Below are 72089 nucleotides of genomic sequence, written 5' to 3' on the forward strand. Positions count from 1 at the left end.
CATTTCACTCAGTCACTGCATCACATTTCACTCAGTCACTGCATCACATTTCCCTCAGTCACAGCATCACATTTCCTCAATCACTGCATCCCATTTCCCTCAGTCATTGCATCCAATTTCCCTCAGTCACAGCAGCGCCTTTCACTCAGTCACTGAATCCCATTTCACTCAGTCACTGCATCCCATTTCCCTCAGTCACTGCATCCCATTTAACTGAGACAGTGAATCTCATTGAACTCAGACAGTGCATCCCATTTCCCTCAGTCACAGCATCTCCTTTAACTCAGTCACTGCATCCCATTTGCACTCAGTGACTGTATCCCATTTCACAGAGTCACGGCACCCCATTTCACAGAGTCACGGCACCCCATTTCACTCAGTCACTGCCTCCCTTTTCCCACAGTCACTGCAAACTTTTCCCACAGTCACTGCAACCCATTTCCCTCAGTCACTGCATCCCATTTCCCTCAGTCACTGCATCCCATTTCCTTCAGTGACTGCATCCCATTTCCCTCAGTCACTGCATCTCATTTCTCTCAGCCAGTGCATCCCATTTCACTCAGTGACTGCATCACATTTCACTCAGCCAGTGCATCCCATTTCCCTACATCAGTGCATCTCATTTCCCTCAGTCACTGCATCTCATTTCATTCAGTCACTGCATCCCATTTCCATCAGTCACTGCATCCCATTTCCATCAGTCACTGCATCCCGTTGCCACAGTCACTGCATCTCTTTTCCCTCAGTCACTGCATCCCATTTCATAGAGTCACTGCACCCCATTTCACTCAGTCACTACATCCCATTTCCCACAGTCAGTGCATCCAATTTCACTCTCTCACTGCATTCAATTTCCATCTGTCACTGCATCCCATTTCACTCAGTCTCTGCAGCCCATTTCACTCATTCACAGCTTCACATTTCACTCATTCACAGCTTCACATTTCACTCATTCACAGCTTCCCATTTCACTCAGTCACTGCATGCCATTTCCCACAGTGACGGCATCTCCTTTCCATCAGTCAACGCATCACATTTCACTCAGTCACTGCATCCCATTTCATTCAGTCACTGCATCCATTTCCCCACAGTCTCCGCATCACATTTCACAGAGACACGGCGTCCCATTTCACTTCGCCACTGCAACCCGTTACCCTCAGTCACAGCATCCCGTTTCCACAGTCACTGCATCTCCTATCCCCAAGTCACTGCATCCCATCTCCACGGTCACTTGCACCCATTTCATTCAATCACTGCCTCCCATTTCCATCACTCACTGCATCCCATTTCCAAAAGTCACTGCATCCTATTTCCCTCAGTAACTGCATCCCATTTCCCTCAGTCACTGCATCCCATTTCCCTCAGTAACTGCATCCCATTTCCCTCAGTCAGTGCATCCCATTTCACTCAGTCACTGCATCCCATTTGCATCGGACACTGCAATCAATCTCCATCAGTCACTGCATCTCACTTCACTCATTCACTGCATCCCATTTCCCACAGTCACTGCATCCCATTTCACTCAGTCACTGCATCCCATTTCCCACAGTCACTGCATCCCATTTCCCACAGTCACTGCATCCCATTTCACTCAGTCACTGCATCCCATTTCATTCAGTCACTGCATCCCATTTCCCTCAGTCACTGCATCCCATTTCCCTCAGTCAGGGCATCCCATTTCCCTCAGTCAGGGCATCCCATTTCACTCAGTCACTGCATCCCATTTCAGTCAGTCACTGCATCCCATTTCACTCTCTCACTGCATTCAATTTCCATCCGTCAGTGCATTCAATTTCCGTCAGTCACTGCATCGCATTTCACTCAGTCAGGGCATCCTATTTCACTCAGTCAGGGCATCCTATTTCACTCAGTCAGGGCAACCTATTTCACTCAGTCAGGGCAACCTCTTTCACTCAGTCAGGGCAACCTCTTTCACTCAGTCAGGGCAACCTCTTTCACTCAGTCACTGCATCCCATTTCCCTCAGTCACTGTATCCCATTTCATGCAGTCACTGCATCCCATTTCACGCAGACACTGCATCACATTTCACGCAGTCACTGCATCACATTTCAGACAGTCACTGCATCACATTTCATGCAGTCACTGCATCACATTTCACGCAGTCACGGCATCCCATTTCACACAGTCACAGCATCCCATTTCTCTCAGTCACTACTTCCCATTTCCCACAGTCATTGCATCCAATTTCACTCTCTCACTGCATTCAATTTCCATCTGTCACTGCCTCCCATTTCACTCAGTCACTGCATCCCATTTCCATCAGTCACGGCATCCCATTTCCATCAGTCATGGCAAACCATTTCCATCAGTCACTGCATCCCATTTCCATCAGTCACTGCATCTCCTTTCCCTCATTCACAGCTTCCCATTTCACTCAGGCACTGCATGCCATTTCCCACAGTGACGGCATCTCCTTTCCATCAGTCAAAGCATCACATTTCACTCAGTGACTGCCTCCCATTTCCATCACTCACTGCATCCCATTTCCAAAAGTCACTGCATCCTATTTCCCTCAGTAACTGCATCCCATTTCCATCAGTCACTGCATCCCATTTCCCTCAGTCACTGCATCCCATTTCCCTCAGTCAGTGCATCCCATTTCACTCAGGCACTGCATCCCATTTCACTCAGGCACTGCATCCCATTTCACTCAGGCACTGCATCCCATTTCACTCAGGCACTGCATCCCATTATCAGTCAGTCACTGCATCCCATTTCAGTCAGTCACTGCATCCCATTTCCCTCAGTCACTGCATCACATTCCCCTCAGTCACTGCATCCCATTTCCCACAGTGACTGCATCCCATTTCATTTAGTCACTGCATCCCAGTTCAATCAGTGACTGCATTCCAGTTCACTCAGTCACTGCATCCCATTACCCTCAGTCACTGCCTCCCACTTCACTCAGTCACTGCCTCCCATTTCAGTCAGTCACTGCATCTCCTTTCCCTCAGTCACTGCATCACATTTCACTCAGTCTGAGCCCCCCCGTCTCACTCAGTCAGTGCATCCCATTTCCCCTAGTCACTGCCTCCAATTTCCATCAGTCACTGCCTCCCATTTCCCTCAGTCACTGCATCCCATTTCCCTCAGTCACAGCATCCCATTTCACTCAGTCACAGCATCCCATTTCCCTCAGTCACTGCATCCCATTTCACTCAGTCACTGCATCCCTTTTCATTCAGTCACTGCATCCCATTGAACTGAGACAGTGAATCTCATTGAACTGAGGCAGTGCATCCCATTTCCCTCAGTCACTGCATCCCATTTCACTCAGACACTGCATCCCATTTCACTCAGTCACTGCATCCCTTTTCACTCAGTTACTGCATCCCTTTTCAATCAGTGATTACAACCCATTTCACTCAGTGACTGCATCCCATTACACTCAGTCACTGTGTCCCATTTCCCGCAGTCTCTGCTTCCCTTTTCCCACAGTCACTGCAAACCTTTCTCACAGTCACTGCAACCCATTTCCAACAGTCACTGCATCTCCTTTCCCTCAGTCACTGCATCTCCTTTCCCTCAGTCATGGCACATCCTGTCCCTCAGTCACTGCAACTCATTTCGTTCAGTCACTGCATCTCATTTCGTTCAGTCACTGCATCCCATTTCCATCAGTCACTGCTTCCCATTATCAGTCAGTCACTGCATCCCATTTCACTCAGTCACTGCATCCCATTTAACGGAGACAGTGAATCCTGTTCAACTGAGACAGTGAAACAATTTCCATCAGTCATCCCACCATACTCCCCACAGTCACTGCATCCCATTTCACTCAGTCACTGCATCCCATTTCACTGAGTCACTTCATCCCATTTCACTCAGTCACTACATCCCATTACCCTCAGGCACTGCATCCCATTTCACTCAGGCACTGCAGCCCATTTCACTCAGGCACTGCAGCCCATTTCACTCAGGCACTGCATCCCATTTCAGTCAGTCACTACCTCCCATTTCAGTCAGTCACTACCTCCCATTTCAGTCAGTCACTACCTCCCATTTCCAGAAGTCACTGCATCCGATTTCCCTCAGTCACTGCATCCCACTTCACTCAGTCACTGACTCCCATTTCCCTCAGTCACTGACTCCCATTTCCCTCAGTCACTGCATCCCATTTCACTCAGTCACTGCATCCCTTTTCATTCAGTCACTGCATCCCATTTAACTGAGACAGTGCATCCCATTACCCTCAGTCACAGCATTCCATTTCCCACAGTCACTGCATCTCATTTCCCACAGTCACTGCATCTCCTTTCCCTCAGTCACTGCATCTCATTTCCCTCAGTCACTGCATCTCATTTCCCTCAGTCACTGCATCTCATTACCCTCAGTCACTGCATCTCATTACCCTCAGTCACTGCGTCCCATTACCCTCACACACTTCATCCCATTTCACTCAGTCACCGCATCCCATTTCACTCAGTCACTGCATCCCATTTCACTCAGTCACTGCCTCCATTTTCCCACAGTCAGTGCAAACTTTCCTCACAGTCACTGCAACCCATTTCCCACAGTCACTGCATCTCCTTTCCCACAGCACTGCATCTCATTTCCCACAGTCACAGCATCTCCTGTCCCTCAGTCACGGCACCTCCTGTCCCTCAGTCACGGCACCTCTTGTCCCTCAGTCACGGCACCTCTTGTCCCTCAGTCACGGCACCACCTGTCCCTCAGACACTGCAACTCATTTCCCTCTGTCACTGCAACTCATTTCCCTCTGTCACTGCATCGCATTTCACTCAGTCACTGCATCGCATTTCATTCAGTCACTGCGTCTCATTACCCTCAGTCTCTGAATTTCATTTCCCTCAGTCACTGAATCCCATTTCCCACAGTCACTGCATCCCATTTCACTCTGTCACTGCATCCCATTTCACTCAGGCACTGCAGCCCATTTCACTCAGGCACTGCAGCCCATTTCACTCAGGCACTGCGGCCCATTTCACTCAGGCACTGCGGCCCATTTCACTCAGGCACTGCATCCCATTTCACTCAGGCACTGCGGCCCATTTGACTCAGGCACTGCAGCCCATTTCACTCGGGCACTTCAGCCCATTTCACTCAGTCACTGCATCCCATTTCCCTCAGTCACTGTATCCCATTTAATGGAGAGAGTGAATCCTCTTCAACTGAGACAGCAAATCCATTTCCATCAGTCACCGCGCAATATTCCCCACAGTCACGGCATCACATTATCCTCAGTCACTGCGTCGCATTGCACTCAGTCACTGCGTCCCATTTCCCTCGGTCACTGCATCCCATTTCCCTCAGTCACTGCATCCCATTTCATCCAGTCACTGCATCCCATTTCACTCAGTCACTGCATCGCATTTCCCTCAGTCACTGCATCGCACTTCCCATAGTCACTGACTCCCATTTCCCTCAGTCACAGCATCCCATTTCACTCAGTCACAGCATCCCATTTCACTCAGTCACTGCATCCCTTTTCATTCAGTCACTGCATCCCATTTAACTGAGACAGTGAATCTCATTGAACTGAGGCAGTGCATCCCATTTCCCTCAGTCACTGCAACCCATTTCACTCAGACACTGCATCCCATTTCACTCAGTCACTGCACCACATTACCCTCAGTCACTGCATCCCTTTTCACTCAGTCACTGCATCCCATTTCACTCAGTGACTGAATCAAATTTCACTCAGTCACTGCATCCCATTTCACGCTGTCACTGCATCCCATTTCACACAGTCACTGCATCCCATTTCACTCAGTCACTGCATTTCCTTTCCCCGAGACACTGCATTTCCTTTCGCCGAGACACTGCATCCCATTTCCATTAGACACTGCATCCCATTTCCATCAGACAATGCATCCCATTTCACTCAGTCACTACATTCAATTTCCTACAGTCACTGCATCCCATTTCCATCAGTCAATGCATCACATTTCTGTCAATCACTGGATCCCATTTCACTCAGTGATGCGTCCCATTTCACTCAGTGACTGCAACACATTTCACTCAGAGACTGCATCCCATTTCACTCAGTCACTGCATCCCATTTCACTCAGTCACTGCATCACATTTCTCTCAGTCACTGCATCATATTTCTCTCAGTCACTGCATCACATTTCACTCAGTCACTGCATCACATTTCACTCAGTCACTGCGTCTCCTTCACCATAGTCACTGCATTCCATTTCCATCAGTCACTGTTTCCCGTATCTCACAGGCGCTGCATTCAATTTCCCACACTCACTGCATCCCATTTCCCACAGTCACAGCATCTCCTTTCCCTCAGTCTCTGCATCGCATTTCGCTCTGTCAATGCTTCCCATGTCCCTCAGTCACTGCTTCCCATTTCCCTCAGTCACTGCATCCCATTTCCCTCAGTCACCGCATCTCATTTCACTCAGTCACTGCATCCCATTTCACTCAGGCACTGCATCCCATTTCACTCAGTCACTGCATTCCATTTCCCATAGTCACTGCATCTCCTTTCCTCAGTCACAGTATCCCATTTCACTCAGTCACTGCATCCCATTCCCCTCAGTCACTGCATCCCATTACCCTGAGTCACAGTATGCCATTTCCCACAGTCACTGCATCTCCTTTCCCTCAGTCAGTGCATCCCTTTGCCAACAGTCACTGCATCCCGTTTCCAAGAGTCAGTGCATCCCATTTCACTCAGCCACTGCATCCCATTTCCCTCAGTCACTGCATCCCACATCACTCAATCACTGCAGGCCACTTCACTCATTGACTGCATCCCATTTCCCTCAGTCACTGCATCCCATTTCCTCAGTCACTGCATCTCCTTTCCACAGTCACGGCAATCCCATTTCACTCAGTCACTGCATCCCATTTCCCTCAATCAATTCATCCCATTTCCTCAGTCACTGCATCTCCTTTCCACAGTCACGGCAATCCCATTTCACTCAATCACTGCATCCCGTTTCACTCAGTCGCTGCATCCCATTTCACAGAGTCACTGCAGCTCCTTTCCATCAGTCACTGCGTCCCATTTCATTCAGTCACTGCGTCCCATTTCCATCAGTCACTGCATCCCATTTCCCACTGTCACTGCATCCCATTTCCCACTGTCACTGCATCCCATTTCCCTCAGTCACTGCATCCCATTGCCCTCAGTCACTGCATCCCATTTCACTCAGTCACTGCATCCCATTTCACTCAGTCACTGCATCCCATTACCCTCAGTCACTGCATCCCATTAACTTCATTCGCAGGATCCAATTTCAAACAGACACTGCATCACATTTCCGTCAGTGACTGCATCCCATTTCCCTCAGTCACTGCATACCATTTCCATCAGTCACTGCATCTCATTTCACTCAGTCACTGCATCCCATTTCCCTCAGTCACTGCATCCCACTTCCGTCAGTCACTCCATCCCATTTCACTCAGTCACTGCATCCCTTTTCCCTCAGTCGCAGCATCCCATTTCCCACAGACACTGCTTTTCCTTTCCTAAAGTCACTGCATCCCATTTCACTCAGTCTCTGCACCCCAAGCCCGCTCGGGCACTGCATCCCTATTAACTCAGTCACTCCTTCCCACTACCTCAGTCACTGCATCGCATTTCACTCAGTCACTGCATCCATTTCTATCAGTCACTGCATCCCATTACCCTCAGTCGCAGCATCCCATTTCCCACAGACACTGCATTTCCTTTCCCTAAGTCACTGCATCTCATTTCCACCAGTCACTGCATCCCATTTCACTCCCCACTGCATCTCATTTCACTTATTCACTGCATCCCATTTCACGCAGTCACTGCATCCCATTTCACGCAGTCACTGCATCCCATTTCACTCAGTCACTGCATCCCATTCCACTCAGTCACCGCATCTCATTTCACTCAGTCACTGCATCCCATTTCACTCAGGCACTGCATCCCATTTCACTCAGTCACTGCATTCCATTTCCCATAGTCACTGCATCTCCTTTCCTCAGTCACAGTATCCCATTTCACTCAGTCACTGCATCCCATTCCCCTCAGTCACTGCATCCCATTACCCTGAGTCACAGTATGCCATTTCCCACAGTCACTGCATCTCCTTTCCCTCAGTCAGTGCATCCCTTTGCCAACAGTCACTGCATCCCGTTTCCAAGAGTCAGTGCATCCCATTTCACTCAGCCACTGCATCCCATTTCCCTCAGTCACTGCATCCCACATCACTCAATCACTGCAGGCCACTTCACTCATTGACTGCATCCCATTTCCCTCAGTCACTGCATCCCATTTCCTCAGTCACTGCATCTCCTTTCCACAGTCACGGCAATCCCATTTCACTCAGTCACTGCATCCCATTTCCCTCAATCAATTCATCCCATTTCCTCAGTCACTGCATCTCCTTTCCACAGTCACGGCAATCCCATTTCACTCAATCACTGCATCCCGTTTCACTCAGTCGCTGCATCCCATTTCACAGAGTCACTGCAGCTCCTTTCCATCAGTCACTGCGTCCCATTTCATTCAGTCACTGCGTCCCATTTCCATCAGTCACTGCATCCCATTTCCCACTGTCACTGCATCCCATTTCCCACTGTCACTGCATCCCATTTCCCTCAGTCACTGCATCCCATTGCCCTCAGTCACTGCATCCCATTTCACTCAGTCACTGCATCCCATTTCACTCAGTCACTGCATCCCATTACCCTCAGTCACTGCATCCCATTAACTTCATTCGCAGGATCCAATTTCAAACAGACACTGCATCACATTTCCGTCAGTGACTGCATCCCATTTCCCTCAGTCACTGCATACCATTTCCATCAGTCACTGCATCTCATTTCACTCAGTCACTGCATCCCATTTCCCTCAGTCACTGCATCCCACTTCCGTCAGTCACTCCATCCCATTTCACTCAGTCACTGCATCCCTTTTCCCTCAGTCGCAGCATCCCATTTCCCACAGACACTGCTTTTCCTTTCCTAAAGTCACTGCATCCCATTTCACTCAGTCTCTGCACCCCAAGCCCGCTCGGGCACTGCATCCCTATTAACTCAGTCACTCCTTCCCACTACCTCAGTCACTGCATCGCATTTCACTCAGTCACTGCATCCATTTCTATCAGTCACTGCATCCCATTACCCTCAGTCGCAGCATCCCATTTCCCACAGACACTGCATTTCCTTTCCCTAAGTCACTGCATCTCATTTCCACCAGTCACTGCATCCCATTTCACTCCCCACTGCATCTCATTTCACTTATTCACTGCATCCCATTTCACGCAGTCACTGCATCCCATTTCACGCAGTCACTGCATCCCATTTCACTCAGTCACTGCATCCCATTCCACTCAGTCACTGCATCCCATTTCAATCAGCCAGTGCATCACATTTCACTCAGGCACTGTATCCCATTTCCCTAAGTCACTGCACCCCAAGCCCGCTCGGGCACTGCATCCCTATTAATTCAGTCACTCCTTCCCAGTACCTCAGTCACTGCATCGCATTTCACTCAGCCACTGCATCCCAGTTCACACAGTCACCGCATCCCAGTTCACACAGTCACCGCATCCCAGTTCACACAGCCACTGCATCCCATTTCAAACAGTCACTGCATCTCATTTCACTCATTCAATGCTTCACATTCCACTCAGTCACCGCTTCCCATTTCCCACAGTCACTGCATCTCCTTTCCTCAGTCACTGCATGCCATTTCACTCAGTAACTGCAGGCCATTTCCCTCAGTCACTGCATCCCATTACCATCAGTCACTACATCCCATTACCCTCAGTCACTACATCACAGTACGCTCAGTCACTGCATCACAGTACGCTCAGTCACTGCATCACAGTACGCTCAGTCACAGCATCCCATTTCCCTCAGACACTGCATCCCATTTCCATCAGTCACTGCATCCCATTTCCATCAGTCACTGCATCCCATTACCCTCAGTCACTGCATCCCATTTCACTCAGTCACTGCATCCCATTTCCCATAGTCACTGCATCTCCTTTCCTCAGTCACAGTATCCCATTTCACTCAGTCACTGCATCCCATTCCCCTCAGTCACTGCATCCCATTACCCTGAGTCACAGTATGCCATTTTCCACAGTCACTGCATCTCCTTTCCCTCAGTCACTGCATCCGTTTGCCAACAGTCAATGCAATCCATTTCCAACAGTCACTGCATCCCGTTTCCAAGAGTCAGTGCATCCCATTTCACTCAGCCACTGCATCCCATTTCCCTCAGTCACTGCATCCCACATCACTCAATCACTGCAGGCCATTTCACTCATTGACTGCATCCCATTTCACTCTGACACTGCGTCCCATTTCCCTCAGTCACTGCATCTCATTTCACTCAGGCACTGTATCCCATTTGAACTCACTCACTGCACCCCAAGTCCGCTCGGGCACTGCATCCCCATGAACTCAGTCACTCCTTCCCAGTACCACAGTCACTGCATCCCATTTCCATCAGGTACTGCATGACATTTCCATCAGACACTGCAGCTCACGTCACTCTGTCACTGCAGCCCATTTCCCTCAGTCACTGTATCCCATTTCACTCAGTCACTGCATCCCATTTCCCTCAGTCACTGCATCTCCTTCACCACAGTCAGTGCATCCCATTTCACGCAGTCACTGCATCGTATTTTACTCAGTCACTGCATCCCATTTCACTCAATCACTGCATCTCCTTCAACACAGACAGTGCATCCCATTTCCATCAGTCACTGTTTCCCTTATCTCACAGATGCTGCATTCAATTTCCCACACTCACTGCATCCCATTTCCCATCGTCACAGCATCTCCTTTCCCTCAGTCTCTGCAACGCAATTCACTCAGTGATTGCATCCCATTTCCCTCAGTCACTGCATCTCATTTCACTCAGTCACTGCATCACATTTCACTCAGTCACTGCATCACATTTCACTCAGTCACTGCATCCCATTTCACTCAGTCACTGCATCCCATTTACTCAATCACTGCATCTCCTTCACCGCAGTCACTGCATCACATTTCCATCAGTCACTGTTTTCCGTATCTCACAGACGATGAATTCAATTTCCCACACTCACTGCATCCCATTTCCCTCAGTCACTGCATCCCATGTCCGTGTGTCACTGCATCCCATGTCCGTGTGTCACTGCATACCATGTCCCTCAGTCAGTGCATCCCATGTCCGTGTGTCACTGCATCCCATGTCCCTCAGTCACTGCATCCCATTTCACTCAGTCAGTGCGTCCCTTTTCGGTCAGGCACTGTATCCCATTTCCCTCAGTCACTGCAACCCATGCCCGCTCGGGCACTGATTCCCTATTAACTCTGAAACTCCTTCCCAGTACATCTGTCACTGCAGCTCATTTCACTCTGTCACTGCATCCCATGTCCCTCAGTCACTGCATCCCATGTCCCTCAGTCACTGCATCCCATGTCCCTCAGTCACTGCGTCCCATTTCACCCAGTCACTGCATCTCATTTCACTCAGTCACTGCATCCCATTTCACTGAGTCGCTGCATCCCATTTCCATCAGTCACTGTTTCCCGTATCTCTCAGACAGTGCATTCAATGCTTCTCATTTCACTCAGTCACTGCAGCTCATGTCGCTCTGTCACTGCATCCAATTTCCATCAGTCAGTGCATCTCATTTCACTCAGCCACTGCATCGCATTTCAGTCAGTCACTCCTTCCCAGTACCTCAGTCACTGCATCCCATTTCACTCAGTCACTGCATCCCATTTCACTCAGTCACTGCATCTCCTTCAACACAGTTACTGCATCTCCTTCAACACAGTTACTGCATCTCCTTCAACACAGTTACTGCACCCCATTTCCCTCAGTCACTGCATCCCATTTCGGTCAGTCACTGCATCTCATTTCGCTCGGTCAGAGTATCCCATTTCCCTCAGTCACTACATCCGATTTCAGTCAGTCACTGCATCCCATTTCCCTCAGTCACTGCATCCCATTTCAAGCAGTCACTGCATCACATTTCACTCAGTCACTGCATCCCATTTCACTCAATCACTGTATCACATTTCCATCAGTCACTGTTTCCCGTATCTCACAGATGGTGCATTCAATTTCCTACACTCACTGCATCCCATTTCCCACAGTCACAGCATCTCCTTTCCCTCAGTCTCTGCATCGCATTTCACTCAGTGATTGCATCCTCCTTCCTACAAATACTGCATCCCATTTCCCTAAGTCACTGCATCCCATATCCCTCAGTCACTGCATCGCATTTCACTCAATCACTGCATCCCATTTCCCTGAGTCACTGCATTCCATTTCCCTCAGTCACTGCATCCCATTTCCGTCAGTCAAGGCATCCCATTTCCGTCAGTCAAGGCATCCAAATTCACTCAATCACTGCATCCCATTTCCCACAGTCACTGCATCCCATTTCCATCAGTCACTATATCCCATTTCCATCAGTCATTGCAACCCATTTTCCCGCAGTCTCTGCATCCCATTTCACACAATCAGTGCATCCCATTTCATTCAGAGACTGCATCACATTTCACTCAGTCACTGCATCCCATTTCACTCAGTCACTGCATCCCATTTCCCTCAGTCACTGCATCTCATTTCCCTCAGTCACTGCATCCCATTTCCGTCAGTCACTGCATCCCATTTCACTCAGTCACTGCATCCCATTTGCATCCGTCACTGCATCCCATTTCACTCTGTCACTGCATCCCATTTCACTCTGTCACTGCATCAGAGTTCACTCTGTCACTGCATCACATTTCACGCAGTCACTGCATCCCATTTCACTCAGTCACTGCATCCCATTTGCATCCGTCACTGCATCCCATTTCACTCTGTCACTGCATCCCATTTCACTCTGTCACTGCATCCCATTTCTCTCTGTCACTGCATCAGAGTTCACTCTGTCACTGCATCACATTTCACGCAGTCACTGCATCCCATTTCCCTCAGTCACTGCATCTCCTTCACCACAGTCACTGCATCCCATTTCACGCAGTCACTACATCACATTTCACTCAGTCACTGCATCGTATTTTACTCAGTCACTGCATCCAATTTCACTCAATCACTGCATCTCCTTCAACACAGTCAGTGCATCCCATTTCCATCAGTCACTGTTTCCCTTATCTCATAGACGCTGCATTCAATTTCCCACACTCACTGCATCCCATTTCCCATCGTCACAGCATCTCTTTTCCCTCAGTCTCTGCATCGCAATTCACTCAGTGATTGCATCCCATTTCCCTCAGTCACTGCATCTCATTTCACTCGGTCAGTGCATCCCATTTCACTCAGTCAGTGCATCACATTTCACTCAGTCACTGCATCACATTTCACTCAGTCACTGCATCACATTTCACTCAGTCACCGAATCCCATTTACTCAATCACTGTATGTCTTTCACCACAGTCACTGCATCACATTTCCATCAGTCACTGATTCCCGTATCTCACAGGCGATGAATTCAATTTCCCACACTCACTGCATCCCATTTCCCTCAGTCACTGCATCACATTTCCATCAGACACTGCAGCTCATGTCACTCTGTCACTGCATCCAATTTCCATCAGTCACTGCATCCCATTGCACTCAGTGATGCATCCCATTTCAAGCAGTCACTGCATCACATTTCACTCAGTCCCTGCATCACATTGCACTCAGTCACTGCATCCCATGTCCCTCAGTCACTGCATCCCATTTCACTCAGTCACTGCATCTCATTTCACTCAGTCACGGCATCTCATTTCACTCAGTCACTGCTTCCCATTTCACTCAGTCACTGCATACCATTTCACTCAGTCACTGCATCTCATTTCACTCAGCCACTGCATCCTCTTTCACTCAGTGACTGCATCACAGTTCACTCAGTGACTGCATCACAGTTGACTCAGTGACTGAATCACAGTACACTCAGTGAGTGCATCATATTTCACTCAGTGACGGAATCACATTTCACTCAGTGACTGAATCACATTTCACTGAGTCACCGCGTCCCATTTCACACAGTCACTGCATCACATTTCACACAATCAGTGCATCCCATTTCACACAATCAGTGCATCTCATTTCCCTCAGTCACTGCATCCAATTTCCCTCAGTCACTGCAACCCTTTTCCCTCAGTCAATGTATCCCATTTGCATCAGTCACTGCATCCCATTTCACTCAATCACTGCATCCCATTTCCCTGAGTCACTGCATCCCATTTCCCTGAGTCACTGCATCCCGTTTCCCTCAGTCACTGCATCTCATTTCACTCAGTCACTGCATCCCATTTCCCTCAGTCACTGCATCCCATTTCCCTCAGTCACTGCATCCCATTTCCCTGAGTCACTGTATCCCATTTCCCTGAGTCACTGCATCCCATTTCCCTCAGTCACTGCATCCCATTTCCCTCAGTCACTGCATCTCATTTCACACAATCACTGCATCCCATTTCACTCAGACACTGCATCTCATTTCCCTCAGTCACTGCATCGCATTTCCGTCAATCACTGCATCCCATTTCCTTCAGTCAAGGCATCCCATTTCCGTGTGTCACTGCATCGCATTTCCCAAAGTCACTGCATCCCATTTTCATCAGTCATTGCAACCCATTTTCCCTCAGTCACTGCATCCATTTTCCCACAGTCACTGCATCCCATTTCCATCAGTCACTATATCCCATTTTCATCAGTCATTGCAACCCATTTTTCCTCAGTCACTGCATCCCATTTCACTCAGTCACTGCATCCCATTTCAAACAATCAGTGTATCCCATTTCATTCAGTGACTGCATCACATTTCCATCAGTCACTATATCCCTTTTCCCTCAGTCACTGCATCCCATTTCACACAATCAGTGCATCCCATTTCACACAATCAGTGCATCCCATTTCATTCTGTGAGTGCATCCCATTTCCCTCAGTCACTGCATCCCATTTCCCTCAGTCACTGCAACCCATTTCCCTCAGTCACAGCATCCCATGTCCCTCAGTCACTGCATCACATTTCACTCAGTCACTGCATCCCATTTCACTCAGTCACTGCATCCCATTTCCCTCAGTCACAGCATCTCGTTTCACTCAGTCACTGCATCTCGTTTCACTCAGTCACTGCATCTCATTTCACTCATTCACTGCATTCCTTTTCCCTCAGTCACTGCATCCCATTTCCCTCAGTCACTGAATCCCATTTCCCTGAGTCACTGTATCCCATTTCCCTGAGTCACTGCATCCCATTTCCCTCAGTCACTGCATCCCATTTCCCTCAGTCACTGCATCTCATTTCACACAATCACTGCATCCCATTTCACTCAGACACTGCATCTCATTTCCCTCAGTCACTGCATCGCATTTCCCTCAGTCACTGCTTCCCATTTCACTCAGTCACTGCATCCCATTTCACTCAGTCACTGCATCCCATTTCAAACAATCAGTGCATCCCATTTCATTCAGTGACTGCATCACATTTCACTCAGTCACTGCATCCCATTTCCCTCAGTCACTGCATCTCGTTTCACTCAGTCACTGCATCCCATTTCACACAGTCACTGCATCCCATTTCACACAATCATTGCATCCCATTTCACACAATCAGTGCATTCCATTTCATTCAGTGAGTGCATCCCATTTCCCTCAGTCACTGCATCCCATTTCCCTCAGTCACTGCAACCCATTTCCCTCAGTCAATGTATCCCATGTCCCTCAGTCACAGCATCCCATGTCCCTCAGTCACTGCATCCCATTTCACTCAGTCACTGCATCCCATTTCCCTCAGTCACTGCATCTCGTTTCACTCAGTCACTGCATCCCATTTCACTCATTCACTGCATCCCTTTTCCCTCAGTCACTGCATCCCATTTCACACAGTCACTGCATCCCATTTCACACAGTCACTGCATCCCATTTCACACAATCAGTGCATTCCATTTCACTCAGTGAGTGCATCCCATTTCCCTCAGTCACTGCATCCCAATTCCCTCAGTCACTGCAACCCATTTCCCTCAGTCACTGCAACCCATTTCCATCAGTCAATGTATCCCATGTCCCTCAGTCACAGCATCCCATGTCCCTCAGTCACAGCATCCCATTTCACTCAGTCACTGCACCTCATTTCACTCAGTCACTGCATCTCATTTCACTCAGTCTCTGCATCCCATTTCACTCAGCCACTGCATCCTCTTTCACTCAGTGACTGCATCACAGTTCACTCAGTGGCTGCATCACAGTTGACTCAGTGACTGAATCACAGTACACTCAGTGAGTGCATCATATTTCACTCAGTGAAGGAATCACATTTCACTCAGTGACTGAATCACATTTCACTGAGTCACTGCGTCCCATTTCACACAGTCACTGCATCACATTTCACACAATCAGTGCATCCCATTTCACACAATCAGTGCATCTCATTTCCCTCAGTCACTGCATCCCATTTCCCTCAGTCACTGAAACCCATTTCCCTCAGTCAATGTATCCCATTTGCATCAGTCACTGCATCCCATTTCACTCATTCACTGCATCCCTTTTCCCTCAGTCACTGCATCCCATGTCCCTCAGTCACAGCATCCCATTTCCCTCTGTCACTGCAACCCATTTCCCTCAGTCAATGTATCCCATGTCCCTCAGTCACAGCATCCCATGTCCCTCAGTCACTGCATCCCATTTCACTCATTCACTGCATCCCTTTTCCCTCAGTCACTGCATCCCATGTCCCTCAGTCATAGCATCCCATTTCCCTCAGTCACTGCAACCCATTTCCCTCAGTCAATGTATCCCATGTCCCTCAGTCACAGCATCCCATGTCCCTCAGTCACTGCATCCCATGTCCCTCAGTCACTGCATCCCATTTCACTCAGTCACTGCATCCCATTTCCCTCAGTCACTGCATCTCGTTTCACTCAGTCACTGCATCCCATTTCACTCATTCACTGCATCCCTTTTCCTTCAGTCACTGCATCCCATTTCCCTCAGTCACTGCATCCCATTTCCCTGAGTCACTGTATCCCATTTCCCTGAGTCACTGCATCCCATTTCCCTCAGTCACTGCATCCCATTTCCCTCAGTCACTGCATCTCATTTCACACAATCACTGCATCCCATTTCACTCAGACACTGCATCTCATTTCCCTCAGTCACTGCATCGCATTTCCCTCAGTTACTGCATCACATTTCCATCAGTCACTGCATCACATTTCCGTCAATCACTGCATCCCATTTCCTTTAGTCAAGGCATCCCATTTCCGTGTGTCACTGCATCGCATTTCCCACAGTCACTGCATCCCATTTTCATCAGTCACTATATCCCATTTCCATCAGTCATTGCAACCCATTTTCCCTCAGTCACTGCATCCCATTTCCCACAGTCACTGCATCCCATTTCCATCAGTCACTGCATCCCATTTCCATCAGTCACTGCATCCCATTTCCATCAGTCACTATATCCCATTTCCATCAGTCATTGCAACCCATTTTCCCTCAGTCACTGCATCCCATTTCCCACAGTCACTGCATCCCATTTCCATCAGTCACTGCATCCCATTTCCATCAGTCACTGCATCCCATTTCCATCAGTCACTATATCCCATTTCCATCAGTCATTGCAACCCATTTTCCCTCAGTCACTGCAACCCATTTCCCTCAGTCACTGCATCCCATTTCCCTCAGTCACTGCATCTCATTTCACACAATCACTGCATCCCATTTCACTCAGACACTGCATCTCATTTCCCTCAGTCACTGCATCGCATTTCCCTCAGTCACTGCATCCCATTTCCCTCAGTCACTGCATCCCATTTCTATCAGTCACTATATCCCATTTCCATCAGTCATTGCAACCCATTTCCCTCAGTCACTGCATCCCATTTCCATCAGTCACTATATCCCATTTCCATCAGTCATTGCAACCCATTTTCCGTCAGTCACTGCATCCCATTTCACTCAGTCACTGCATCCCATTTCAAACAATCAGTGCATCCCATTTCATTCAGTGACTGCATCACATTTCACTCAGTCACTGCATCCCATTTCCCTCAGTCACTGCATCTCGTTTCACTCAGTCACTGCATCCCATTTCACTCATTCACTGCATCCCTTTTCCCTCAGTCACTGCATCCCATTTCACACAGTCACTGCATCCCATTTCACACAATCAGTGCATCCCATTTCACACAATCAGTGCATTCCATTTCATTCAGTGAGTGCATCCCATTTCCCTCAGTCACCGCATCCCAATTCCCTCAGTCACTGCAACCCATTTCCCTCAGTCACTGCAACCCATTTCCCTCAGTCAATGTATCCCATGTCCCTCAGTCACAGCATCCCATGTCCCTCAGTCACAGCATCCCATTTCACTCAGTCACTGCATCTCATTTCACTCAGTCTCTGCATCCCATTTAACTCAGCCACTGCATCCTCTTTCACTCAGTGACTGCATCACAGTTCACTCAGTGGCTGCATCACAGTTGACTCAGTGACTGAATCACAGTACACTCAGTGAGTGCATCATATTTCACTCAGTGACGGAATCACATTTCACTCAGTGACTGAATCACATTTCACTGAGTCACTGCGTCCCATTTCACACAGTCACTGCATCACATTTCACACAATCAGTGCATCCCATTTCACACAATCAGTGCATCTCATTTCCCTCAGTCACTGCATCCCATTTCCCTCAGTCACTGCATCCCATTTCCCTCAGTCAATGTATCCCATTTGCATCAGTCACTGCATCCCATTTCACTCAGTCACTGCATCCCTTTTCCCTCAGTCACTGCATCTCGTTTCACTCAGTCACTGCATCCCATTTCACTCATTCACTGCATCCCTTTTCCCTCAGTCACTGCATCCCATGTCCCTCAGTCACAGCATCCCATTTCCCTCAGTCACTGCAACCCTTTTCCCTCAGTCAATGGATCCCATGTCCCTCAGTCACAGCATCCCATGTCCCTCAGTCACTGCATCCCATTTCACTCAGTCACTGCATCCCATTTCACTCATTCACTGCATCCCTTTTCCTTCAGTCACTGCATCCCATTTCCCTCAGTCACTGCATCCCATTTCCCTGAGTCACTGTATCCCATTTCCCTGAGTCACTGCATCCCATTTCCCTCAGTCACTGCATCCCATTTCCCTCAGTCACTGCATCTCATTTCACACAATCACTGCATCCCATTTCACTCAGACACTGCATCTCATTTCCCTCAGTCACTGCATCGCAATTCCCTCAGTTACTGCATCACCTTTCCATCAGTCACTGCATCACATTTCCGTCAATCACTGCATCCCATTTCCTTCAGTCAAGGCATCCCATTTCCGTGTTTCACTGCATCGCATTTCCAACAGACACTGCATCCCATTTTCATCAGTCACTATATCCCATTTCCATCAGTCATTGCAACCCATTTTCCCTCAGTCACTGCATCCCATTTCCCTCAGTCACTGCATCCCATTTCCCTCAGTCACTGCATCTCATTTCACACAATCACTGCATCCCATTTCACTCAGACACTGCATCTCATTTCCCTCAGTCACTGCATCGCATTTCCCACAGTTACTGCATCACATTTCCATCAGTCACTGCATCACATTTCCGTCAATCACTGCATCCCATTTCCTTCAGTCAAGGCATCCCATTTCCGTGTGTCACTGCATCGCATTTCCCACAGTCACTGCATCCCATTTTCATCAGTCACTATATCCCATTTCCATCAGTCATTGCAACCCATTTTCCCTCAGTCACTGCATCCCATTTCCCACAGTCACTGCATCCCATTTCCATCAGTCACTATATCCCATTTCCATCAGTCATTGCAACCCATTTTCCCTCAGTCACTGCAACCAATTTCCCTCAGTCACTGCATCCCATTTCCCTCAGTCACTGCATCTCATTTCACACAATCACTGCATCCCATTTCACTCAGACTCTGCATCTCATTTCCCTCAGTCACTGCATCGCATTTCCCTCAGTCACTGCATCCCATTTCCCTCAGTCACTGCATCCCATTTCCATCAGTCACTATATCCCATTTCCATCAGTCATTGCAACCCATTTTCCCTCAGTCACTGCAACCCATTTCACTCAGTCACTGCATCCCATTTCAAACAATCAGTGCATCCCATTTCATTCAGTGACTGCATCACATTTCACTCAGTCACTGCATCCCATTTCCCTCAGTCACTGCATCTCGTTTCATTCAGTCACTGCATCCCATTTCACTCATTCACTGCATCCCTTTTCCCTCAGTCACTGCATCCCATTTCACACAATCAGTGCATTCCATTTCATTCAGTGAGTGCATCCCATTTCCCTCAGTCACTGCATCCCATTTCCCTCAGTCACTGCAACCCATTTCCCTCAGTCAATGTATCCCATGTCCCTCAGTCACAGCATCCCATGTCCCTCCGTCACTGTATCCCATTTCACTCAGTCACAGCATCCCATTTCCCTCAGTCACTGCATCTCGTTTCACTCAGTCACTGCATCCCATTTCACTCATTCACTGCATCCCTTTTCCCTCAGTCACTGCATCATATTTCACACAGTCACTGCATCCCATTTCACACAATCAGTGCATCCCATTTCACACAATCAGTGCATTCCATTTCATTCAGTGAGTGCATCCCATTTCCCTCAGTCACTGCATCCCAATTCCCTCAGTCACTGCAAACCATTTCCCTCAGTCACTGCAACCCATTTCCCTCAGTCAATGTATCCCATGTCCCTCAGTCACAGCATCCCATGTCCCTCAGTCACAGCATCCCATTTCACTCAGTCACTGCATCTCATTTCACTCAGTCACTGCATCTCATTTCACTCAGTCTCTGCATCCCATTTCACTCAGACACTGCATCCTCTTTCACTCAGTGACTGCATCACAGTTCACTCAGTGGCTGCATCACAGTTGACTCAGTGACTGAATCACAGTACACTCAGTGAGTGCATCATATTTCACTCAGTGACGGAATCACATTTCACTCAGTGACTGAATCACATTTCACTGAGTCACTGCGTCCCATTTCACACAGTCACTGCATCACATTTCACACAATCAGTGCATCCCATTTCACACAATCAGTGCATCTCATTTCCCTCAGTCACTGCATCCCATTTCCCTCAGTCACTGCAACCCATTTCCCTCAGTCAATGTATCCCATTTGCATCAGTCACTGCATCCCATTTCACTCAGTCACTGCATCCCATTTCCCTCAGTCACTGCATCTCGTTTCACTCAGTCACTGCATCCCATTTCACTCATTCACTGCATCCCTTTTCCCTCAGTCACTGCATCCCATGTCCCTCAGTCACAGCATCCCATTTCCCTCAGTCACTGCAACCCTTTTCCCTCAGTCAATGTATCCCATGTCCCTCAGTCACAGCATCCCATGTCCCTCAGTCACTGCATCACATTTCACTCCGTCACTGCATCCCATTTCACTCAGTCACTGCATCCCATTTCCCTCAGTCACTGCATCTCGTTTCACTCAGTCACTGCATCCCATTTCACTCATTCACTGCATCCCTTTTCCTTCAGTCACTGCATCCCATTTCCCTCAGTCACTGCATCCCATTTCCCTGAGTCACTGTATCCCATTTCCCTGAGTCACTGCATCCCATTTCCCTCAGTCACTGCATCCCATTTCCCTCAGTCACTGCATCTCATTTCACACAATCACTGCATCCCATTTCACTCAGACACTGCATCTCATTTCACTCAGTCACTGCATCGCATTTCCCTCAGTTACTGCATCACCTTTCCGTCAGTCACTGCATCACATTTCCGTCAATCACTGCATCCCATTTCCTTCAGTCAAGGCATCCCATTTCCGTGTTTCACTGCATCGCATTTCTAACAGTCACCGCATCCCATTTTCATCAGTCACTATATCCCATTTCCATCAGTCATTGCAACCCATTTTCCCTCAGTCACTGCATCACATTTCCATCAGTCACTGCATCACATTTCCGTCAATCACTGCATCCCATTTCCTTCAGTCAAGGCATCCCATTTCCGTGTGTCACTGCATCGCATTTCCCACAGTCACTGCATCCCATTTTCATCAGTCACTATATCCCATTTCCATCAGTCATTGCAACCCATTTTCCCTCAGTCACTGCATCCCATTTCCCACAGTCACTGCATCCCATTTCCATCAGTCACTGCATCCCATTTCCATCAGTCACTATATCCCATTTCCATCAGTCATTGCAACCCATTTTCCCTCAGTCACTGCAACCCATTTCCCTCAGTCACTGCATCCCATTTCCCTCAGTCACTGCATCTCATTTCACACAATCACTGCATCCCATTTCACTCAGACACTGCATCTCATTTCCCTCAGTCACTGCATCGCATTTCCCTCAGTTACTGCATCACATTTCCATCAGTCACTGCATCACATTTCCGTCAATCACTGCATCCCATTTCCTTCAGTCAAGGCATCCCATTTCCGTGTGTCACTGCATCGCATTTCCCACAGTCACTGCATCCCATTTTCATCAGTCACTATATCCCATTTCCATCAGTCATTGCAACCCATTTTCCCTCAGTCACTGCATCCCATTTCCCACAGTCACTGCATCCCATTTCCATCAGTCACTATATCCCATTTCCATCAGTCATTGCAACCCATTTTCCCTCAGTCACTGCATCCCATTTCACTCAGTCACTGCATCCCATTTCACACAATCAGTGCATTCCATTTCATTCAGTGAGTGCATCCCATTTCCCTCAGTCACTGCATCCCATTTCCCTCAGTCACTGCAACCCATTTCCCTCAGTCATTGTATCCCATGTCCCTCAGTCACAGCATCCCATGTCCCTCAGTCACTGCATCCCATTTCACTCAGTCACAGCATCCCATTTCCCTCAGTCACTGCATCTCGTTTCACTCAGTCACTGCATCGCATTGCACGCAGTCACTGCATCGCATTTCACGCAGTCACTGCATCGCATTTCACGCAGTCACTGCATCCCATTTCACTCAGTCACTGCATCCCAGTTCACTCAGTCACTGCATCTCCTTCACCACAGTCACAGCATCCCATTTCCATCAGTCCCCGTATCTCACAGACGCTGCATTCAATTTCCGACACTCAATGTATCCCATTTCCCATAGACACAGCATCTCCTTTCCCACAGTCTCTGCATCTCATTTCAATCAGTGATTGCATCCTACTTCCCAAAAATAGTGCATCACATTTCGCTCAGTCACTGCATCTCATTTCACTCGGTCACTGCATTCCATTTCCATCAGTCACTGTTTCCCGTATCTCACAGGCGCTGCATTCAATTTCCCACACTCACTGCATTCCATTTCCCAGAATCACAGCGTCTCCTTTCCCTCAGTCACTGCATCGCATTTCACTCAGTCAATGCATCCCATGTCACTCAGTCACTGCATCCCATGTCCCTCAGTCACTGCATCCCATTTCCTTCAGTCACTGTATCCCATTTCCCTCACTCACTGCACCCCAGGTCCGCTCGGGCATTGCACCCCCATGAACTCAGTCACTCCTTCCCATTCCCTCCGTCACTGAATCCCATTTCCCTCAGGTACTGCATCACATTTCCATCAGATACTGCAGCTCATGTCACTCTGTCACTGCATCCCAATTCACTCAGTCACTGCATCACATTTCACTCAGTCACTGCATTGTATTTTACTCAGTCACTGCATCCCATTTCACTCAATGACTGCATCTCCTTCCCCACAGTCACTGCGTCCAATTTCCATCAGTCACTGTTTCCCGTATCTCACAGACGCTGCATTCAATTTCCCACACTCACTGCATCCACATTTCCCATCGTCACAGCATATCCTTTCCCTCAGTCACTGCATCCCACGTCCCACGGTAACTGCATCACATTTCCATCAGTCACTACATCTCATTTCACTAATTCACTGCATCCCAATTCACGCAGTCACTGCATCCCATTTTCCTCAGTCACTGCATCTCATTTCACTCGGTCACTGCATCCCATTTCTCTCAGTCACTGCATCCCAATTCCCTCAGTCACTGCATCCCATGTCCGTGTGTCACTGCATCCCATGTCCCTCAGTCACTGCCTCCCATGTCCCTCAGTCACTGCATACCATTTCACTCAGTGATGCGTCCCATTTCACTCAGTGATGCGTCCCATTTCACTCAGTGACTGCAACACATTTCACTCAGTCACTGCATCACATTTCACTCAGTCACTGCATCCCATTACCCTCAGTCACTGCACCTCCTTCACCAAAGTCACTGCATTCCATTTCCATCAGTCACTGTTTCTCGTATCTCACAGGCGCTGCATTCAATTTCCCACACTCACTGCATCCCATTTCCCATAGTCACAGCATCTCCTTTCCCTCAGTCTCTGCATCGCATTTCACTCAGTCACTGCATCTCATTTCACTCAGTCACTGCATCCCATTTCCCTCAGTCACTGCATCCCTTTTCACTCAGGCACTGCAACCCATTTCCCTCACTCACTGCAACCCAAGTCCGCTCGGGCACTGCATCCCCATGAACTCAGTCACTCCTTCCCAGTACCTCAGTCACTGCATCGCATTTCACTCGGTCACTGCATCCCATTTCCCTCAGTCACTGCATCCCATTTCCCTCAGTCACTGCATCTCATTTCCGACAGTTCCTGCATCATATTTCCATCAAACAATGCATCTCATTTCACTCAGTCACTGCAGCTCATGTCACTCTGTCACTGCATCCAATTTGCATCAGTCAGTGCATCTCATTTCACTCATTCACTGCATCGCATTTCACTCAGTCACTGCATCCAATTTCACTCAGTGACTAAATCACATTTCACTCAGTCACTGCATCCGATTTCACTCAGTCACTGCATCCCATTTCCCTCAGTCACTGCATCCCATTTCAAGCAGTCACTGCATCCCATTTCACTCAGTCACTGCATCCCATTTCACTCAATCACTGCATCTCCTTCACCACAGTCACTGCATCACATTCCCATCAGTCACTGTTTCCCGTATCTCACAGACGATGCATTCAATTTCCCACACTCACTGCATCCCATTTTCCATAGTCACTGCATCTCATTTCACTCAGTCACTGCATCCCATTTCCCTCAGTCACTGCATCCCTTTTCCCTCAGTCACTGCGTCCCATTTCCATCAGTCACTGCATCACATTTCCGTCAATCACTGCATCCCATTTCCGTCAGTCACTGCATCTCATTTCACTCGGTCAGTGCATCCCATTTCCCTCAGTCACTGCATCCGATTTCACTCAGTCACTGCATCCCATTTCACCCAGTCGCTGCATCCCATTGCACTCAGTGATGCATCCCATTTCACTCAGCGACTGCATCCAATTTCACTCAGTGACTAAATCACATTTCACTCAGTCACTGCATCCCATTTCCCTCAGTCACTGCATCCCATTTCCCTCAGTCACTGCATCCCATTTCCCTCAGTCACTGCATCCCATTTCAAGCAGTCACTGCATCCCATTTCACTCAGTCACTGCATCCCATTTCACTCAATCACTGCATCTCCTTCACCACAGTCACTGCATCACATTCCCATCAGTCACTGTTTCCCGTATCTCACAGACGATGCATTCAATTTCCCACACTCACTGCATCCCATTTTCCATAGTCACAGCATCTCCTTTCCCTCAGTCTCTGCATCGCATTTCACTCAGTGATTGCATCCTCCTTCCTACAAATACTGCATCCCATTTCCCTCAGTCACTGCATCCCATTTCCCTCAGTCACTGCATCGCATTTCACTCGGTCACTGCATCCCATTTCACTCGGTCACTGCATCCCATTTCACTCAGTGACTGAATCACATTCCACTCAGTCAGTGTATCCCATTTCCCTCAGTCACTGCATCCCAATTCCCTCAGTCACTGCATCCCAATTCTCTCAGTCACTGCATCCCACGTCCGTGTGTCACTGCATCCCATGTCTCTCAGTCACTGCATCTCATGTCCCTCAGTCACTGCATCTCATGTCCCTCAGTCACTGCATCCCATGTCCCTTAGTCACTGCATCCAATTTTACTCAGTCAGTGCGACCTTTTTCGGTCAGGCACTGTATCCAATTTCCCTCAGTCACTGTGCCCCAAGCCCGCTCGGGCACTGATTCCCTGTTAACTCAGTACCTCCTTCCCAGTAGCTCTGTCACTGCAGCTCATGTCACTCTGTCACTGCATCACATTTCCATCAGACAGTGCATCTCATTTCACTCAGTCACTGCATCCCATTTCCCTCAGTCACTGCATCCCATGTCCCTCAGTCACTGCATCCCATTTCACTCAGTCACTGCATCACCTTTCACTCAGTCACTGCATCGTATTTTACGCAGTCACTGCATCCCATTTCACTCAATCACTGCATCCCATTTCCCTCAGTCACTGTTTCCCTTATCTCACAGACGCTGCATTCAATTTCCCAAACTCACTGCATCCCATTTCCGATCATCACAGCATCTCCTTTCCCTCAGTCTCTGCGTCGCAATTCACTCAGTGATTGCATCCCATTTCCCTCAGTCACTGCATCTCATTTCACTCGGTCAGTGCATCCCATTTCACTCAGTCACTGCATCACATTTCACTCAGTCACTGCATCCCATTTACTCAATCACTGCATCTCCTTCACCACAGTCACTGCATCACATTTCCATCAGTAACTGTTTCCCGTATCTCACAGACGATGAATTCAATTTCCCACACTCACTGTGTCCCATTTCCCTCAGTCACTGCATCCCATTTCCCTCAGTCACTGCAGCACATTTCCATCAGACACTGCAGCTCATGTCACTCTGTCACTGCATCCAATTTTCATCAGTCACTGCATCCCATTTCACCCAGTCACTGCATCGCATTGCACTCAGTGATGCATCCCATTTCAAGCAGTCACTGCATATCATTTCACGCAGTCACTGCATCCCAATTCCATCAGTCACTGCATCCTATGTCCGTGTGTCACTGCATCCCATGTCCCAGAGTCACTGCATCCCATGTCCCTCAGTCACTGCGTCCCATTTCACTCAGTCAGTGCGTCCCTTTTCGGTCAGACACTGCGTCCCATGTCCCTCAGTCACTGCATCCCATTTCATTCAGTCACTGCATCACATTTCACTCAGTCACTGCATTGTATTTTACTCAGTCACTGCATCCCATTTCACTCAATGACTGCATCTCCTTCCCCACAGTCACTGCGTCCAATTTCCATCAGTCACTGTTTCCCGTATCTCACAGACGCTGCATTCAATTTCCCACACTCACTGCATCCACATTTCCCATCGTCACAGCATATCCTTTCCCTCAGTCACTGCATCCCACGTCCCACGGTAACTGCATCACATTTCCATCAGTCACTACATCTCATTTCACTAATTCACTGCATCCCAATTCACGCAGTCACTGCATCCCATTTTCCTCAGTCACTGCATCTCATTTCACTCGGTCACTGCATCCCATTTCTCTCAGTCACTGCATCCCAATTCCCTCAGTCACTGCATCCCATGTCCGTGTGTCACTGCATCCCATGTCCCTCAGTCACTGCCTCCCATCCCTCAGTCACTGCATACCATTTCACTCAGTGATGCGTCCCATTTCACTCAGTGACTGCAACACATTTCACTCAGTCACTGCATCACATTTCACTCAGTCACTGCATCCCATTTCCCTCAGTCACTGCACCTCCTTCACCATAGTCACTGCATTCCATTTCCATCAGTCACTGTTTCTCGTATCTCACAGGCGCTGCATTCAATTTCCCACACTCACTGCATCCCATTTCCCATAGTCACAGCATCTCCTTTCCCTCAGTCTCTGCATCGCATTTCACTCAGTCACTGCATCTCATTTCACTCAGTCACTGCATCCCATTTCCCTCAGTCACTGCATCCCATTTCACTCAGGCACTGTATCCCATTTCCCTCACTCACTGCACCCCAAGTCCGCTCGGGCACTGCATCCCCATGAACTCAGTCACTCCTTCCCAGTACCTCAGTCACTGCATCGCATTTCACTCGGTCACTGCATCCGATTTCCCTCAGTCACCGCATCCCATTTCCCTCAGTCACTGCATCCCATTTCCGACAGTTCCTGCATCATATTTCCATCAAACAATGCATCTCATTTCACTCAGTCACTGCAGCTCATGTCACTCTGTCACTGCATCCAATGTGCATCAGTCAGTGCATCTCATTTCACTCAGTCACTGCATCACATTTCACTCAGTCACAGCATCACATTTCACTCAGTCCCAGCAGCACATTTCACTCAGTCACTTCATCCCATTTCACTCAGTCACTGCATCTCATTTTCGTCAGTCACTGCATCCCATTTCACTCAATCACTGCATCTCCTTCACCACAGTCACTGCGTCCCATTTTCATCACTCACTGTTTCCCCTATCTCACAGACGCTGCATTCAATTTCCCACACTCACTGCATCCCATTTCCCATAGTCACAGCATCTCCTTTCCCTCAGTCTCTGCATCGCATTTCACTCAGTGATTGCATCCTACTTCCTACAAATACTGCATCTCATTTCACTCATTCACTGCATTCCATTTCACGCAGTCACTGAATCACATTTCCATCAGACACTGCATCTAATTTCTGCATCGCATTTCACTCAGTGATTGCATCCCATTTCGCTCAGCCACTGCATCTCATTTCACTCAGTCACTGCATCCCATTTCCCACAGGCACTGCATCTCCTTTCACCGAGTCACTGCATCCCATTTCACTCAGTCACTGCATCCCATTTCACTCCGTCACTGCATCCCATTTCCCTCAGTTACTGCATTCCATTTCACTCAGTCAATGTATCTCATTTCACTCAGTCACTGCATCCCATTTCCATCACTCACTGCATCCCATTTCACTCAGTCACTGCACCTCAAGCCCGCTCGGGCACTGCATCCCTGTTAACTCTGTCACTCCTTCCCAGTACCTCAGTCACTGCATCCCATGTCCCACAGGAACTGCATCACATTTCCATCAGGCACTGCAGCGCATGTCACTCTGTCACTGCATCCAATTTCCATCAGTCACTGCATCTCAGTTCACTAATTCACTGCATCCCATTTCCCTCAGTCACTGCATCCCATGTCCGTGTGTCACAGGATCCGATGTCCCTCAGTCAGTGCATCACATTTCATTCAGTCAGTGCATCCCTTTTCGGTCAGGCACTGTATCCCATTTCCCTCAGTCACTGCAGCCTAAGCCCGCTCGGGCACTGATTCCCTATTAACAGCCACTCCTTCCCAGCACCTCTGTCACTGCATCCCATGTCCGTGTGTCACTGCATCCCATGTCCGTGTGTCACTGCATCCCATGTCCCTCAGTCACTGCATCCCATGTCCGTGTGTCACTGCATCCCAGGTCCGTGTGTCACTGCATCCCATGTCCCTCAGTCACTGCATCCCATGTCCCTCAGTCACTGCATCCCATTTCACTCTGACAGTGCGTCCTTTTTCGGTCAGGCACTGTATCCCATTTCTATCAGTCACTGCACCCCAAGCCCGCTCGGGCACTGATTCCCTATTAACTCAGCCACTCCTTCCCAGTACCTCTGTCACTGCATCCCATGTCCCTCAGTCACTGCATCCCATGTCCCTCAGTCACTGCATCCCATGTCCCTCAGTCACTGCATCCCATGTCCCTCAGTCACTGCATCCCATGTCCCTCAGTGACTGCATCTCACTTCACTCAGTCACTGCATCACATTTCCCACAGTCACTGCATCTCCGTTCCTCAATCACTGCATGCCATTTCACTCAGTCTCTGCATCCCATTTCACCTCAGTCACTGCATCCCATTACCATCAGTGACTACATCCGATTACCCTCAGTCACTGCATCCCAGTACGCTCAGTCACAGCATCCCATTTCCCTCAGACAGTGCACCTGATTTCCATCAGTCACTGCATCCCATTTCCCTCAGTCATTGCATCTCATTTCACTCAGTCACTGCATCCCATTTCCCACAGGCACTGCATCACATTTCAATCAGTCACTGCATCACATTTCACTCAGTCACTGCATCCCATTTCACTCAGTCACTGCATCCCATTTCCATCAGTCACTGCATCCCATTTCACTCAGTCACTGCACCCCAAGCCCGCTCGGGCACTGCATCCCTATTAACTCAGTCACTCCTTCCCAGTACCTCAGTCACTGCATCCCATGTCCCACAGTAACTGCATCACATTTCCATCAGGCACTGCAGCGCATGTCACTCTGTCACTGCATCCAATTTCCATCAGTCACTGCATCTCATTTCACTAATTCACTGCATCCCATTTCCCTCAGTCACTGCATCCCATGTCCATGTCTCACAGGATCCGATGTCCCTCAGTCACTGCATCCCATTTCACTCAGTCAGTGCGTCCTTTTTCGGTCAGTCACTGCATCCCATTTCACTCAGTCACTGCACCCCAAGCCCGCTCGGGCACTTATTCCCTATTAACTCAGTCACTCCTTCCCAGTACCCCAGTCACTGCATCCCATGTCCCTCAGTCACTGCATCTCATTTCACTCAGTCACTGCATCCCATTTCACACAGTCAGTGCGTCCCTTTTCGATCAGGCACTGTATCCCATTTCCCTCAGTCACTGCACCCCAAGCCCGCTCGGGCACTGATTCACTATTAACTCAGTCACTCCTTCCCAGTACCTCTGTCACTGCATCCCATGTCCCTCAGTCAGTGCACCCCATGTCCCTCAGTCACTGCATCCCATGTCCCTCAGTCACTGCATCCCATGTCTCTCAGTCACTGCATCCCATGTCCCTCAGTCACTGCATCCCATTCCACTCACCCACTGCATCACAGTTCACTCAGTGACTGAATCACAGTTCACTCAGTCACTGCATCCCATTGTCCTCAGTCACTGCAGCACATTTCCATCAGTCACTGCATCCCATTTCCCACAGTCACTGCATCTCCGTTCCTCAATCACTGCATGCCATTTCACTCAGTCTCTGCAGCCCATTTCACCTCAGTCACTGCATCCCATTACCATCAGTCACTACATCCCGTTACCCTCAGTTACTGCAACCCAGTACGCTCAGTCACAGCATCCCATTTCCCTCAGACACTGCATCTGATTTCCATCAGTCACTGCATCCCATTTCCCTCAGTCATTGCATCCTATTTCCCACATTCACTGCATCTCCTATCCCTCATTCACTGCATCCCATTAACCACAGTCACTGCATCGCGTTACCCTCAGTCACTGCATCAAATTACCCTCAGTCAGAGCATCCCATTTCCCACATTCACTGCATCTCCTTTCCCTCAGTCAATGCGTCACATTCCACTGAGTCACTGCATCCCATTCCACAGTGTCACAGCATCCCATTTCACTCAGTGACTGCAACCCATTACCCTCAGTCACTGCATCCCATTTCCATCAGTCAATGCGTCCCATTCATCTCAGTCACTGAATCCCATTTCCCTCATTCACTGCATCCCATTTCCCTCAGTCACTGCATCCCATTCCCCACAGTAACTGCATCCCATTCCCATCAGTCACTGCATCCCATTTCCATCAGTCACTGAATCCCATTTATCTCAGTCACTGCATCTCATTCCCCACAGTCACTGCATCCCATTGTCCTCAGTCACTGCATCCCATTACCCTCAGTCGCTGCATCCCACCTCACTCAGTCACTGCATCCCATTTCACACAGTCACTGCATCCCATTTCCCTCAGTCACTGCATACCATTTCCATCAGTCACTGCATCCCAGTTCACTCAGTCTCGGCATCTCATTTCCCTCAGTCAATGCATCCCATTTCCCTCAGTCACTGCATCCCATTTCCCTCAGTCACTGCATCCCATTTCCTCAGTCACTGCATCTCCTTTCAACAGTCACGGCAATCCCATTTCACTCAGTCACTGCATCCCATTTCACTCAGTCACTGCATCTCCTTTCCATCAGTCACTGCGTCCCATTTCACTTAGTCACTGCGTCCCATTTCCATCAATCACTGCATCCCATTTCCCAGTCACTGCATCCCATTTCCCTCAGTCACTGCATCCCATTTCCCTCAGTCACTGCATCCCATTGACCTCAGTCACTGCATCCCATTGTCCTCAGTCACTGCATCCCATTACCCTCAGTCACCGCATCCCACCTCACTCAGTCACTGCATCCCATTTCACTCAGTCACTGCATCCCATTTCACTCAGTCACTGCATCCCATTAACTTCAGTCGCAGGATCCCATTTCAAACAGACACTGCATCCCATTTCCGTCACTCACTGCATCCCATTTCTCTCAGTCACTGCATCCCATTTCCCTCAGTCACTGCTTCCCATTTCACTCAGTCACTGCATCCCATTTCACTCAGTCACTGCATCCCATTTCACTCAGTCACTGCATCCCATTTCACTCAGTCACTGCAACACATTTCACTCACTGACTGCATCCCATTTCACTCAGTAACTGAATCACATTTCAAGTAGTCACTGCATCCCATTTCACTCAGTAACTGAATCACATTTCAAGTAGTCACTGCATCCCATTTCATTCAGCCTCTGCATCACATTTAACTCAGTCACTGCATCCCATTCCCCACAGTCACTGCATCCCATTCCCTTCAGTCACTGCATCCCATTTCACTCAGTCACTGAATCCCATTTATCTCAGTCACTGCATCCCATTCCCCACAGTCACTGCATCCCATTCCCCACAACATGGCATCCCATTCACTTGAGTCGCAGCATCCCATTTCAAACAGACACTGCATCTCCTTTCCCTCAGTCACTGCATCGCTATTCACACAGCCACTGCATCCCAGTTCACACAGCCACTGCATCTCATTTCACACAGCCACTGCATCCCATTTCACTCAGTCACTGCGTCCCATTTCCCATAGTCACTGCATCCCATTTCCCAGTCACTGCATCCCATTTCCCTCAGTCACTGCATCCCATTTCCCTCAGTCACAGCATCCCATTACCCTCAGTCACTGCATCCTATTTTCCTCAGTCACTGCATCCCATTGCCCTCAGTCACTGCATCCCATGACCTTCAGTCGCAGGATCCCATTTCCAACAGACACTGCATTCCATTTCCGTCAGTCACTGCATCCCATTTCCCTCAGTCACTGCATACCATTTCCATCAGTCACTGCATCCCAGTTCACTCAATCTCGGCATCTCATTTTCCTCAGTCACTGCATCCCATTTCCCTCAGTCACTGCATCCCATTTCCCTCAGTCACTGCATCCCATGTCCTCAGTCACTGCATCTCCTTTCCACAGTCAGGGCAATCCCATTTCACTCAATCACTGCATCCCCATTTCCATCAGTCACTGCATTCCATTTCCCTCAGTCACTGCATCCCATTTCCCTCAGTCACTGCATCCCATTTCCTCAGTCACTGCATCCCATTTCCTCAGTCATGGCAATCCCATTTCACTCAGTCACTGCATCCCATTTCACTCAGTCACTGTATCTCCTTTCCATCAGTCACTGCGTCCCATTTCACTTAGTCACTGCGTCCCATTTCCATCAATCACTGCATCCCATTTCCCAGTCACTGCATCCCATTTCCCTCAGTCACTGCATCCCATTTCCCTCAGTCACTGCATCCCATTGTCCTCAGTCACTGTATCCCATTGTCCTCAGTCACTGCATCCCATTGTCCTCAGTCACTGCATCCCATTACCCTCAGTCACCGCATCCCACCTCACTCAGTCACTGCAACACATTTCACTCACTGACTGCATCCCATTTCACTCAGTAACTGAATCACATTTCAAGTAGTCACTGCATCCCATTTCATTCAGCCTCTGCATCACATTTAACTCAGTCACTGCATCCCATTCCCCACAGTCACTGCATCCCATTCCCTTCAGTCACTGCATCCCATTTCACTCAGTCACTGAATCCCATTTATCTCAGTCACTGCATCCCATTCCCCACAACATGGCATCCCATTCACTTGAGTCGCAGCATCCCATTTCAAACAGACACTGCATCTCCTTTCCCTCAGTCACTGCATCGCTATTCACACAGCCACTGCATCCCAGTTCACACAGCCACTGCATCCCATTTCACACAGCCACTGCATCCCATTTCACTCAGTCACTGCGTCCCATTTCCCATAGTCACTGCATCCCATTTCCCAGTCACTGCATCCCATTTCCCTCAGTCACTGCATCCCATTTCCCTCAGTCACAGCATCCCATTACCCTCAGTCACTGCATCCTATTTTCCTCAGTCACTGCATCCCATTGCCCTCAGTCACTGCATCCCATTACCCTCAGTCACTGCATCCCATTACCTTCAGTCGCAGGATCCCATTTCCAACAGACACTGCATTCCATTTCCGTCAGTCACTGCATCCCATTTCCCTCAGTCACTGCATACCATTTCCATCAGTCACTGCATCCCAGTTCACTCAATCTCGGCATCTCATTTTCCTCAGTCACTGCATCCCATTTCCCTCAGTCACTGAATCCCATTTCCCTCAGTCACTGCATCCCATGTCCTCAGTCACTGCATCTCCTTTCCACAGTCAGGGCAATCCCATTTCACTCAATCACTGCATCCCCATTTCCATCAGTCACTGCATTCCATTTCCCTCAGTCACTGCATCCCATTTCCCTCAGTCACTGCATCCCATTTCCTCAGTCACTGCATCTCCTTTCCACAGTCATGGCAATCCCATTTCACTCAGTCACTGCATCCCATTTCACTCAGTCACTGTATCTCCTTTCCATCAGTCACTGCGTCCCATTTCACTTAGTCACTGCGTCCCATTTCCATCAATCACTGCATCCCATTTCCCAGTCACTGCATCCCATTTCCCTCAGTCACTGCATCCCATTTCCCTCAGTCACTGCATCCCATTGTCCTCAGTCACTGCATCCCATTGTCCTCAGTCACTGCATCCCATTGTCCTCAGTCACCGCATCCCACCTCACTCAGTCACTGCATCCCATTTCACTCAGTCACTGCATCCCATTGTCCTCAGTCACTGCATCCCATTACCCTCAGTCACCGCATCCCACCTCACTCAGTCACTGCATCCCATTTCACTCAGTCACTGCATCCCATTTCACTCAGTCACTGCATCCCATTAACTTCAGTCGCAGGATCCCATTTCAAACAGACACTGCATCCCATTTCCGTCACTCACTGCATCCCATTTCTCTCCGTCACTGCATACCACTTCCATCAGTCACTGCATCCCGTTCACTCACTCTCGGCATCTCATTTCCCTCAGTCTCGGCATCTCATTTCCCTCAGTCACTGCATCCCATTTCCCTCAGTCACTGCATCCCATTTCACTCAGTCACTGCATCCCATTTCACTCAGTCACTGCAACACATTTCACTCAGTCACTGCATCCCATTTCACTCAGTAACTGAATCACATTTCACTCAGTCACTGCACCCCATTTCAAGTAGTCACTGTATCCCATTTCATTCAGCCTCTGCAACACATTTAACTCAGTCAGTGCATCCCATTTCACTCAGTCACTGCATCCCATTTCCATTAGTCACTCCATCCCATTTCCCTCAGTCACTGCACCCCAAGCCCGCTCGGGCACTGCATCCCTATTAACTCAGTCACTCCTTCCCAGTACCTCAGTCACTGCATCCCATGTCCCACAGTAACTGCATCACATTTCCATCAGGCACTGCAGCGCATGTCACTCTGTCACTGCATCCAATTTCCATCAGTCACTGCATCTCATTTCACTAATTCACTGCATCCCATTTCCCTCAGTCACTGCATCCCATGTCCATGTCTCACAGGATCCGATGTCCCTCAGTCACTGCATCCCATTTCACACAGTCAGTGCGTCCCTTTTCGATCAGGCACTGTACCCAATTTCCCTCAGTCACTGCACCCCAAGCCCGCTCGGGCACTGATTCCCTATTAACTCAGTCACTCCTTCCCAGTACCTCTGTCACTGCATCCCATGTCCCTCAGTCAGTGCATCCCATGTCCTTCAGTCACTGCATCCCATGTCCCTCAGTCACTGCATCTCACTTCACTCTGTCATTGCATCCCATTCCACTCACCCACTGCATCACAGTTCACTCAGTGACTGAATCACAGTTCACTCAGTCACTGCATCCCATTGTCCTCAGTCACTGCATCACATTTCCATCAGTCACTGCATCCCATTTCCCACAGTCACTGCATCTCCGTTCCTCAATCACTGCATGCCATTTCACTCAGTCTCTGCAGCCCATTTCACCTCAGTCACTGCATCCCATTTCCCTCAGACACTGCATCTGATTTCCATCAGTCACTGCATCTGATTTCCATCAGTCATTGCATCCAATTTCCCACATTCACTGCATCTCCTATCCCTCATTCACTGCATCCCATTAACCACAGTCACTGCATCGCGTTACCCTCAGTCACTGCATCACATTACCCTCAGTCAGAGCATCCCATTTCCCACATTCACTGCATCCCCTTTCTCTCAGTCAATGGGTCACATTCCACTGAGTCACTGCATCCCATTCCACAGTGTCACAGCATCCCATTTCACTCAGTGACTGCAACCCATTACCCTCAGTCACTGCATCCCATTTCCCTCAGTCACTGCATCCCATTGTCCTCAGTCACTGCATCCCATTGTCCTCAGTCACTGCATCCCATTACCCTCAGTCACCGCACCCCACCTCACTCAGTCACTGCATCCTATTTCACTCAGTCACTGCATCCCATTTCACTCAGTCACTGCATCCCATTAACTTCAGTCGCAGGATCCCATTTCAAACAGACACTGCATCCCATTTCCGTCACTCACTGCATCCCATTTCTCTCAGTCACTGCATACCATTTCCATCAGTCACTGCATCCCGTTCACTCACTCTCGGCATCTCATTTCCCTCAGTCTCGGCATCTCATTTCCCTCAGTCACTGCATCCCATTTCCCTCAGTCACTGCATCCCATGTCCGTGTGTCACAGGATCCGATGTCCCTCAGTCAGTGCATCACATTTCATTCAGTCAGTGCATCCCTTTTCGGTCAGGCACTGTATCCCATTTCCCTCAGTCACTGCAGCCTAAGCCCGCTCGGGCACTGATTCCCTATTAACTCAGCCACTCCTTCACAGCACCTCTGTCACTGCATCCCATGTCCGTGTGTCACTGCATCCCATGTCCGTGTGTCACTGCATCCCATGTCCCTCAGTCACTGCATCCCATGTCCGTGTGTCACTGCATCCCAGGTCCGTGTGTCACTGCATCCCATGTCCCTCAGTCACTGCATCCCATGTCCCTCAGTCACTGCATCCCATTTCACTCTGACAGTGCGTCCTTTTTCGGTCAGGCACTGTATCCCATTTCTATCAGTCACTGCACCCCAACCCGCTCGGGCACTGATTCCCTATTAACTCAGCCACTCCTTCCCAGTACCTCTGTCACTGCATCCCATGTCCCTCAGTCACTGCATCCCATGTCCCTCAGTCACTGCATCCCATGTCCCTCAGTCACTGCATCCCATGTCCCTCAGTCACTGCATCCCATGTCCCTCAGTGACTGCATCTCACTTCACTCAGTCACTGCATCACATTTCCCACAGTCACTGCATCTCCGTTCCTCAATCACTGCATGCCATTTCACTCAGTCTCTGCATCCCATTTCACCTCAGTCACTGCATCCCATTACCATCAGTGACTACATCCGATTACCCTCAGTCACTGCATCCCAGTACGCTCAGTCACAGCATCCCATTTCCCTCAGACAGTGCACCTGATTTCCATCAGTCACTGCATCCCATTTCCCTCAGTCACTGCATCACATTTCACTCAGTCACTGCATCCCATTTCACTCAGTCACTGCATCCCATTTCCATCAGTCACTACATCCCATTTCACTCAGTCACTGCACCCCAAGCCCGCTCGGGCACTGCATCCCTATTAACTCAGTCACTCCTTCCCAGTACCTCAGTCACTGCATCCCATGTCCCACAGTAACTGCATCACATTTCCATCAGGCACTGCAGCGCATGTCACTCTGTCACTGCATCCAATTTCCATCAGTCACTGCATCTCATTTCACTAATTCACTGCATCCCATTTCCCTCAGTCACTGCATCCCATGTCCATGTCTCACAGGATCCGATGTCCCTCAGTCACTGCATCCCATTTCACTCAGTCAGTGCGTCCTTTTTCGGTCAGTCACTGCATCCCATTTCACTCAGTCACTGCACCCCAAGCCCGCTCGGGCACTTATTCCCTATTAACTCAGTCACTCCTTCCCAGTACCCCAGTCACTGCATCCCATGTCCCTCAGTCACTGCATCTCATTTCACTCAGTCACTGCATCCCATTTCACACAGTCAGTGCGTCCCTTTTCGATCAGGCACTGTATCCCATTTCCCTCAGTCACTGCACCCCAAGCCCGCTCGGGCACTGATTCACTATTAACTCAGTCACTCCTTCCCAGTACCTCTGTCACTGCATCCCATGTCCCTCAGTCAGTGCACCCCATGTCCCTCAGTCACTGCATCCCATGTCCCTCAGTCACTGCATCCCATGTCTCTCAGTCACTGCATCCCATGTCCCTCAGTCACTGCATCCCATTCCACTCACCCACTGCATCACAGTTCACTCAGTGACTGAATCACAGTTCACTCAGTCACTGCATCCCATTGTCCTCAGTCACTGCAGCACATTTCCATCAGTCACTGCATCCCATTTCCCACAGTCACTGCATCTCCGTTCCTCAATCACTGCATGCCATTTCACTCAGTCTCTGCAGCCCATTTCACCTCAGTCACTGCATCCCATTACCATCAGTCACTACATCCCGTTACCCTCAGTCACTGCAACCCAGTACGCTCAGTCACAGCATCCCATTTCCCTCAGACACTGCATCTGATTTCCATCAGTCACTGCATCCCATTTCCCTCAGTCATTGCATCCTATTTCCCACATTCACTGCATCTCCTATCCCTCATTCACTGCATCCCATTAACCACAGTCACTGCATCGCGTTACCCTCAGTCACTGCATCAAATTACCCTCAGTCAGAGCATCCTATTTCCCACATTCACTGCATCTCCTTTCCCTCAGTCAATGCGTCACATTCCACTGAGTCACTGCATCCCATTCCACAGTGTCACAGCATCCCATTTCACTCAGTGACTGCAACCCATTACCCTCAGTCACTGCATCCCATTTCCATCAGTCAATGCGTCCCATTCATCTCAGTCACTGAATCCCATTTCCCTCATTCACTGCATCCCATTTCCCTCAGTCACTGCATCCCATTCCCCACAGTCACTGCATCCCATTCCCATCAGTCACTGCATCCCATTTCCATCAGTCACTGAATCCCATTTATCTCAGTCACTGCATCTCATTCCCCACAGTCACTGCATCCCATTGTCCTCAGTCACTGCATCCCATTACCCTCAGTCACTGCATCCCACCTCACTCAGTCACTGCATCCCATTTCACTCAGTCACTGCATCCCATTTCCCTCAGTCACTGCATACCATTTCCATCAGTCACTGCATCCCAGTTCACACAGTCTCGGCATCTCATTTCCCTCAGTCAATGCATCCCATTTCCCTCAGTCACTGCATCCCATTTCCCTCAGTCACTGCATCCCATTTCCTCAGTCACTGCATCTCCTTTCAACAGTCACGGCAATCCCATTTCACTCAGTCACTGCATCCCATTTCACTCAGTCACTGCATCTCCTTTCCATCAGTCACTGCGTCCCATTTCACTCAGTCACTGCGTCCCATTTCCATCAATCACTGCATCCCATTTCCCAGTCACTGCATCCCATTTCCCTCAGTCACTGCATCCCATTTCCCTCAGTCACTGCATCCCATTGTCCTCAGTCACTGCATCCCATTGTCCTCAGTCACTGCATCCCATTACCCTCAGTCACCGCATCCCACCTCACTCAGTCACTGCATCCCATTTCACTCAGTCACTGCATCCCATTTCACTCAGTCACTGCATCCCATTAACTTCAGTCGCAGGATCCCATTTCAAACAGACACTGCATCCCATTTCCGTCACTCACTGCATCCCATTTCTCTCAGTCACTGCATCCCATTTCCCTCAGTCACTGCTTCCCATTTCACTCAGTCACTGCATCCCATTTCACTCAGTCACTGCATCCCATTTCACTCAGTCACTGCAACACATTTCACTCACTGACTGCATCCCATTTCACTCAGTAACTGAATCACATTTCAAGTAGTCACTGCATCCCATTTCATACAGCCTCTGCATCACATTTAACTCAGTCACTGAATCCCATTCCCCACAGTCACTGCATCCCATTCCCTTCAGTCACTGCATCCCATTTCACTCAGTCACTGAATCCCATTTATCTCAGTCACTGCATCCCATTCCCCACAGTCACTGCATCCCATTCCCCACAACATGGCATCCCATTCACTTGAGTCGCAGCATCCCATTTCAAACAGACACTGCATCTCCTTTCCCTCAGTCACTGCATCGCTATTCACACAGCCACTGCATCCCAGTTCACACAGCCACTGCATCCCATTTCACACAGCCTCTGCATCCCATTTCACTCAGTCACTGCGTCCCATTTCCCATAGTCACTGCATCCCATTTCCCAGTCACTGCATCCCATTTCCCTCAGTCACTGCATCCCATTTCCCTCAGTCACAGCATCCCATTACCCTCAGTCACTGCATCCTATTTTCCTCAGTCACTGCATCCCATTGCCCTCAGTCACTGCATCCCATTACCCTCAGTCACTGCATCCCATTACCTTCAGTCGCAGGATCCCATTTCCAACAGACACTGCATTCCATTTCCGTCAGTCACTGCATCCCATTTCCCTCAGTCACTGCATACCATTTCCATCAGTCACTGCATCCCAGTTCACTCAATCTCGGCATCTCATTTTCCTCAGTCACTGCATCCCATTTCCCTCAGTCACTGCATCCCATTTCCCTCAGTCACTGCATCCCATGTCCTCAGTCACTGCATCTCCTTTCCACAGTCAGGGCAATCCCATTTCACTCAATAACTGCATCCCCATTTCCATCAGTCACTGCATTCCATTTCCCTCAGTCACTGCATCCCATTTCCCTCAGTCACTGCATCCCATTTCCTCAGTCACTGCATCTCCTTTCCACAGTCATGGCAATCCCATTTCACTCAGTCACTGCATCCCATTTCACTCAGTCACTGTATCTCCTTTCCATCAGTCACTGCGTCCCATTTCACTTAGTCACTGCGTCCCATTTCCATCAATCACTGCATCCCATTTCCCAGTCACTGCATCCCATTTCCCTCAGTCACTGCATCCTATTTCCCTCAGTCACTGCATCCCATTGTCCTCAGTCACTGCATCCCATTGCCCTCAGTCACTGCATCCCATTGTCCTCAGTCACTGCATCCCATTACCCTCAGTCACCGCATCCCACCTCACTCAGTCACTGCATCCCATTTCACTCAGTCACTGCATCCCATTTCACTCAGTCACTGCATCCCATTTCACTCAGTCACTGCATCCCATTAACTTCAGTCGCAGGATCCCATTTCAAACAGACACTGCATCCCATTTCCGTCACTCACTGCATCCCATTTCTCTCAGTCACTGCATCCCATTTCCCTCAGTCACTGCTTCCCATTTCACTCAGTCACTGCATCCCATTTCACTCAGTCACTGCATCCCATTTCACTCAGTCACTGCAACACATTTCACTCACTGACTGCATCCCATTTCACTCAGTAACTGAATCACATTTCAAGTAGTCACTGCATCCCATTTCATTCAGCCTCTGCATCACATTTAACTCAGTCACTGCATCCCATTCCCCACAGTCACTGCATCCCATTCCCTTCAGTCACTGCATCCCATTTCACTCAGTCACTGAATCCCATTTATCTCAGTCACTGCATCCCATTCCCCACAGTCACTGCATCCCATTCCCCACAACATGGCATCCCATTCACTTGAGTCGCAGCATCCCATTTCAAACAGACACTGCATCTCCTTTCCCTCAGTCACTGCATCGCTATTCACACAGCCACTGCATCCCAGTTCACACAGCCACTGCATCCCATTTCACACAGCCACTGCATCCCATTTCACTCAGTCACTGCGTCCCATTTCCCATAGTCACTGCATCCCATTTCCCAGTCACTGCATCCCATTTCCCTCAGTCACTGCATCCCATTTCCCTCAGTCACAGCATCCCATTACCCTCAGTCACTGCATCCTATTTTCCTCAGTCACTGCATCCCATTGCCCTCAGTCACTGCATCCCATTACCCTCAGTCACTGCATCCCATTACCTTCAGTCGCAGGATCCCATTTCCAACAGACACTGCATTCCATTTCCGTCAGTCACTGCATCCCATTTCCCTCAGTCACTGCATACCATTTCCATCAGTCACTGCATCCCAGTTCACTCAATCTCGGCATCTCATTTTCCTCAGTCACTGCATCCCATTTCCCTCAGTCACTGAATCCCATTTCCCTCAGTCACTGCATCCCATGTCCTCAGTCACTGCATCTCCTTTCCACAGTCAGGGCAATCCCATTTCACTCAATCACTGCATCCCCATTTCCATCAGTCACTGCATTCCATTTCCCTCAGTCACTGCATCCCATTTCCTCAGTCACTGCATCTCCTTTCCACAGTCATGGCAATCCGATTTCACTCAGTCACTGCATCCCATTTCACTCAGTCACTGTATCTCCTTTCCATCAGTCACTGCGTCCCATTTCACTTAGTCACTGCGTCCCATTTCCATCAATCACTGCATCCCATTTCCCAGTCACTGCATCCCATTTCCCTCAGTCACTGCATCCCATTTCCCTCAGTCACTGCATCCCATTGTCCTCAGTCACTGCATCCCATTGTCCTCAGTCACTGCATCCCATTGTCCTCAGTCACTGCATCCCATTACCCTCAGTCACCGCATCCCACCTCACTCAGTCACTGCATCCCATTTCACTCAGTCACTGCATCCCATTTCACTCAGTCACTGCATCCCATTAACTTCAGTCGCAGGATCCCATTTCAAACAGACACTGCATCCCATTTCCGTCACTCACTGCATCCCATTTCTCTCAGTCACTGCATACCACTTCCATCAGTCACTGCATCCCGTTCACTCACTCTCGGCATCTCATTTCCCTCAGTCTCGGCATCTCATTTCCCTCAGTCACTGCATCCCATTTCCCTCAGTCACTGCATCCCATTTCACTCAGTCACTGCATCCCATTTCACTCAGTCTGTGCGTCCCTTTTCGGTCAGGCACTGTCTCCCATTTCCCTCAGTCACTGCACCCCAAGCCTGCTCGGGCACTGCATCCCTATTAACTCAGTCACTCCTTCCCAGTACCTCTGTCACTACATCCCATGTCCCTCAGTCAGTGCATCCCATTCCCCTCAGTCACTGCATCCCATTACCCTGAGTCACAGTATGCCATTTCCCACAGTCACTGCATCTCCTTTCCCTCAGTCACTGCATCCCATGTCCCTCAGTCACTCCTACCCAGTACCTCAGTCACTGCATCCCATTTCCCTCAGTTACTGCATCACATTTCCATCAGACACTGCAGCTCATGCCACTCTGTCACTGCATCTCATTTCCATCAGACACTGCATCTCATTTCACTCATTCACTGCATCCCATTTCACGCAGTCACTGCATCACATTTCACTCAGTCACTGCATCCCATTTCACTCAGTCACTGCATCCCATTCCACTCAGTCACTGCATCCCATTCCACTCAGTCACTGCATCCCATTCCACTCAGTCACTGCATCCTATTTCACTCAGTCAGTGCGTCACATTTCACTCAGTCAGTGCGTCACATTTCACTCAGGCACTGTATCCCATTTCCCTAAGTCACTGCACCCCAAGCCCGCTCGGGCACTGCATCCCTATTAACTCAGTCACTCCTTCCCAGTACCTCAGTCACTGCATCCATTTCCATCAGTCACTGCATCCCATTACCCTCAGCCACTGCATCCCATTTCACTCAGCCACTGCATCCCATTTCACACAGTCACCACATCCCAGTTCACACAGTCACCGCATCCCAGTTCACACAGCCACTGCATCCCATTTCAAACAGTCTCTGCATCTCATTTCACTGATTCAATGCTTCACATTCCACTCAGTCACCGCTTCCCATTTCCCACAGTCACTGCATCTCCTTTCCTCAGTCACTGCATCCCATTTCACTTAGTCACTGCATTCCATTTCCCACAGTCACTGCATCTCCTTTCCTCAGTCACAGTATCCCATTTCACTCAGTCACTGCATCCCATTCCCCTCAGTCACTGCATCCCATTACCCTGAGTCACAGTATGCCATTTCCCACAGTCACTGCATCTCCTTTTCCTCAGTCACTGCATCCCATTTCCCACAGTCACAGCATCCCATTTCCAACAGTGACTGCATCCCATTGCCAACAGTCACTGCAGTCCATTTCCAACAGTCACTGCATCCCATTTCCAAGAGTCAGTGCATCCCATTTCACTCAGCCACTGCATCCCATTTCCCTCAGTCACTGCATCCCACTTCACTCAATCACTGCAGGCCATTTCACTCATTGACTGCATCCGATTTCACTCTGACACTGCGTCCCATTTCCCTCAGTCACTGCATCCCATTACCGTCCGTCACTCCATCCAATTACTGTCAGTCACCGCATCCCATTTCCATCAGTCACTGCATCCCATTACACTCAGTCACTGCATCCATTTGACAGAGTCACTGCATCCCATTTCCCTCAGTCACTGCATCCCATTTCCACCAATTACTGCATCCCATTTCACTCAGCCACTGCATCCCATTTCACTCGGCCACCGCATCCTAGATCACACAGTCACTGCATTACAGTTCACACACACACTGCAGCCCATTTCACAGTCACTGCATCTCATTCCCCTCAGTCACTGCATCCCATTACCCTGAGTCACAGTATGCCATTTCCCACAGACACTGCATCTCCTTTCCCTCAGCCACTGCATCTCCTTTCCCTCAGTCACGGCATCTCCTTTCCCTCAGTCACGGCATCTCCTTTCCCTCAGTCACGGCATCTCCTTTCCCTCAGTCACGGCATCCCATTTCACTCAGTCACTGCATCCCATTTCCCTCAGTCACTGCATCCCATTTAACGGAGACAGTGAATCCCATTCAATTGAGACAGTGCATCCATTTCCCTCAGTCACTGCAGCCCATTTCACACAGTCACTGCAACCCATTTCCACAGTCACTGCATCTCCATTCCCTCAGTCACAGCATCCCATTTCCATGAGTCACTGCATCGCATTCCCCTCCGTTACTGCATCGCATTCCCCTCAGTCACTGCATCCCATTTCCATCAGTCATGCATCCCATTTAGCTCAGTCACTGCGTCCCATTTCAGACAGTCACTGCATCTCCTTTCCTCAGTCACTGCATCCCATTTCACAAAGTCACTGCTGCCCATTTCACTCAGTCACTGCGGCCCATTTAACAGTCACTGCGTCCCATTTCCACAGTCACTGCATCCCATTCCCCTCAGACACAGCATGCTATTTCCCACAGTCAACGCATCTCCTTTCCTCCGTTACTGCATCCCATTTCACTCAGTTAGGGCAGCGCATTTCACTCATTCACTGCATCCCATTGCACTCAGATACTGCATCCCATTTCCCTCAGTCACTGGATCACATTTCCATCAGACACTGCATCCCATTTCCCTCAGTCACAGCACCCCTTTTCCCACAGTCAGTGCATCTCCTTTCCTCAGTCACTGCAACCCATTTCGCACAGTCACTGCAGCCCACTTCACGCAGTCACTGCATCCCATTTAAGAGTCACTGCATCCCAAAACCGTCAGGCACAGCATGCCATTTCTCTCAGTCACAGCATGCCATTTCCCACAGTCACTGCTTCTCCTTTCCCTCAGTCACTGCCTCCCATTACCCTCAGTCACAGCATCTCATTTCACTCAGTCACAGCATCCCATCTCCATGAGTCACTGCATCCCAGTTCACACATTCACTGCAGCCCAATTCACTCAGTCACTGCATCCCATTTCCCACAGTCACTGCATTTCCATTCCCTCAGTCACTGCATCCCATTTCCCTCAGTCACTGCATCCCATTCCCCACACTCAGCGCATCCCAATTCACAGAGACACGGCATTCCATTTCACTCAGCCACTGCAACCCATTACCCTCAGTCTCTGCATCCCGTTTCACTGAGTCACTGCATCCCGTTTCACTGAGTCACTGAATTGCATTTGTTGTTCTCACTTGAATGCAATGGTCATGAATCTCCTCCAATGGCTTGTCATGTATTTCCAATGCAAAATTTTACCAAGTTTTGATTTTCAATTGTGATTACATGTGTCTCCTCTATTCTATAAGATGCTGCAATAAACTCAAATTTGACGAATCATAATTCAACCACCATTACCGACAGAGTTAATTTCATCAAACAGATCCAATTAGAATTGTCACATTCCCAAATCCTGATTCAAGATTTTCTAATTATGGGCCACGTGGTTAAGAAAAAAGACACTTAGAATCAGAGAGATGTACAGTCGGGAAACAGATCCTTTGGCCCAATTTGTCTCTGTTGACCAGATATCCTAAGTTAATTTAGTCCCATTTGCCAGCATTTGGCCCATGTTCCTCTCAACCCATCCTATTCATATACCCATCCACATGCCTTTTAAACGTACAAGCCTCCACCACTTCCTCTGGCAGCTCACTCCAGACATGCACCACTATGAAAAAAAATCCGGTCCATTTTAAATCTTCCCTCTCTCAGTTTTAACCTATTCCCTCCAGTTTTGGATTCCAGCAACCCGGGGAAAAGATCTTGGCTGTTCGCTCTATCCACGTCCCTCGTAATTGTATAAACTTCTATATGGTCAGCCCTGAACTCCAAAGTTCCAAGAAATAGCTGCCTGTTCAAGCCCACGGTATACCTCCAACCTCCGATGCTCGTAACATCCTTATAGATCTTCTCTGAACCCTTTCAAGTTTACAACATACAACAATACAGCGCACAACAGGCCCTTCGGCCCTCAATGTTGCGCCGACATCCTTCCTCTCGCAAGGAGACCAAAATCGATTGCAGTATACCAAAAGCAGCCGAACCAACGTCCTACATGGCGGCTAAGTGATCTCCAAACTCCTATACTCAATGCACTGACCGATAAAGGTGAGCACACCAAATGTCTCCTTCATATCCTTTCTACCGGTGGCTGTACTTTGATGGAACTACGAAACTGCACTCCAGCATCTCGTTATTAATCAATACTCCCCACAACCTTCAGTGTATACGTGCTGCCCTGATTTGCCTTTCCAAAATGTAGTACCTCACATTTGTCAAACCTCAACACCATCTGCCATTCCTCAGTTTATTGGCCCTTGTCAATGTCCCATTGTATTCTGAGGTGACCTTCTTGGCTGGCTACTACACCTTCAATCATTGGGAAACTTACTAACCACACCTTCTATTTTCATATCCAAATCATTGCATCACTTCAACTCCCCCTCACACTCCCTGAATGACATGTCCATCCTGGGCTCTTCCAGTGTCACAACCACACCACCCAGAAACTGGAGGAGCAGCACCTCATATTCCGCCTCGGGAGCTTCCAACTCAATAGCCTCAATGTGGACTATCCACCTATCCACTCCTCCCACCTCTGCTTGGAATTATTCTTCTTTTCACACTTCATCAGCTCGATGTTATTTCTAAAATCTATTTTCCAATTGTTGGAAAAAGTGAGATAAAGAGAAGTAAAAGAAGTTACATTCTTACCACTCGTGAAATCTCTGAATATTCTTCTGTTGAAAGGCCGCCAAGGAACGATGCAATTCTTTTGTCACAAACGCTGTGAGGGAGACATCTTTTTCGGTTCCACTAACTCCACCCTAAGGAAGACAAACCCACGTAACATATCTAGTGACTTAAAGCATACTCTATTATTGCCCAAGGTGGAGAGCTGGATGAACACAGGTCAAGCAGCATCAGAGAAGCAAGAAAGCTGATGTTTCGGGACGAGACCCTGCTTCAGAAAATTGGCGCTGGAGAATCTGAGATAACAAGGTGTAGAGCCGAATGATACTGCTTGGCCTGCTGTGTTCATCCAGCTTTAGAACATAGAACATAGAACATAGAACAGTACAGCACAGAACAGGCCCTTCAGCCCACAATGTTGTGCCGACCATTGATCCTCATGGATGCACCCTCAAATTTCTGTGACCATATGCATGTCCAGCAGTCTCTTAAATGACCCCAATGACCTTGCTTCCACAACTGCTGCTGGCAACGCATTCCATGCTCTCACAACTCTCTGCGTAAAGAACCTGCCTCTGACATCCCCTCTATACTTTCCACCAACCAGCTTAAAACTATGACCCCTCGTGCTAGCCATTTCTGCCCTGGGAAATAGTCTCTGGCTATTGACTCTATCTATGCCTCTCATTATCTTGTATACCTCAATTAGGTCCCCTCTCCTCCTCCTTTTCTCCAATGAAAAGAGACCGAGCTCAGTCAACCTCTCTTCATAAGATAAGCCCTCCAGTCCAGGCAGCATCCTGGTAAACCTCCTCTGAACCCTCTCCAAAGCATCCACATCTTTCCTATAATAGGGCGCCCAGAACTGGACGCAGTATTCCAAGTGCGGTCTAACCAAAGTTTTATAGAGCTGCAACAAGATCTCACGACTCTTAAACTCAATCCCCCTGTTAATGAAAGCCAAAACACCATATGCTTTCTTAACAACCCTGTCCACTTGGGTGGCCATTTTAAGGGATCTATGTATCTGCACACCAAGATCCCTCTGTTCCTCCACGCTGCCAAGAATCCTATCCTTAATCCTGTACTCAGCTTTCAAATTCGACCTTCCAAAATGCATCACCTCGCATTTATCCAGGTTGAACTCCATCTGCCACCTCTCAGCCCATCTCTGCATCCTGTCAATGTCCCGCTGCAGCCTACAACAGCCCTCTACACTGTCAACGACACCTCCGACCTTTGTGTCGTCTGCAAACTTGCTGACCCATCCTTCAATTCCCTCGTCCAAGTCATTAATAAAAATTACAAACAGTAGAGGCCCAAGGACAGAGCCCTGTGGAACCCCACTCACCACTGACTTCCAGGCAGAATATTTTCCTTCTACTACCACTCGCTGTCTTCTGTTGGCCAGCCAATTCTGTATCCAAGCAGCTAAGTTCCCCTGTATCCCATTCCTCCTGACCTTCTGAATGAGCCTTCCATGGGGAACCTTATCAAATGCCTTACTGAAGTCCATATACACCACATCCACAGCTTGACCCTCATCAACCTTACTAGTCACATCCTCAAAAAACTCGATAAGGTTCGTAAGGCATGACCTACCCCTCACAAAGCCGTGTTGACTGTATTTGATCAAGCCATGCTCTTCCAGATGGTACACCTTCTTATCTCAGATTCTCCAGCATCTGCAGTTCCTACTGCCTCTATTGTTGCCCTTTCACTTCACTGAACTAATATGAGCCAGTAGTTTTGTTTAGGCTCGTGTAATCTTACGGTTATTGGCCTGTACAAAATCCAGAATTAATTTTCATCGACTGACGGGAGGAGAGATGAATTTTATAGAAATTTTTGTTTTCTACCAATTTGCAGAGGGCATCGTGGGCGATTGAAGGACAGTGTTATTATCCTCCAGGTCTGCGGACTGCATTGTTTCCAACTTGCCCATTTGCATATACATACAATATTCATTATGTACCAATGAAACATAATAAACCAATACTGCGTACTAAAAACAACGCTCAAATATCAATGGAAATTTAAATATTTATCATAGAGTTTGAAGGATTGAATTCAATGATAAAAAGCAAAAACCAGTGAAGATAAGTGCAGTTGGTCAGCACTTTTGCCACTAAGTGGAGGTTGGCAGTTTGAGGCCACCCAGGAACAAGCAAGCTCTGTCTAACTCCAAGGGCAGCACGGTGGCTCAGTGGTTAGCACTGCTGACTCACAGCGCCAGGGACCCAGGTTCGATCCCACCGTTGGACGATTTTCTATGCGGAGTTTGTACATTCTGCCCATGCCTGCATGGGTTCCTGCTGGGTGCTCTGGTTTCCTCCCACAGTCCAAAGATGTGCAAGCTCGGTGTATGGGCCATGCCAAACTTGCCAATTGTGTTTAGGGATGTGTAGATTAGGTGTGTTAGTCATGGGAAATGTAGGGTTACTGAGGAAAGGGTCGGGGGATGAGTCAGGGTGAGATGCTCTTTGGAAGGTGGCCGTGGACCTCTTTTGTCAAAAGGGGCTTGTTTCCACACCGTAGGGATTCTATGATATGGAAGTATCTTTTGAAGTGGACATTCATGGGTATGCTGTAACAGAGACCTTGAAATACTGCACAACAAATATTTGGAACCAGACTGTCAATTCAGACATAGCATCAAAAAAGGTCATGGAAGTTGTCACCGATATAAAGCAGGATTGATGAAAATCCAGCAGGAAATGGTGTCAAAAGGCACAGTATCTCTTATTCATCTCCGGTTATTTTGTCCAAGGCACTGGATGCTGGCAGGATTGAAACATTTAAGAAATGCTTCACAAATCACATATAAGGACCTGCACATCTTTGAACAATGGGAGGAAACTGCAGCACCTGGCAGAAGCCCCTCGCAGACGCGGGGAGGACGTGTCAATTCCACACAGATAGTTACCCAAGACTGGAATCTCAACTGGCTCCCCAGTGCATGAGCAGCTCTAACCACTGAGCAACTACCTTGCCCAGAAGGGGTTTTATAAGCGCATACTTTATTTCCATTAAGACAGATCCAATCCTCTATGTCCAATCAAAATAACATATTGTAGATATCATGACAACAATCATAAATGATTTTGAATAAGTAAATCAAAAAAATTGAAATAGTTTCCAAGCCTAAATACTAGATAAGGTGCAGTTAAGATGAATAGCGCAACAACAAAAAGGCCATATTTTATGTGACCATCGGTAACACTTGAAAACTTGCAACAATTCGTCGCCAGTAGTGCTCTGAAGTGGCTTGATGGTGCACTCCTTCAGACACTGGAATGAAACTCCAAAGATCACAAATTCTCCTTCAATACCGTGTTGTAACAGTGACTGCATCAACCTGTGTTTATGGGCCTGACTGGAAACCCACACAACATGCATAAACAAAAAAATAATCTAAGGTGATAGGAGAAAAAAATGTATGTATGCAACGTCTTTGAAAAGCAATTATTTGTAGCGGCTGCAAGCCCATGAGGAATCTCGTTTCGCAGATTATATTCATTTGCACTGCAGGTCATGCCAGTCAGAATCAGTTTTCGTTTCATGACAGATAGCTAAAATGTCCATTACAATGAACTTTGGTTGATCAGAAGATTTTAAGTAAGGACTATGTCTTGTGTGAGCTGACGGCATTACGGGATGGAGAAGGTACATGTACTGCTGGCATCTTGACACCATTGAATGAGCAAGCGTGGACGCAAAGGTTGTAACAGGTAACAATTGTACAGGCAATATCTTTTGAGCTCCTTCCGAGCAGGCCTGTAATACTCTCAAGCTGTGCTAGACCCTCACTTCCTCCACCTTCCGTACGCTGCCTTTTCTTTTTGACAAGAAGCACCTCTGTACCCGTCATCCAAGGCTCCTTAATCTTACCCCTTCTTACCGGTCTGAGAGGAACAAATTTATACATCACTCGCAACAACTGCTCCTTGAACAGCCTCCAGATGTCTGCTGCGCCCTTTCTGTGGAACAATTGCTCCCAATCTGTACTTCCCAACTCCTGTCTGATAGCATCATAGTTTCCTTGACCCCAGTGAAATTTCTTGCCCTGGTAACTTCTCCTTTCCCTTTCCATGGCTATGGTAAATGTGAGGCTCTTGCGGTCACTGTCGCCAAAGTGTTCTCCCACCACGAGATCTGACACCTGCCCTGGCTCATCGCCGAGCACCAAATCCAAAATGGCCTCCCCCCTCGGCCTGTCCACATACTGAGTCAGGAAACCCTCCTGAACACACCTGACAAAAACGGCTCCATCCAAACCATCTGCACAAAGGAGGTTTCAATCTATATTGGGAAAGTTGAAGTCACCCATAACAACAACCCTGATACGTTTGCACTTTTCAACAATCTGCCGGCCAATGAGTTCTTCGATCTCCCAACTGCTATTTGGGGTCTGTAGAAAACCCCCAGTGAAGTGACTGCTGCCTTGTTGTTCCGAACTTCCACCCACACTGACTCAGTCGACAAACCTTCCTTGGCAACCTCAGCCCATACCACCTCAGTAGACGAGTCCTCAAAGGTTCTTTCAGCCGCCGTTATACTGTTCTTGACCAACAAAGCCACACCTCCCCCTCTTTTACCACCTTCCCAGACCTTAATGAAAGATCTAAACCCGACAACCTGCAACATCCATTCCTGACCCTCCTCTATCCGTGTCTCTGAAATGGCCACAACATCGAAGTCCCAGGTACCTATCCAAGCTGCAAGCTCACCTACATTATTCCGGATACTCCCGGCATTAAAGTCGTCACACTTCAATCCAGCTTGCTGTCTGCCAGCACACTCCTGTGACAGTGAGGTCCTGACCATGTCCTCCCTACGCTCATCCTCCTGTGTACTGGGACTACACCTCAGTTTCCCATCCCCCTTCTGAGCAAGTTTAAATCCACCCAAATGGCACTAGCCAATTTCCCACCCAGGATATTCGTGCCCCTCTCATTCAAGTGGAGACCGTCCTGTTTGTACAGGTACCACCTTCCCCAGAACGAGCCCCAATTGTCCATGTACCTGAAGCCCTCCCACCTGCACCATCCCTGCAGCCACGTCTTCAGCTGAAATCTCTCCCTGTTCTTTGCCTCGCTATCACGTGGTACGGGTGACAAACCAGAGATGACCACTCTGTTTGTTCTCGCTCTCAGCTTCCACCCTCGCTCCCTAAAATCCTGCCTGACATCCCTATCCCTCTTTCTACATATGTCGTTGGTGCCTATGTGGATCACGACTTGGGGCTGGTCACCCTCTCCCCTCAGGACCCTAAACAACGATCCGAGACATCACGGACCCTGGCACCTGGTAGGCAACACACCAATCGTGAGTCTCTTTCGTTCCCGGCAAATCTTCTATCAGTCCCTCTAACTATTCAGTCCCCAATGACTATCACTCTCTTCCTATCCCCGCTTCCCTTCTGTGCAAGAGGGACAGACTCTGTGCCAGAGACCTGCACCCTACTGCATACCCCTGCTAAGTCGTCCCCCGGAACAGTATCCAAAATGGTATAGTTGTTTTTCAGGGGAGCTACCGCAGGGGATTTCAGGGGAATGACCACAGGGGAAGGTTAGTCAAGCTACACCGGGTAAACGTGCATTTTTGGCTGAAGAAACATCTGTTTCAATGTGAGCTAATGGAAGAAGCCATGGAGTCAAAGCTAAACATTTCGACAATAAGACAACCATTCTTAAAAGCAGCATACAGCATGAAAAAGAAATGAGCTGCTTTAATATCCACTTAAAATTTATGTGGAATATCAGATGAAATTTTCTTATTGACTCCATTGTGCAATCATGTCGAGCTAAAAATGTGAACTGCATTAATTAATACTAACCAGAAACGGACTTTGTAGTAAATGGTTTGACGATTTTCTGCATCTGGAACATTCCTTTTCCTTCTCGAACGAAGATCGTACCAACCTATGGTACCAAACTGTGCGTCAAATGGATGGGACACATAATCTTTAAATTCCTCATCAAAACAGTCTAATCGTATGGTTCTGTGCAATAAAAGAGAAAGAATAAACATGTTTCCCACAATTTTGCTGATGTTTACGAACAGAATGCTCAAATTCAAAAAGTTTGGGCTGGCATGTCTGCTTCCTCCAGCCTGTTTAAACTGTTACATTCAATGTGAAATTTGTGATAAGTTTTAGCACACAGGTCTATGTGATCTGCGCCACCACCTTCTATTAGTCATACATGCTTTCCCCCTCTTCCTGTAATACATTCCTTGAAGTGTTCAATGAGATTTTGATTTTAAATCTTATCGTCATATTCTTTTGATTCTCAAGCATCAATGAATCTGATGTTGCCGCCATTCCATGCAGTGCACAGCACGTCAAACAGGAGTCTTGCTCTTGCCAGGAGCACTGAGGTAGTATGGGGTCACAACTGTCTCATAGTTCAGAATGAAATTCTATATATAGGGCTATGAAGAGTCATGCAGTTAATTTTATTTGGCATGCTATTTCTTTTCTTCACAAATATGCTGGATTTAAAGTGATCTTCACCCTCATTTAAAATGAATTCAATATCCAACCATCTGTAAAACTAGTATATCCAAATTTTAATTTGAGTTCAGTGTTACACAAATATATGACTTTTTAAAAAATTATGTTCGAGTCAACATTAACATTTCATTCCCTGACAGTGGGTGAACTTACTTTTAAACTCCAATTTTCCTTCGGTATTAACGGAGAGGTGAGCCTTTTTGCAAGCACCGAAAGGCTGCACCAGTTTATGCTAAAACTTACGGAACTGTAAGTTTCACAAATATGTTCCTATTAAACACTAATTCCTATTGAAGCAGTATGAAGCTAAATTCATTCAACTGGACAGCAAAAACGGTCAAGATTTTAAAAGCAAGCAACTATTTTGAAGTCACTCTTCGAACTAAATTCCATCTTGGTGTGTGAGAGTCCATAGGTTCCTCACTCTCAACGAACCATTCAACTGTCATGCAATTACTGAAACACACAGACAAAGAACATCAATGTTAACAGTCACTAAGATTTTGAGAGTGATTTGGAATTCGTACTCAATACCCCCTGGGGAAAATCTGTTCCAATCTGGATAGTACTCACTTATTACCATCCCACCTATCTTCCCCAGCACCTCCTCCCCCTCTACACTATTTGTTTCCGAGCTCCCTTCCCCCCTCCATTTCTCAGGAAGGGTCCTGACCCAAAACCTCACCTTTCTTGAGCCTCTGATGCTGCCTGCCCTGCTGTGTTCCTCCAGCTCCACAATGTGTTATCTCAGACACCAACATTGGCAGTTCTTACTATCTGGATAACTCATTCTCACCTTGTCACAAGTGATTTATACTCATTATCTTTTCAGATGACGCATGTACATGTATATACTTAATTATACATATTGCACTTTTATGCCTGAACCACTAACCTGGAGGATATTTTAAAAGAGTCTCTTCATATCTGCATGAAAGAGAAATCATCAGGGTCATAACTTTCATTTTAGGAATAACTCGAACATTCAAAGTACTCACAGTCAGTGTCCCATTTCCTTGACCAGTCAATTTGATGTGAATCTTTCTTCCAAGTGGAAACTATAACAGCAATTATATTTGAGACTCAAACACTTCATTGCATCACCAATATTTCCTTGTCTGTTTGAAGCATAACATAATGAAATAATCATGGACAGATTGGCCAACAGTGTAATTTAATGTGTGTTATGGCAACTCAAAATCACAACCATTGAAGTGAGCTTTAAAAAGCTGCTGTCATACAACAGAGCACTTTTTGAGATGCAGTGATGAACATACTTCCTGAGATGCAAATAATATATGCCAAATTAATTCCAAAGAATACCTTTACAATTAAAAAGAAGCTAAAAATCTCTTTCCATTGCGAAGCTTGTCAGATTGCTATTAGTCAATGGAAATCGTTCAGAACAATTATTTATTCCCAGATGAAAAGGAAGTGTATACATTTCATGACAACAAAATGTGAGGCTGGATGAACACAGCAGGCCAAGCAGCATCTCAGGAGCACTTTTGTGCTCCTGAGATGCTGCTTGGCCTGCTGTGTTCATCCAGCCTCACATTTTGTTGTCTTGGATTCTCCAGCATCTGCAGTTCCCATTATCTCGTGTACATTTCATTTTCACATCTTATCCAAGAGAGAAAAAAAAACACCTTCATGAATGCATTGTCAAACAAGAAGACTCACAAAAAAAGTCATTTGGCCCATTGAATATTCCTCCATCATTCAGTGAGATCATGGTTGATCTCATTGCATGTATCATGACACAGCATTTCCACCAAACCCTCCTTATAGCTAATACATTCCGATTCAAGTAACATCCTGGTAAATCTCTGTTTCTGGGCCATGCCTTGTCTTTCTAAATATTTTTTCAGTCATCTACAAATTTAGCCACAGCACATGCACCTCTTTCCTCCAAGTCATTAATAAACAAGCACAAGAGCTGTGGTTCCTTCAGCGCGACCTCATTTCTTACTGACAAGCCAACCCTGGCATCTCTGTCCATTTGTATCGGAGATACTGGGAACTGCAGATGCTTCAGAATCCAAGACAACAAAGTGTGGATCTGGATGAACACAGCAGGATGAACACACAGAAGTAGAAGGGTCTCGGCACAAAACGTCAGCTTTTACGCTCCTGAGATGCTGCTTGGCCTGCTGTGCTCATCCAGCTCCTCACTTTGTTCTCTCTGTCCATTTGCCTGTTCTTTCTATTGGACATGAATCATTGGCTATTTCGTTCCCAACACTTATCCCCTAACAAACACCTCTCTGTGATACCCAGAGTGATGTATCTGTCAATTTCAATCTGCTCCACAAACTCATTCACTTTGTTTCATTCACTCCCTGCAATTCAATGCAAGATCTTCAGTCTGGCATTTACAGCCACCCTTCTTATCTGCTGCAGCTGAAGTGAGACTCCTGACCATTTCCATACTTTTTGTCCTATTACTTGCTCTGGAAACTTTGCTGAGCACTTACCAGCTTCTAACTTTTTCCACAATTTTCCATGCAACTGAGCTCACCCACTCCACACTTTTTATTTTAACGCCCTAGCCCCAGACCTAGCTCTGTATTTTGTGAGGATACTTGTCCCAATATGATTCTCGTCGAGCCTATAACACCAGAACAACTCCCTCCTTCCCCATACCGATGCCAATGTCCCATGAATTCAAACACATTTCTGCCATGCCATTTGAACAATGTACATCTATAATTATGTTCACACCGTACCAAATTGCTCAGATAATAATCCAGAGATTATTACCATTCTGGTTCTGCTTTCTCACCTCAGCACCTCGGTGCTCATAATCCCTCAGGAGAATCTCTTTCCTCTTTCTTCCATATCAATGGTACCTGTGTGGACCACGATAGCTGGATTTCTACTCCTCCCACTTCAAGTTCCTTTGTAGCCGAGATGGAATCTCCTGAACCTGGGCACCAGGCAGGCAACACGACTTTCGAGACTCTCGATCCTGGTCACAACGAACAGTGTTCATTCCCCTAACTATACTACCTCTGATTATAACTACATTTCACTTTTTATGCCCTCCTGAATGTCCCCCCTGTACCACAGTGCTACAGTCAGTTTACTCATCTTCCCTATACCCTGCACACTCATCCACACACAAAGAAAGAATCTCAAACCTGTTAGATAAGATCAAAGGCCAAGGTTCCTTCTGCACTACATCCTGAAACCTTCCACCTGCCCTGTTCTTTGTCATTGGCCACTGACCGAGTTTCAGCTAGTTAATCTAAGGTGTGTGACTGCCTCCTGAAGCACAGCATTCCCCAGTAACTGTTCCCCACATGATTTGTTGATTGGTAAAAACTGAGATTCCAGTTCATCAACCCTAAGCTGGAGTATGGGGCCTGACCACTCGCCCGTCATGTAGGTACAAATCACCATCTGGCCTGGCATCTCCATTTCAATTACTTCGATCTTAATTTGATTTGAAAACATTCTGGTCTTTTAGTTTGTAGCCTGTAAATATTTCTCCGATTTACTTTCAATCTGAAAGCTACCGATAATAGATTCTTAAACCAGTAGCGATCACCAACCAATGAAACTGGTTCACCCTCTCGGTCCCTGATTCTGGCTTCAATTCACCCTGTCTCAAAAAAAATGCTTACGAACTATCAGGCAAAAAAAGCAAGCAAATGGCACCTCTTACCCTCTGCACTGACTTACCGCATTGCCACCAAGTTCCCCAAAATATATATTCACTAGGTGCATTTCACTCGAGATGTGATCTCTCCTTCCAGAACGTGCAAAGCATACTGATCCATAGCAATATACTACCTTCAAAACCTCAGCTCTTAGCTTATTACTTTTGAGTACATTCTCAAATGCTTTCTCCAAGTCCAAACACAACACATTTACTGGTTTTCCTCTATTAATTCTCCTCCCAAAACTTCCTCCAAAAACCCAAACAAATTAGCCAGACATAATTTCTCTTTCATCAGGCTATGGTGATTCTGTTTGATTAGATTATGATTTTCCAAATGTCCTGCTACTATTTTCTTCATAGTTGATTGCCACATATTTCCAACAATAGATGTTAGGCTGGTTCGGTTGTAGTTATCTTCTTTTTGCCTATCTCCTTTTTAAACAGGGATGTCACATCGGCAGTTTTCCAGCCCTCAGATGCTTCTCTGGAATCTAAACCTTTTTGGGAAATTACAATCAGTGCATACACCGACTCTGAAGCTCATTGTTTAGAATCTTAGAAAGTAAACCATCATGGCAAAGAGTCCAATCTGCTTTCACTCCATCAGATTGTCTACTGCTACTTCTCTCATGGTAGTGATGGTGTGGTAGTGATGTGTTTAATTCCTCCCTGTGTTCTTTAGGAATAAGGGGATCCTTGAAGTATCTTCCACTGTAAAGACTACCCTTTTCTCATTATCACTGATAATGGGAACTGCAGATGCTGGAGAATCCAAGATAACCAAGTGTGAAGCTGGATGAACACAGCAGGCCAAGCAGCATCTCAGGAGCACAAAAGCTGACGTTTCAGGCCGAGACCCTTTTCTCATTATCATTGTTTCTTGATTTAAAAATTAACCTGGCCGTTACAGCCTAGCATATGATTAATGGCATTACCTCTAAAACCTTCTTGGCTAAAGTGTTCAATAAATTGCTACAACCTGAAAGAAGTAATTCTTCCCTGAATTAATGGGCAACCAATTTGAAAATGTGGCCTCTGGTCGTAAAATCTTTCACAAATGGGAGTAATCTCTACGGATATACACTATCAAGCCTCTTAAGAATCTTAAATGTTGAAAAAATAAGATTGTTTTCAATCTTATAAACGCCAATGAACGTAGTCCCTGCCTGCCCAACTTTCCTAAGCATAGCAATCCCCTCCGCCATTTCCGAAATCAACCCAGTCAACATGAGGTGTTCGGCCTCCGCAGCATTTGCTCTGTGGCCGTACATGACTTGTCAGTTACCATCTTGCTGCTACAACTCTACTTCTATTAACGATGCAGTCCTCTGTCCATCCGAACATACTACCGTTGAACACACGGGCTCTTTTCCTTCGAGACACCTTACGAGCTGTACCTTATCAAATGCTTTGTTGAAATCTCAATGTACGACATCAACTGGTGGTCCTTCATCAGTAATGTTTGTTTCCTTCTCAAAGCACTGTAGCAAGTTTGTCAAGTATTATTTCCCCGTTATGAAAGGATCTTCACTCTGTAGGATGTTATAGCACACTCAGTACCCTGTTATTTCATCTTTCATTGCCGGCATGAACATCTACCCAGGTTGACCTAAATTGGCAATACTTGCTTACTATTTTGTCAAAGTATCTTTGTAATAATGGTGTTATGTTCACCATCTTTCAATCCTCTGAGAATTTTCCACAATCCAAGGATTCTTGGAACATTATCATCAGTGCCTCCATTGTATCTGAAGCTGCGCTGTTCAACACGAGAGGATACAACTCATCACACCCCTTGGCTATTTTCTCTACTGATTGGAGTCATGTTTGGAATCCTGTGCAGTGACATTCACTTTTAACAGTTTGCTAAATACTACCAGGAACAGAAATTGTCATCCAGCTGCAACTAAACGAAAGCTTTCAGCACAGAAGGAAGTGTTTCAATTCATTATGAACCTAATAACTCCTGAAAAGGGCAATACAATTTGCCTCAGTCCATAAATGTTCTTCCTCCAACATCCTGACATGCATCATCTGTATTTCTTCAAATTTACCACAGATTCTGTTTCAATCATCCTTTCAGCAATACGCATGACAACAATTCGGCATTTTTAGTCCCCCGTAGCCTCCGTTGCACATGTGCATTGTTAGATGATTATTTATTTGCGTGCCTGCTTTTTTGCTCGAATGGATAAAGGTAAATTTCTGTTCTTTTGTCATCAGAGCTATTGCCTCCTCACTCTCATCTTCCTTGTTTTATCCTGTGCTGGAATATTTAATGTGTTGACATATCTGAAATATGTTGTTGAATGGATTGGGTTTTGTAACATTGCATTCCCCATAGACCATCTACCGATGCTGTTGCTTGTTCTAACAGTTATTATCTCGCAGAGTGGAAAATGCAGTTTGAAAGCAATGGAACATTATCGATGAAGAAGTTGATGCATAAATTGCTCACCTTCAATTCTTTCTCGGTCAGAGCATTATGCCGGCGCAAATGAATCGTGTTCTCAATGGGACTTCCAAAACCATGGAATTGAATTTTCATGTTGATTTCTTCTTCCCTCTTCAGAAATGCAAAGTAGTATCGTGATGAAGCTTCCAAGGCGATGATTGTGTCCTTCAATGAACGGAAAAGTGACTTTTAGATTCACGGAAATATTTCACTACTTCTATAGACATGAAAGGCAAACATTCTCCCTGCATACGACCCAGTCTCATTTTATCGTATCTTTCTGATTTTACATGCCACGGGATAATCATTGCAGTGTAACAGAAATGTTGATCATGGAAATTTATCACTGTTTTCATAAATAATGGCAAATTTTCAACATCTTGCAATTGGATGAAGGCTCAGTCTCATCACACCTCGCCTGCTGCACCAAGACATTCTTACACTGCTTTCAATGTTAGGGCTGAAACAAAACACAATCATGACACAAATGCATCAACACACCACTTTCAACAGGATCTGATATCCTTGCCAGGCACTGGAGGGGTTGCGGAGACTGGTGAGTGGATAAAGTCATTCCTCTGTTCAAGCAGGAAAACAGGGACTTTCCAGGAAACTACAGACTGGTGAGTGTCTCATGTCTCAAAAGTATGGGCTAATAAGGGACAGCCAGCATGGTATTATGCGAGGCAGGTTATGTCTTACCAAGTCAGTTGAAGTTTTCAAGGAGGTGACAAGGGTGATCAATTCGGGTAGAACAGTTGATAACATATACATGGATTTTACGAACGTTTTCAATAAGGTCCCTCATGGTATGCTCATCCAGAAGATTAAGACCCATGAGATCCATGGTGACTTGGCCTGCCCATATAAGGCAGACTGTAGCGGTGGAAGGCTGACAAAGATAACACAGTACAGGCCTGGAGGAACACAGCAGGCCAGGCAGCATCAACAATGTCAGCTTTCCTGTTCCTCTGATGCTGCCTGACCTGCTGCGTTCCTCCAGCTCCACACTTGGTGAACTCTGATTCCAGCATCTGCAGTTCTTGCCGTCTCAGTGGTGGAAAGCTGTTTTTCTGGCTGCAGCTCAGTGACGAGTGGTGTTCCGCATCGATGTGATTTCTGCTGTTTGTGATATGTGTAAATGACTTGGTTGCAAATGTAGACGGGGGATTAGTAAGTTTGCAGATGATATAAGGACCAGTGGACTTGTGGACAGCATGGAAGGTTGTCAAAGGACACAGCAAGATACAGACCAATTGCAAACACGAGCGGAGAAATGGCCGATGGAATTTAATCTGGGCAGGCATGAGGTGTTGCATTTTAGGAGACCAAGTGTTAAGGAAAGGGATACACAGTTAATGGCAGGACCCCAAACAGCAGTGATGTCCAGAGGGATCTTGGGGTCCTAGGCCATAACTCCCTGACAGTAGCCACACAAGTAGATAGGGTGGTCAAGAAGGCATATCGCATGCTTGCCTTTATTCATAGGGGAACTCAGTTCAAGAGTCAGGATGTCACATTGCAGCTTTACAAGACTTTGGTGAGACCACACAGAGTATGGCATTCAATTCTGGCCACCACATTACACTAAGGACGTGCAGGCTTTGGACAGGGTGCAGAAGAGATTTACCAGCATGCTGACTGGAATAGAGGGTATGAACGAGAGGGAGAAGCTGGAAAAACTCTTCATTTTCTCTGGAGCAGTAGAAGCTGAGGGCAGGCTTGATAGAAGTCTATAAAATTAGGAGATACATAAATACAGCTAACGGTCAGAAAATTTCTCCCCCGGAGTTGAAGTGTCCACTATTAGGGGGCATGCATTTAAGCTGAGAGGGGGGAAGTTCAAAAGAGATGTGAGGGGCAAATATTTCACACTGAGCATGTTAAAAGTGTGGAATTCATTGCCCGGGGTGGTAGTGGATGCAGATACGATGAAAGCATTTAAAAGGGACTTTTAGTTCAGTGCGCGAATAGGTAAGGAATGGAGGACTATGGATCAAGGACAGGCAGAAGGGATTATTTCATTTGTCGTCATGTTTGGCCCAACACGGTGGGCGAAAGGGCACATTCCTGTTGCTGTAGTGTTCCAAGTTTTATGCTCACTTGTATCATGATTGCAAAAAGTAGGATTGGGAAGAATTTTTGAGAAGCGTTTGTGAACATTATTTCATGTAAGGACAAACGGGATAAGGATCAGGTGACACAGCACAAACAGATTTTGGAGCCCATGATGAATCATACGGACCTCACAAGCACCAATGATCAGAGGGATCTCAGGATCTTGATGTGCATGCCTGTTGATCCCCCAATGTAATGGACGAGGTCGTTGAAGTGGTTTGGAAGGCACATTGGATACTTGTCTTTATTAGACTTAAAATTAAGTGATAGAGTTTCAGAATAGGCAGGGTATGTACAAAATGTTGGTTAGGCCCAACAGTGAAGTCAACGGTGAGAAAATACAGTGAGACTTGGACAACGATCAGGCTTGGCCTGATAAAGGTTAAGTTACATTTGCGCCACACAAGTGCTAAGCAGCAATCAGCTCCAACAAGAGAGAATATGACCACATCAAAAAAATTCCATGTCCTTACCCTCACATCATCCTTACATTTATTTTTTTTTAAACGTGCAAGTGCTATCCAAGCCATGCAAGGCTATGGGCCAGGTGTTGGAAATGAGGTTAGAACAATTCAGTGCTTGTCCTTGACTGTCACAGAATCCGTGAGCTTAAGAATGTATTTCTCCTGTATTGTAGACGACTCAGGTGCTTGGCTATCCACTAAACCAAGGTTAACACTGATCTAAAACTAAACTGGGTCAGTTATACAATCAGCAGTAGCCAGGTCCATGGTACAAACCACCCTGCTGTGGGACAGGGTCAGGCAAATCCAAGTGAGCGAACGTGGTTGGAGACTCATTCGTTGGGGGCATAGATTCTGTAGCCACATTTGAGACACCAGGGCTGCGTGTTGCTTCCCTGCTGCCAAGGTCAAGGGCATCTCTGATTGGGTGCCAGAAATTCTTAAGGGGGAGGGTGAGCAGCCAGAGGCCACTGTGCACGTTGGTACCAATGGCATAGGCAGAAATAGGGATGACATCCTGCGGACTGTGTACAAGGAGTTAGCAAAGAGGCTGAAAGGCAGGACCTCGAGGGTAATAATTTATGGGTTACCACGAGTGCCACATGTTCGTGAGTTAAGTCAGAGAAAGATAGGTGAGATGAATGCATGGTTAAGGAGCTGGCACAGGGGGCAGGATTTCCGGTTCATGGATAATTGGGACCATTTCTGAGCAAGGGGTGACCTGTGTAAGAGGGATGGGAGGCAAGACGCTGTGAGCGGGTCAGGGCTGCGGGGGCCGGTCCCTGTGAGCGGGTCAGGGCTGCGGGGGGCAAGTCGCTGAGAGCGGGTCAGGGCTGCGGGGGGCAAGTCGCTGTGAGCGGGTAAGGCCTGCGGGGGGCAAGTCGCTGTGAGCGGGAGAGGGCTGCGGGGGGCAAATCCCTGTCAGCACGACAGGGCTGCGGGGGGCCAGTCCCTGTGAGCGGGTCAGGGCTGCGGGGGCCAGTCCCTGTGAGCGGGTCAGGGCTGCGGGGGCCAGTCCCTGTGACCGGGACAGGGCTGCGGGGGCCAGTCCCTGTGACCGGGACAGGGCTGCGGGGGACAGTCCCTGTGACCGGGACAGGGCTGCGGGGGACAGTCCCTGTGACCGGGACAGGGCTGCGGGGGACAGTCCCTGTGACCGGGACAGGGCTGCGGTGGCAAATCGCTGTCAGCGGACAGGGCTGCGGGGGTCAGTCCATGTCAGCAGGTCAGGGCTGCGGGGGACAGTCCCTGTCAGCGGGTCAGGGCTGCGGGGGACAGTCCCTGTCAGGGCTGCGGGGAACAGTCCCTGTGAGCGCGACAGGGCTGCGGGGGGCAAGTCGCTGTGAGCGGGTCAGGGCTGTAGGGGCCAGACCCTGTGAGCGGGAAACGTCTGCGGTGGCTCGTCCCTGTGAGCGGGACAGGGCTGCGGGGTCCAGTGCGCTGTGAGCAGGACACGGCTGCGGGGGGCAGTGCGGCTGATGGCCAGTCCCTGTTAGTGAGCCACAGCTACGGGGGGCAGTCCCTGTGAGCGGGTCAGGGCTGCGGGCGCCAGTCGCTGTGAGCGGGACAGTGCGCCGGGGCCCAGTCCCTGTGAGCGGGACACGGCTGCCGGGGGCAGTACGCTGTGAGCGGGACAGGACCGCGGGGGATAAGTCACTGTGAGCGGGTCAGGACTGCGGGCGCCCGACCCTCTGAGCGGGACACGGCTGCGGGGGGCAATACCATGAGAGCGGGTCATGGCTGCGGGGGCAGGTCCCTGTCAGCGGGTCAGGGCTGCTGGGGGCAGTACGCTGTGAGCGGGACAGTGTTCCGGGGCCCAGTCCCTGTGAGCGGGACATGGCTGAGAGGCCCAGTCCGCTGTGAGCGGGACAGAGCTGCGGGGCCCAGTCCGCTGTGAGCGGGACACGGCTGTCGGGGGCAGTACGCTGTGAGCGGGTCAGGGCTGCGGGGGCCAGTCGCTGTGAGCGGGACAGTGCGCCGGGGCCCAGTCCCTGTGAGCGGGACAAGGCTGCAGGGTCAGTACGCTGTGAGCGGGACAGGACTGCGGGCGCCCGTCCCTGTGAGCGGGACACGGCTGCAGGGGGCCAGTCCCTGTGAGCGGGACACGGCTGCGGGGGGCAAGTCCCTGTGAGCTCCAGCTCCAGCTCCAGTTCCCAAACGCGGTTTTCAAGGAGCTGGAGTTGGGTGCACTTCCCGCAGATGTAGTCAGCAGGGACACCAGTGGTGACCCTTACCTCCCACATTCTGCAGGAGGAGCATTCAACTGCCCTGACCTCCGTTCCCATTATTCTAAATTCTCAAAGAGACTGATTAAAAATAAAGAATAAAAAATAAACTAGTTACCTTCTGTCGCACAGAACCTTTTTTTTTGGTTCGAGGAGGAGGATGGGTGGGAGACACTACCCGAGTAGTGTTTCGGGTAATGCAACCAACACAAATATATTCATATAAATATTATATATATGTAATATATAAAATATTATATGTATAAATATTATATACACAAATATAAATTAGTACATATAATTTCTCATGAGGTTTACCCATGCAACGAATTATCTTGGTTAATAGTGACTATGTAGAGTGTTTAAAGGAGTTTAAATTGCTTACTCCCTGTGCACAATGTCCACGAGCATTCATCAAATGCCACTTAAAACAGAAACACATGAGTTAACCACAATAATAGTGAAAACAATGCAAGGTCCAATGGCTGGAATATTGAACTCTCATGTTAATGAAATAATAACTTACAACTAGCAGCAGCTAACCACTATTTCACAATACACAGTTCGAATGAGAAACACTCCACTTTCCATAGTGGAGAACAAATTTAAAACAACCATTGATCCAACTTTGTCCACGAAGACATTCTACGAATTCGGGAAATGTTTTCTGTGTGGTGTATTCCTGAGGAAGTTGATGCTAATAATGAAGCATCATTTCACTGAACTCTTGAACTTCCTGGTACGGTTACAGCCAGGAAACGTACAGATTTATCACCAATGCAGCACAGCAGGACAAGAAATGAGAATTGTTACGATTCCAGCTGCTTCAGCAAGTGGAATAGTCAAACCCCAGAATAAAACCTGCCTCGCTAGATCTTTTTCCCCTTTGTCAAACCTTGTGGTCTTTCACTGAAACATAAGCACATCAGACTACAGATTAGATTTTACCAATAAAACAGAAGTTTATTACATTGAAGAAATAAAATAAACCAAAATATCAAATATAGCAATTTCAAATATTTCAGAACACATTGCAAAAGAAAGTTACCCATGAGAACTTTCCCCTTGACTACTCACAAACTTAAAGCTTAGCCTTCCTCAGTTTTTTCATAGTCTGCAGAATTCTAACAAAATACTCAGGGTCTGAAAGATTCACAAATAATAACCCTTACTCTGAGACAACTTATTCCTTTAACTGTTCTAAACAATCGCCTTTTCTGGAGAGACTGTGCTTAATTCTGAAGTCGATGCTTAACAAACAGAGCTTGCAGTACAGAAACAGGCTCATGATGTTATCTATGTTTCACACAAGACTCTTTCTACCCCTTTTTAACCCTACCATCCCCTTTACCTCATGTGCTCCTCTAGCTTCCTCTTAAAAAGTATCTGTGCTATCATTTCAGCCACTCTTCCTGGTTCAAATTTTAACCACTTTCTGGGCAAAGTTGCTTCTCCTGAGTTTCCTGTTAGATTTATTAGTGGCTATGTAGCATCTATATTAATAAAACATTCTTCTATCTGGTCTCAAGAATGAAGCTCCAATAATGGAATTACGAGGTGTGAAGATTTGATAGAGTATAAAACTTGTGCTCTTTCCCCAACATTTTCCACTGAGGAATGAACAAGGAGAGTTCAAGAGCATCCCTGTTACATCCATTGATCAGGAGACTAAAATATCCATTAAACATTCAGTAGGCATTCCACAGCAGTAACACTGATCATATTGTAGTCTTCCTCAGAGAGTTTCATGACTGATTCACTGAGAAGCAATCTTGGCTGAGGTTTCTCAGTGGATATTATTCAGAATAAAGCAACATGTTGCCTTCGGCTGTATTGGAAAGCTGCTGGTAATGGAACTGTTGAAAGCATTCACACCTTTTCTGGATCCATCTTTTATTCCTGTACTTATCTCATTGCTACACTTTTTGCGCTTTACAAAAGCATTTCCTTTGTCATTTAAAACAATGCAGTCTCTGTCTCTGTCACTTCTATCTCTGTCTAATTTTACATTGTTGCATTTTTCTTGATTCATTCACAAGATGAGGGCGTCACTGGTCAGGCAGCATTTATTGCCCATCCCTTATTGCCCGGAGGGCAGTTAAGAGTCAACCACATTGCTGTGGGTCTGGAGTCACATGTAGGGCAGACCAGGTAAGGAATGCAGTTTTCTTTCCTAAAGGACATCAGTCAACCTATTTTATTATCTTGGAATCTCCAGCATCTGCAGTTCCCATTATCTCTGATACTATTTTAACCTCACTGCGAAGCCTCTTCCAGGGATGCCTAACCTGAAGAAGTTACCCTCCTCCCTCCGGACCAACCTCAGGGAATCCCTCTCCCATTGCAACTACTCTCCATCTTCGGTCCGCCTCCCCCTCTCTCCCTATTTATTCCAGTTCCCTCCCCCAATCCCCCTCTCTGAAGAAGGGTCTAGGCCCGAAACGTCAGCTTTTGTGCTCCTGAGATGCTGCTTGGCCTGCTGTGTTCATCCAGCCTCACATTTTATTATCAAATGATGAGTCGTTTGGTGAGGTTGGGATTTTGGCATTCTGAAGCGCTTATCTCACTGAAATAAGCACTTCAGTGAACCCAGCATCGAAAGTTGAGTGGTTTGGTGAATTTTAGATTTTGGTCTTCTGAAGTGCCTATCTCACTGAAATCAGCATTTGGGTAAATCCAGGATCGAAAGTTGGGTGATTTTGTGAACTTGAGATTTTGGCCTTCTGTTGTGCATATCTGACTGAAAGAAGCATTTCAGTGAAACCAGCATCAAAAGTTGAGTCGTTTTGTGAGGTTGGCATTTTGGCATTCTGAAGTGCTTATCTCACTGAAATAAGCACTTCAGTGAGCCCAGCATCGATAGTTGAGTGGTTTTGTGAAGTTGTGATTTTGGCCTTCTGAAGTGCTTATCTCACTCAAATAAGCAATTCAGTGAAAGCAGCATCAAAAGTTGAGTCGTTTGGTGAGGTTGGGATTTTGGCATTCTGAAGAGCTTATCTCGCTGAAATAAGCACTTCAGTGAGCCCAGCATCGATAGTTGAGTGGTTTTGTGAAGTTGAGATTTTGGTCTTCTGAAGTGCTTATCTCACTGAAATAAGCAATTCAGTGAAACCAGCATCACAAGCTGACAGAGAGAAGCATTTCAGTGAAACGACCATCAAAAGTTAATTCGTTTGGTGATGTTGGGATTTTGGCCTTCTGAAGAGCTTTTCTCACTGAAATAAGCATTAGCGTAAATCCAGCATCAAAAGTTGAGTCGTTCAGTGAAGTTTAGATTTTGGCCTTCTGAAGTGCTTATCTCACTGAAATAAGGACTTCAGTGAGCCCAGCATTGAAAGTTGAGTGGTTTTGTGAAGTTGAGATTTTGGCCTTCTGAAGAGCTTATCTTGCTGAAATAAGCACTTCAGTGAACCCAGCATCGAAAGTTGAGTGGTTTGGTGAAGTTTAGATTTTGGTCTTCTGACGGGCTTATCGCACTGAAATAAGCATTTGGGTAAATCCAGCATAAAAAGATCAGTGGTGAGGTGAAGTTGAGATTTTTGCCTTCTTAAGTGCTTATCTGACTGAAAGAAGCATTGAAGTGAAACCAGCATCAAAAGTTGAGTTGTTTAGTGAAGTTTAGATTTTGGCCTTCTGAAGTGCTTATTTCACTCAAATAAGCAATTCAGTGAAACCAGCATCAAAAGTTGAGTCGTTTAGTGAAGTTTAGATTTTGGCCTTCTGAAGTGCATATCTGACTGAAAGCAGCATTTCAGTGAAACCAGCATCAAAAGTTGAGTCGTTTGGTGAGGTTGGAATTTTTGCCTTCTGAAGTGCTTATCCCGCTGAAATAAGCTCATCAGAGAACCCAGCATCGGAAGTTTAGTGGTTTGGTGAAGTTTAGATTTTGGTCTTCAGAACTGCTTATCTCACTGAAATAAGCATTTGGGTGAATCCAGCATCAAAAGTTGAGTCGTTCAGTGAAGCTCAGATTTTCGTCTTCTGATGTGCTTATCTGACTGAAATAAGCAATTCAGGTAAACCAGCATCAATAGTTGAGTTGTTTGGTGAAGTTGGGATTTTGTACTTCTGATGTGCTTATATCGCTGAAATAAGCACTTCAGTGAAACCAGCATCGAAAGTTGTGTGGTTTTTTGAAGTTGCGATTTTGGCCTTCTGAAGTGCTTATCTGACGGAAACTAGCATTTCAGTGAAACCAGCATCAATAGTTGAGTCGTTTGGTGAGGTTGGGATTTTGTCCTTCTGAAGTGCTTATCTGACTGCAAGAAGCATTTCAGTGAAAGCAGCATCAATAGTTGAGTCGTTTGGTGAGGTTCGGATTTTGGCATTCTAAAGTGGTTATCACTATGAAATAAGCACTTCAGTCAACCGAGTATCGAACCTTGAGTGGTTTGGTGATGTTTAGATTTTGGTCTTCTGAAGTGCTTATCTCACTGAAATAAGCAATTCAGTGAAACCAGCATCAAAAGTTGAGTCGTTTGGTGAGGTTGGGATTTTGGCATTCTGAAGAGCTTATCTCGCAGAAATAAGCACTTCAGTGAGCCCAGCATCGATAGTTGAGTGGTTTTGTCAAGTTGAGATTTTGGCCTTCTGAAGTGCTTATCTCACTGAAATAAGCAATTCAGTGAAACCAGCATCAAAAGTTGAGTCGTTTGGTGAGGTTGGGATTTTGGCATAGTGAAGTGCTTATCTCGCTGAAATAAGCACTTCAGTGAGCCCAGCATCGAAAATTGAGTGGTTTTGTGAAGTTGAGATTTTGGCCTTCTGAAGTGCTTATCTCACTGAAATAAGCAATTCAGTGAAACCAGCATCAAAAGTTGAGTCGTTTGGGGAGGTTGGGATTTTGGCACAGTGAAGTGCTTATCTCGCTGAAATAAGCACTTCAGTGAGCCCAGCATCGAAAGTTGGGTGATTTTGTGAAGTTGAGATTTTGGCCTTCTGATGTGCATATCTGACTGAAAGAAGCATTTCATGAAACCAGCATCAAAAGTTGAGTCGCATGGTGAGGTTGGGATTTTGGCATAGTGAAGTGCTTATCTCGCTGAAATGAGCACTTCAGTGAGCCCAGCATCGAAAGCTGAGTGGTTTCCAGAAGTTGAGATTTTGGCCTTCTGAAGTGCTTATCTCACCGAATGAAGCTATTCAGTGAAACCAGCATCAAAAGTTGAGTCGTTTGGTGAGGTTGGGATTTTGGCATAGTGAAGTGCATATCTCACTGAAATAAGCAATTCAGTGAAACCAGCATCACAAGTTGAGTCGTTTGGTGAGGTTGGGAATTTGGCATAGTGAAGTGCTTATCTCTCTGAAATAATCACTTCAGTGAACCCAGCATCGAAAGTTGAGTGGTTTGGTGAAGTTTAGATTTTGGTCTTCTGACGGGCTTATCTCACTGAAATAAGCATTTGGGTAAATCCAGCATCAAAAGATCAGTGGTTAGGTGAAGTTGAGATTTTTGCCTTCTTAAGTGCTTATCTGACTGAAAGAAGCATTGAAGTGAAACCAGCATCAAAAGTTGAGTCGTTTAGTGAAGTTTAGATTTTGGCCTTCTGAAGTGCTTATTTCACTCAAATAAGCAATTCAGTGAAACCAGCATCAAAAGTTGAGTCGTTTAGTGAAGTTTAGATTTTGGCCTTCTGAACTGCTTATCTGACTAAAATAAGCAATTTAGTGAAACCAGCATCAAAAGTTGAGTCGTTTGGTGAGGTTGGGATTTTGGCCTTCTGAAAGGCTTATCTCACAGAGGTAAGCACTTCAATGAAAACAAGATCGAAATTTGAGTGGTTTGGTGAAGTTTAGATTTTGGTCTTCTGAAGTGCTTCTTTCACTGAAAGAAACATTTCAGTGAAACCAGCAACAAATCTTGAGTCGTTTGTTGAGGTTGGGATTTTGGCAAAATGAAGTGCTTATCTCACAGAGGTAAGCACTTCATTGAAAACAACTTCGAAATTTGAGTGGTGTGCTGAAGTTGAGATTTTGGCCTTCAGAAGTGCTTATCTCGCTGAAATAAGCACTTCATTTAACCCAGCTTCGAAATTTGAGTGGTTTGGTGAAGTTGAGAATTTGGTCTTCTGAATTGCTTATCTCACTGAACTGAGCATTTCAGTGAAACCAGCATCAAAGGTGAGTCGTTTCTTGATGATGAGATTTTGCTATTTTGAAGTGCTTATCTCAATGAAATAGACGTTTCACTCGAACCTGCATCAAAACTTGAGTGGTTTGGTGAAGTTGAGATTTTGGCCTTCTGAAGTGCTTATCTCACTAAAATAAGCACTTCAGTGAACCAAGCATCAGAAGTTGAGTCGTTTGGTGAAGTTCATATTTTGGCCTTCTGAAGTGCTTATCTCGCTGGAGTAAGCATTTCAGTCAAAGCAGCATCGAAAGTTTGTTGAAGTTGAGATTTTGGTCTTCTGAAGTTTTATCTCACTGAAATCGCCATTTCAGGCAAACCAGCATCAAAATTTGAGTCTTTTGGTGAAGTTGAGATTTTGGTCTTCTGAAGTGCTTATCTCACTGTAATATGCATTTGGGTAAATACAGCATCAAAGTTGAGTCGTTTAGTGAAGTTCAGATTTTTGTCTTCCTTAGTGCCTATCTCACTGAAATAAGCGTTTCAGTGAAACCAGCATTAAAAGTTGAGTCATTGGTAAAGTTGAGATTTTGGCCTTCTGAAGTGCTTATCTCACTGAAATAAGCATGTCAGTGGACTCAGCATCAAAAGTTGAGTGGTTTGGTGAAGTTGAGATTTTGGTCTTCTGAAGTGCCAACCTCACTGAAATAAGCGTTTCAGTGAAACAAGCATCAAAAGTTGAGTCGTTTTGTGAAGTTGAGAGTTGGGTCTTCTGACATGCTTATCTCACTGAAATAAGCAATTCAGTGAAACCAGCATCAAAAGTTGAGTGGTTTGGTGAAGTTTAGATTTTGGTCTTCTGATGGGCTTATCTCACTGAAATAAGCACTTCAGTGAACCCAG

Source organism: Stegostoma tigrinum, unplaced genomic scaffold, assembly GCF_030684315.1.
Source record: "Stegostoma tigrinum isolate sSteTig4 unplaced genomic scaffold, sSteTig4.hap1 scaffold_112, whole genome shotgun sequence".
Lineage (NCBI taxonomy): Eukaryota > Metazoa > Chordata > Chondrichthyes > Orectolobiformes > Stegostomatidae > Stegostoma > Stegostoma tigrinum.